The following is a 72,089-nucleotide window of genomic DNA, read 5'->3' on the forward strand; positions in this document are numbered from 1 at the left end:
GGCATTCAGATGGGTAAGATAGTTATAATGACCAAACCTATGCCATCATCAAAAAGATAGCAGAAACATACTTTCAATTAAGAAACAGCATGTATAGTTCAACAGCATATAGTTAAGATATACAATACCAGCTCTTGAAGCTGGAGAGCATTATACTTCCAAGAAATTTGAAGTGAAACATAGTATAAACATATATCACACTCAGTCCTGTGAGTTCACACGAGAGGGAGTAGGGACTCGGCCTGGGCTTCCTCTCGAAGATAGGCATCTGCGTCTTCCGGTGTAGAAAAATCCACAAAAGAGTGCAGTAAATATGCGAAGATGGGCAGGGAACAATAATGCAAAGTGACGGTTGGTTTTAACCGGTCCCCGCACATACCACGGAGAAAGTACGTCTTGCTCTTGTCAGTTCTGCAGAGTAATTCTGAAAAAGGAATAATTTGTGTCCATCCCAAGTAATGGAGCGTTGATGTCTAGACGCTTGCCACAGAGATTCTCGATGAAGAAAGGTAAGAGAGCGAAATATAGTCTCTCTAGGGCGTTCACCAGCGTTCGAGTGAGAAGGGCCAAGTCGGTGTGCTCTTTCCACTAGCATACCCTCGCATAAAGATACAGTATTGAATCGGATCAGTGCATCACCTTTCACAGATTCTGGAAGACCCACAATACGTAAGTTATTTCTTTGCGAACGGTTTTCAAGGTTGTCCACCTTATTCATAGCCTGCATATGCTGCTTATAAAGCAAATCGTACTGCTGCTTTAAATTAGAGACATGGAAAGTATCACCCAGTCTGTTCTCAGTAACCTGCACGCTGCTGGACAATGTTGGAATTCACCTCCTGTAAAGCTTGCCTGAAGGAATCAGCCTGCTCTTACGTCATGGGAGCCATAGTCTCCTTGATAGCCTTGACAATGTCCGCATAAGACACCAGTAAACCTGGTTGTATGTCTTCAGGAGGGGCACCAGAGTGTGAGGAATGGGTAGAGGAGGGCACATGAGAGAGATGAGGCTGTGGAGAAGCAGGTGAGGGTGCGGTCGCGGGAGCCACGAAAGTTGCTGCCACCATTTTGGATCTGCGCTTGTCTACCTCAGAGCGTTGGCGCTGGCTTTTACCCAGCATTAGAGAGGAAAAATACCTCTCCATACGCGGAGGAGGTAATCCCTGTATAATGGTGGCTTCGGTTTGGCTGTGTGAGCCCATCAAAGGGCAAAAAGTGTGGATGATGCGGCTACGGAGGAGCTGGCTCAGCCTGCAGCCATCTCCATTGGGGGTGGAGCCGGAAGTCTCTCAATTCCAATTTTATTGGCCGACTCACTTCCTGTAATGTCCAGCGGCCTTGAAAGTGGTGTTCCCGAATCACTGCCTCTCGCGTCTGTGATGTGCAGAGTCCAATCCCACACTCCGAATCTCTTTCCCTCCATTAGGTGTGCCGAGTACAACCACCAGAGAAGGGATATCCGAGTTCTGGGATTTAACCTTATACGTTGGTGAAGGAAAGATGGGATCCTGTCCATTGGGAGGAGGTCTATCTGAAATGTCCTGGAGTGAAAACGTCCGTAAGGAATGGACTTGAATGCCGCAACATTCTACCCCCGAAGTTGAATGCAGACATGCACCGATACCTGACGGTGTCGATGGACCGTCCTCACCAACTCCTGAATGGATGTTACCTTTTCCTGAGGGAGGAACACCCGCTGACATAACACCCGCTGACATAATGTGTCCATGATCATTCCCAGAAACTGTAGCCTCTGCGTCGGTTGCAGATGAGCCTTGGGAAAGTTCAGGATCCACCCATGACAAATTAGAAGCCTATGAGTCACTGCGATGTTCTGCAGTAATTGGTCCCTGGAATGAGCCTTCAGCAGGAGATCGTCCAGGTAAAGGATAATTGTGATCCCGTTTCTGAAGTAGATTCATCATCACAGCCATGACCTTCTTTAATACCCTGGGGGCTGATGATAAGCCGAAGGGTAAGGCCTGAAACTGGAAATGTGAGTTCTGAACTGCGAATCTCAGAAACGCCTGGTGAGGTGACCAGATAGGGACGTGAAGGTAGAAGATATCTAGAGATAACATGAATTTGCCTTCTGCCAGGCCCACAATCACCGACAGAACGGACTATCTTGAACTTGAAAATCCACAGGTAGGGATTGAGATCCTTTAAGTTCAGAAAAGGTCTGACCGAGCCATTCGGCTTCAGAACCACGAAGAGACTGGAGTAGAAACCGTTTCCGGTCTGATTCCTGGGAACGCGGACCACCACTCTCGCAGATAGTAGCTTGTCTATTGCTTCTCGTAATAAGACACTCCTGTTGCTGGAAACTGGTAAACCTGTGGTAAAAACCGAGGTGGAGGTTGACACTAAAAACGGACCCAAGCGTCCGTACAGGATTCCATCCATACTTCTCTGAAGTCCCGAAGACGTGCTCCCACTCTGGGGTCCCCCAGATGAGAGGGAAGCCCGTCATGCACTAGGCTTGGTAGTGGACTTAACCTCCTGTTGATGATGTTGTTGCGGCTCTGCCACGTCCTCTGGAACCACAGGAAGTTGATGGTCCTCAGAAGCGACCACGGGAACATCCCGGAGTGAGGGTCCCAAGGAAGATCTTCTAGGGTGTGGAGCTGCAGACGGAAGATAAGTGGATTTACCCCCAGTAGCCTGAGAAATCCATTTATCTAGTTCCGCTCCTTCCACAGCTTTCTTCGATTCTGCATTTGCCTGCCATTGTTTAAGCCACAGCGCCCTGCGCGCAGAAATTGCCAAAGCTGAGGTCCTGGATGCGATATTGCAAACGTCTTTGGATGCCTCTCCAATTTAAGCCGCAGCTTCCCCTATATGCTCTGCTAGCGGAATAAGTTCCTCCACCGGCAGCTGATCTCTCATCCCGTCAGCCAATTGTTTTGCCCAAAGCTCAATTGCTTTGTTAGTCCAGCAGTTTACAATTGGAGGACGCAGAGTCACACCTGAAGCTGTATAAATGGATTTGAGACTTTTCTCCAATCTCCTGTCCGATGTCTCCTTCAAAGACGTGGCGCCAGGAACCGGTACCATAGTCTTCTTAGACAGACGTGACACCGTCGGATCTGCTGTAGGAGGAGTCTCACAAGATTTTTTTATCTGCAGGAAAATGATGATAACCGCCAGGACATCTGAAATTTTTTCTCCGGATGTTCCCAAGCTGAAATCAGAAAGGAATCCAGCTCTTCTAAAATTGGAAATGCAATAGCTTGTCTTTGTTTCTTTAAAAAGAAAGACTGTTGTGCAGGACCCTTGGCGGATTGCAGAAATAAAGCCTCTATCCCATCGGACACTGGCTTAGTTATTCGCCCTCCTCTGAAACTGGCATATCCTCATCCTCTGAGTCGTCTGATTGGTGGACTAAGGGTAACAGTCTCTTTTTGAGATCTGTGGAGAGGGTCCCGTTGCCGTGGCATGGGAAGGAGCCATGGCTTTGTGATCTCATCCATAGATTTAGCTAAGGACCCTGCCCATGCTGGTTCCTCTAGAGTAGCTGACCTGGAAGCCTCTCTCTTTTCCGAGAAGCCAAAAGCTCAGCAGAGAGATGGGACATAACAGATGCAAACTGTGCCGTCCAAGACGGTTGATCTGACATCCCTAGAGATTGTTGTTCAGATTCACAATTGTCACAGAATAGGAAGTTAGATAACTTCCCCTGTGTAAACTTTTCAGCACACTTTGTGCAGGTAAATGACTTTGGAGACGCCTTAGAGCCCCTTCCAGCCATGATACATACAGACCACACAAACAACAGTAAAGTGTAGTTAAAAAAATGTCAAAGGTAGAAACTGAGATACAGAGAGGCAGGAGAGAGCCACACTTGCCCTAATAGTGCTCCTAGCAATGCTAGAAAATGCTAGGCATAGAAGTAACCACTGTAATAAACTAGTTACTATCTGCCTTAAATGCTCTCTTGACCAGCCTAAACCCCACTGTTTACTTACAGTCTAGGTCACGCTAACAGTTACTAAATGCAGCAGTCAGTGTCCCTCCGTGTACACTTCCAAAGAAGCGCTGATGCCTCTGGGAGTAAGGAGCAGGACTGTGGAGCTAGGGTCTGTCCCCCCCCCACCCCCCCCGCTATGGTGCTTAATTTTTACTCTCTAAGCTCGCTGTGTGAGGGAGACCTCACACAGAGTATATGCCGCTTGACTGCCCCTCTACTCGGAGCAGCCTGCTGCTGAAAATACCGCCTTTTATGTTAGCCTGGCTAGCCAGGGAATACTCACTTTGCTGCCGGTGGCGGTGTGATTAATGGGGGACCTCTGTGCACGTTGCAGGCAGCGGAATGCGGAGCCCTCTTTCAGAGACAGTGTTCTCTGTTGTTGGGTACCCCAGGCGAATTGTGAGCGGGTCCTCCTGGCAGCTCCAACAATGCAGACAGGCAGTGCAGCTGCTGTCTGTCTGTTCCTATTCTTTACTTAAGTGCAGCAGCGGTCTTACTAGTTAAATCAAAGACCCTGAGGAGAAGTGTAAAAACACTATCAGCTCACCTCGGCCACAAACTAAGGCCCTCATTCAGAAGCGGTTGCAAGAGGCGAGCACTCGCTCTGAATAAGGGCGGCCGCTTGACTTTTCAAGTGCGGCCTCCTGGTCGCTAGCTAAGCTGTGGGTTACCAACTGGTCCATTTTCTGGTGTTTGCTCCCAAACACCAGAAAATGGACAAAAACTGTTGTTTCACAAATTGTTTAGATCAACCATTTAACAAACTTGTCTGACGACCATTTCTGGCATTTAGGAGCAAATTGCTGATCATCATTTACTTCCATACGTTATCAGATTTTCATTCCAACCAATCATCTAGTTGGCTGGTTGGACAAATAATCTTCAGATGTGTGGCCAGCTTAAGGTTGGGTCTCGGCAACCGCAAGCCCCAGGGAGCTTCCTGCTCTGATCGAGCAGGAAGCTCCCCACTGACATCTCTGCTGATGTCAGTGCGGCCGCCCACAAAATGGCAGGAACACCTCTGTTTGTGAAACCACACCCCCGCCATGCCTACAAAACGATTCGAGCTGTCGATCAACATCGACAGCCGCCCCTTTTGTAGTGAGCTCCAGAGCTAGAGAATTTCTCTCTCGCTTCGGAGCTTGTGCACGCGCAGTGGGGCCGCTGCGCGTGCGCAGGGCCTAAACATCGACACGGTTGCGAGCGCCCAGCGCTTACGACCGGGTCTGAATGAGGTCCTAAAACTGGGCTTGTAGGGGGGTATAGAGGGGGAGGAGCTAGTCACAATACTAAAATTTAAAGTGCCAGCTCCCACTTAGCACACGTCTATACCCCACTGTCTTGAAGGTTCCAGTGTTCCCTAGTGGATGAAGGAGAAAGTGCTTTTACATATAAAATGAGACTCAAAATAAATAAATTATATGTTTCATTAAGAACTACTGGCAGTAAATTAAGGAGCAGCCTGGTGTACTAATTCTAGGCATTATGTTACCTACCCACATATCCAGGCTCTTCCATTATGAGCGTCCAACTTTATTGCTTAGAAGTGCTATTCATTTATTTTTAACAGTGAAAAGTACACATTGTAGACTCAGCGGAATAGGGGAGGCATCACCTGTGCTTACTGAAAGGTGCCCTATCTAAAGGCCCCCATTGATTGCAGCAATCGTGCAATTTGCAATCAATTGAAAAAGGGAAAGATTTTTATACACAATCGATTGCAAATTGCACAATTGCTGCAATCAATCTCTGATGTATGGGAGGCCTTAAGCATTTGGACATAACAAAGGACATTTGCAGCTGGGTCTCTATGATAATTAGAATTATAGTCTTTGCACCTCTAGCCGAATTGAAGAATATCAAGCTGCACTCTTATAGAACACTGCTCTGACCCTTTTGATAGGATAAAACAGTGGTTCTCAAACTCGGTCCTCAGGACCCCACACAGTTCCTGTTTTCCTGGTCACCCAGCAGGTGCACAGGTGTATTCATTACTTACTGACACATTTTAAAAGATCCACAGGTGAAGCTAATTATTTCACTTGTGATTCTGTGAGGAGACTTGATAAACATGCAGTGTTTGGGGTCCTGAGGACCGAGTTTGAGAACCTGTGGGATAAAGGATAAGGCAAAGCCTGGACTACACAGACAATTTTAAGCTGCAATATTAGATGATCATTCTTATGGAAACAACTAACACAATGTTATGTTGATTAAGCTGATAAAAGATATTGCTCAAAAATAAAAACGCGTCTTTAGATATATATTTCAAATGAGCAATGACTAATTTTCTATTTAGAATCACCTTCAATCTCTTGAGAGAAAAGCAATTAATCTCCTATACCCATTAGGCTCTATTGCCTGAAACTCATGCCAGGTTATTAAAATGCACAACTGAGCTAAATAATTTTACTACACTAGCATAGCACATAGGAAGTAATTAGTTACAGAGCAAGTGGTTTATCAAGCCTTCTAAAAAGTGGACAATGTTATAAATTACCATTAAAGTTGAATTAAAATGGTTCTTCATCTACTGATATACTGTATATGATTTGACTATTATATAAGTGCATGAAACAAATCTGTCTGGGTTACATTTTAGCAAGTAAAGGATATGCTTATTTAGGAGGGGCACACCCAACAATTCATATGCTTATTTAGGAGGTGCACACCCAGCAATTCATAGGACATGCATGGCAGGATGTTAATTCTCCTGGATTTAGCCACAAGGCCGGGGCTGGATTGAGGGTTGCATGGGGCCTAGGGCTGAAAATGTTAAAGGGCCTCTACTGAGGTGCTGTGACCAGTGCTGTGTGGATGTGGTGAGAACCACCCTACACTATCAGCCCCACTGTCTCCCTAAATATTGCATAATTTTGTGAGATATACATTTTTTTACTTATCATGATGGGCCTATTTTTATGTGGAGGCCTGGATCTGTAGCTACACGCTCCCCATTGTTAATCTGACCCTGCAGAAGGGAAGTGCTATAGAAAAGTAATTGTTTAAGTTAACGTATACAGTATGTGTGTAATTTGTTTTTAAAGGATGATAAAAAAGCTCATTGTTCTAATTTTGCTATACTATGAGTTTTCAGTGAAGGTAAGGAAATTATCCTGTGGAACTACTACATCTTATACTGCCATCTACGTGTAGATATCGAGTTAGATATATCAAGGTGTTTTGATGGAGAATAACAGTGAAGGAATCTCTCTGAAGAGCTAATGTTAGAAACTAACCCTTATCCTGTACACATATAGGAGTATTCAGTATGGGAGCGAAAAGTCCATGCTGGACTTTTCGCTCCACATCGGAGCTTTTCCTGGGATAAAGTATCGGGCGCGTGCCCGCTTTATCCCCGTATTCAATTAAAAAGCTACAAAACCGGGAGCCGGCGAAATAGGATCAGCGAAAAAAAATGGGATTTACCTGGAATAAATTGTAGGACCCCCCTGAAGCTGTCAAAACATCGGGGATCACTACGGGTACCCCCGTTTTAGCCTGCAAATGAAAGTCGGGGTTTTAAATAGCCGTGGCAGGTGTTTTTTTTCCCGACATTGAAGAAGTGTTGCAGAAGAGCACTTAGGTTTTTTTTTTTTTTCAAGTGGTCCCATAAAATTTGGCAGTACATGAAAATGGGTACTAGCATATTTTTAAGTCCCTAAAGTGTTTTTTTTTTAATTCTGCAAATAAGCACCTGCCGCTAATAGCCTATTCTAGAAAACACCTTCCGCTAATAACCTATTCTAGAAAACACCTGCCGCATACTTGTAGAATAGCCCTGAACCTATTTCATTATTTTTAAACCCTTTTTTAAAAAAAAAAAATTTAAATTTTTTGGGGTGTCCCTATTTCTTTTCGTAAACTTTTTTTGACACAGTTATTTTTTAAATGTCATTCCCAGGGGTGCAGGCTATTTTTTTTAAGCCTGCACCCCTAAACCCCAATTCTACACTTTTTTTCGCAACCTATTCAGTGGTGAAAAGTTATCCCCAGTTTTTTTCAAAGACTTTTCGAACCTGCGAAAAGTCTTTGAAATTGAATACGGGGATAATGGAAATCGGCGAAAATGACGTCATCGGCGATAATTTATTGCTGATTCCGAAATTTTTGCTCCAAATTGAATACCCCTGTTAGTTTTTTGATACTAGCCCATTTTTGTTCATGCGATTGTGTGCATTTAAGATCAGACCTTCCCTGAATCCATTTAAGGCTATACTTATTGATGGGTTTTTTGCCTTCAGAAATAAAAGAAAATTACATCATACACTAGACTGGAAAATGCAAACATTAGTTTAATATTACCCATAGCAACCAATCAACTTCTGCCTATTACTTTATTGACTATACTTGATAAATGCTAGCTAGAAGCTTATTGATTGCTATGGAAAATTCTCCACTTGTTCACTTCTCCACTATTTAAAAGGTTTTATACATCTCCCCAAAGCTCTTACGATTTCAGTCAAAATGTCTGATGTAGCCTAGAGCTAATGTACATTAGTGTAGTGTGATTGAACTTCACAAAGCCTTGGCTGACCAGCTCTGGTATCTCCTTATGATATAACTCCACCCAAATCTAAAAATCCGTTTTGCCAGCATTTCCATAAATTCTATATTATTACAGAATATTAGTTTATTTGGGCTCCCTAGCGTCCACCCAAACCAGTTGTCAGCTGTGATTTGCACATTCCTGTTGGTAGTGTTGTTGATTTGCAGCAAACTGCTAGTTTGGAAAATGTCCACATCGGCATGGGCCAGTAGAACATTTTTGGACTACCACAGACAGACGGGGACCCATCTCATCTTTTGAAATCCTGGATCCCACAGTCAGTAATATGCTGCAATAATGCATTATGTACAGAATTCCACCAAAGACCAAATAAGGTATTGGCCATATCTGGCAAGTGCAACTTGTATTTTAACAACGGGAATACCATAGGTGGTTGGTGTACCGAGATCAGGGAAGAGAGAACTACCTTCCACCTTGTTTTATTCAGAATCAGGGTTGCAAACCGTAAGACACCAAAAGGCGTCATGTAGTAAAAATCCACCTTCAGTGGAGATAATGCCACTCCTGCTTCGCCTACTATAATTGCAAAGCAGGGGGAGGCTACCACAATTTTACTAAGACTGGTCCTGCCGAAGAGGGTGAAGAAAAATGTCTGCACAAACACACTCCTGATGTTTTTTTTTCGCATGCGCGAAACCCGTCCACCAATTAAAATTGCTCCACAAGCCAATTGACAGACACTCGTTCTTGCCATCAGCACACAGGGGAGGCAGTGATGCTCACAGGAAAACTTGAAGGAGGCGGTGAATCTGTGCCATGTGAGTCAGTTCGATGCTACTGAGGGGACAAATGCAGATGCTGCATACAGCTGGGGTCAGAAAGAGGCGAGTCCCAGGATCAGGTAACCAGGGGGTGTTAGAGAAGCTAAGGCTGGAGCCCAGACTGTGTGTGAGGGGGGCTAATTCCCTGGAGGCAGTCGGCGCACCGGGAGGAGAGGTAACAGGCTGTAACACGTGGTGAGTGACATTACATGGCTTAGCATGTCTTCCCCACATCAGATGTCTGTGTATCTGCCTAGTAGGCCCAGACTGCAACAACAGTTTTACTCATCACACTCAGTGCCCTCGAAGTGGCAGCTTTTTGCTCTGTCTACCTCCGTTGTGTGTAATAAAAAAAATAATTAAATATATATATATATATATCTGGGATGGGCATCACCAGTATAAAGGTCCTCAGGTCCCCCAAGAAATCCATCAATAGACATCACAAGGCACTACCAGTCCTCGTTAGATGGTTCTCGGCACTTCCCGTTTGTGCCTCACATTGGAGCGCAAACTGGGAGGCCTAGCACTATTCATGTCGCAAGTATATGTGAGGATGTAAAAAGAATCATAGAGGGGTCATGAGTACCATGTCCCTGGGAGAAATGTCAATAAACAATAAAGCAAAAATTGTTCATATAGAATGCTGGTAATATATCATTACCATGTTAGGGCCTGCAAAGAAAAGTATATCACTATAAAGGATCTATTGTAACATGCTATAGTAATGGGTAATCATGACTCATTCGGTGTGCCAGACTAAATTCAGTCTAAATCCATGACTCGGTGTTGGTAAGGTTGTGCTTGCTAATAAAACAACCTATACATGTAGAGACAATATCATAACCAGGCACCAACCAACAACTATGGGGATATAAAACATTTTTAGAAAAAAATGTCACAGTATTCGCTATGTCCCTGGGGGCCATTGATTATCAGCCCCAACCTGGTCGTTAATGTGTATCAGAACCCTGCATACGCCCCCTACAGGTCAGGAACGGAATTAGAAGAGGATTTAGCTCATTCACTGAAAATATAATAAATCCTCTTCATTTAATGTACCTTATACAGTACTGCATGGAAAGTAGCTTACGCCCCCTACAGGTTAGGAACAGAGGGCCTGATTCAGAGCCGGACGCTATTTGCGGACGGTCGTTCTGAAAAAGGGGCCGGATATTTAAATTAAGCGCTCGCTCATTGCGGTCTGTTGACTCCTCTATGTCTGAACGAGCGAACGAAACATGCGCTCGCTATTTTGAAAAAAACGCCCCCTGGCCGCTCACATCATACGTCATCTCCGCTATTTATTAGATTAATCGAGTACATCGAACGGCGTATGAACTGCTCACTATTCTTGTGGTAGCATTTTCCTACCGCAATCATGGGAGCAGTTCAGACTGAAAGACAACCAAGTGCACACCCTTAAAACGCCCGTTTTGACCGTTTGGCACGCCTGCGTTCGGATCTCCACTCCTCATTTTCAAGCACCTTCCCCTGTTACCACCCACAAACGCCTCATCCTGTCACTCAAATTAGCAGGCATTCGCTATTTTGCGAGCACATGATTTCCGACCGCACTGACTGGTTCGCGCATGCGTATTACAACCTATACGCATGCGCAGATGTGCGAACATCGCTCGGAGCGAACGAGCGGCTGCTTACGAGCGGCTCTGAATCAGGCCCAGAATTAGAAGAGGATTTAGCTCATTCACTGAAAATATAATAAATCCTTTTCATTTAATGTACCTTATACAGTTACTGCTTCCTTCTCTCCACGATGCTGCACAAGATGGCGGATGGTTGTGTACAGGCTCCTGTCTGTCAAATTCCGCGAAGTATGATGAATCGTACGATTCATCGTGAGTAAAAAAAGCCCTCACGATCGGCACCCATCTTGTCCCAGATTGGCAAATCTGCCCTACAGCACGGCAGATCTGAAGATGCGAGGTACGACGAGCGGGGACGCGCATTGGGATCATGATCGTGAGTATAAATTCACGATTTGGCCATAGTTTACACGATTTGTCTGCGTGATTCGTCGAAATCGGCCAAATTGGGTGAAAAATCGCTATGTGTGTGGGCACCTTTAGTGACATTTTTTCAGGGGGGTTGAAAAAATAATTTGTAAAATGGATTTAAAGTAGTGGTTCAGTTATTTTGGGGGGCTGTATAGATGGAACATTTTGTAAACATTACAGATTGCTGCAGCAGATGTATTTAATTTTTTTTTTTTTAAATGCCCTTGGGCACCATAATTTTACTTCTATAATTATTTCCACTGTTATAACTAAATTCATATAACAGGCATTTGAGACAATTGAACAACCATAAATACTTATATTAGGGACACTAATACACTTGTAAATTGTTTTCCTATGTAAGTTTGCTTTTTTTGGGCTAATGACAGATTTCACCTTCTGATGGCCATGGATAGTTTTCTGAATAATGCTGCATCAGGGGTTTTAAATATGGGATTCAGGGCCGTAAATAGGATATGGAAATGGATAGTAGCTTACGCCCTCTACAGGTCAGGAACGGAATTAGAAGAGAATTTAGCTCAAATTTTATCAATCCGAATAGGTAGCCTGCTGCATGTTATATGGTGGGTCAGACGCCAATTTGAACAGGCCAGTACACACATGGCACAAGTATAGATTGTGGCCCCGGCTTCCAACAATCTATACTTGTGCCATGTGTGTAGTGACCTTGTCATCACCACCCTATACCATACAGTCAGCACCTATTGGGAGTGATAACATTTGGTGTTAGTACAAGTAAGAAAAAAAAAAGGAAATAAATTAAATGTGTGAATAACGGGGCGATTCATCCTCTGCATCCAGCAGAGCACTAAAAATGGTAGTGTTTGAGCTTGGGGTGCTGAGTAATCTCCAACTGGGCTGGGGGGGTCTGGCATAGGTGTTTGGGGCAGGGCAATATAGCATTGGGTCAGCTATATAAGTGGAGTTGTATAAGTTTTTGCTCATACACTCACTTCTGCAACCTCCTCTTCTCCCTCTTGCTCAGCAATCAACACCAGAGACTGCCGTTGTGGCTCCTGCTCGCTTATGAAGGACATCAGGTTGTAGTACCACAGCGAAGGTTGATGCACGTCATTGGTGCCTGCTCCGGATCTTTTGGAGTCATCGACTTTCTTCCTCTCTTTAATGTACACTGTACGCAGGTTCTGAATTTTCTGATGGACAGTTTTGAGGTTAGCATCGGCAATAAACCTTTTCGTGTAGTCCAACAACAGCTGTAAAGCTGCCAATTTGTGCGACTTGTTATGGTATTGTCGACAGCTTATCCGCCAAAGACACTCTTTAGACTGTAGGATTTCTATGAATCCAGTCACAAACTCACGCTCACTATGCATGGACATTCCTAGGCGGGCGCTGGCTGGGTAATGCATTTATTACGTGAGTGGCACACATTGGTGGGCAGTGGGAGCTTAATGCATGACCCAGCCACCGCCCGCCTCATTCCGGCGGGCGCTGGCTGGGTCATGCATTTATTAGGTGAGTGGCACACATTGGTGGGCAGTGGGGTTGCATTACTACAGTACACCAATACTCACCAAACTGTTGAATTCCACACTTTAGGTGTGCAGGCTGAATCGTGCTTCCTTCTCTCCACGATGCTGCACAAGATGGCGGATGGTTGTGTACAGGCTCCTGTCTGTCAAATTCCGCGAAGTATGATGAATCGTACGATTCATCGTGAGTAAAAAAAGCCCTCACGATCGGCACCCATCGTGTCCCAGATTGGCAAATCTGCCCTACAGCACGGCAGATCTGAAGATGCGAGGTACGACGAGCGGGGACGCGCATTGGGATCATGATCGTGAGTATAAATTCACGATTTGGCCATAGTTTACACGATTTGTCTGCGTAATTCGTCGAAATCGGCCAAATTGGGTGAAAAATCGCTATGTATGTGGGCACCTTTAGTGACATTTTTTCAGGGGGGTTGAAAAAATAATTTGTAAAATGGATTTAAAGTAGTGGTTCAGTTATTTTGGGGGGCTGTATAGATGGAACATTTTGTAAACATTACAGATTGCTGCAGCAGATGTATTTAATTTTTTTTTTTTTAAATGCCCTTGGGCACCATAATTTTACTTCTATAATTATTTCCACTGTTATAACTAAATTCATATAACAGGCATTTGAGACAATTGAACAACCATAAATACTTATATTAGGGACACTAATACACTTGTAAATTGTTTTCCTATGTAAGTTTGCTTTTTTTGGGCTAATGACAGATTTCACCTTCTGATGGCCATGGATAGTTTTCTGAATAATGCTGCATCAGGGGTTTTAAATATGGGATTCAGGGCCGTAAATAGGGTGGTGTGACCTGTGCCATTGCACAGGGCACCAGAGGGCAGGGAGCACTGTTGGGTCCCAATGCCCCTTTTTCAGGCATGCGCCTTATGTCCCTATTTTAAAAACGGGCTGAGGGGCGCCAATGTTCTTAACAAACATCTATTTACAGCTCTGATTGGATTATGCGACAAATGGGAGTGTGCCTAGACAAAAGACACAAAGGGCCAAATGTAATAGGTGAGAGTTTAGAAAATGTGAGAGTTTAGCTGTAACCTCTCACAATGGGAAAACATCTGGATGAGTTTAAATTGTTAGTTTAAGTCTAAAAACATGCAATTTTGCATGTTCTCGGACTCTATTACATTGTGTGAGTTTAAAAAGTGAGAGAGTTTACAGCAAAACTCTCACATTTTCTAAACTCTCATCCTGTTACATTTGGCCCAAACTGAGCAAAAATGTATTATATGTTAAGTTTGTTTTCGTTTTATCAAGGGTAATTGAATTCGGCTCTTAGTGTGTAGGCTAATGCCGTGATTTTTTTTTAATATAAAATACGTCCTCTGCGTGCTGATACTCTAGTGGCTTGCCATATCTAATCATAACGGCTATAGTGTGTGGCCATAAACCCACGTGCCCCTACCACTACAGTACCCAGTTTTGAGGTGGAGAAATGCATTAATCTACTGTTTCTATCCCCCCAGGTCAACATATATTGCTACATATTTACTGCATAACCATTGGCATTGGATATCCCCTGATTACCAGGACCTTTGGCAGTGCCATTTGGTTAGCAAGAACTGGGAAAGACTCAAATCTAAAATAAGAACTTCTAAGTTCAAAGGTGTCCTTTGATCCTCATCGGTGTCCCGGTCAGACAATACCTAAACGCAGGCAGGCTACTAGCGATAGGAGACAGAAACAAAGTAATACTGGTAATCGCTCACTGGTATAAAGACTGTATAGGCCTGTATACTTAACATTACAAAAACTTTAACTTTATACAGGACAGCCAGTTACAAGAACATTGGGTGCTTAAATAGTCACAGCTTCCTTTTAAGCAGGCTGGCATATCGCGGTTCTTAACAATTCAGGTTTCTGATTTCTTACCCATGTGAGTAGCATTAAAATGGACTGCTGATACGCTCTTAAAGACATTCTTGCATACGTCAATTTATAATGTACATTGTCCACACTTCAAGGGATTTAATATAGGCGTCGAAATACAGACGCTTATGTTCACCCCGACGCCGGAATGCCGATAGGACGCCGGTCCAATCGTCCTCTACCGGATGGGGGGTTAGGTTTAGGCACCCCTGGGGGGACTTAGGGTTAGGAACCCCCCAGAAAAGGTTAGGCACTAGGGGGGAAAGTTAGGGTTAGGCCCCTTCCTCCGGAAGGGGGTTAGGTTTAGGCACTAAGGGAGGGTTAGGGGTTTAAGGGGTAATGATAGTAGACTTACCGGCGCTGTTGGCATTTTCACCCAGCAGGCTGCCGGCATCGGGATTTGAACCACCGGCCTGACGTTCGGCGGTCATCCGTACTGATTCCATCATAGTATCACACTGATTCTTATTTTAATAACTACCTTAAGAATTTGGGTTTTTAATTATTTCTGTGAACAGTGGTTGAAGATGTTTTGCAATATATTTACTAAAATTGCTACAATTTCTCCATTGTGAGCTGTGTACATTTTAAAACACATTTTTTCCCTCACATAAACTGGAAAATCCACCCATTCAGCAGCCCTTACATTATTTTCAAACTTTGAGCAAAACATTTGATATACATTTTTTTTTACACCTTTTTAAATTTCCATTTGTGCATAGGTGTTATTTTTCTATAGTGGTAATAAGGGATAATTTACTTGTAATTGTGTGCAACATACCTATATTGTAATTCTTGTTTGTGTATATATATAATATGTTTTAAATTAAAATACAATACTCTATCTGCTTTCTCTACTTGTCTTTTTCAGTACCATCGTGGGCCTTCCTTGCCCCTGTTTGTTTGATGCAGAATCACAGCATTTATACAGCTTGCATTGAAATGTACCAGATACGTTTGCTGTGTGTGAAATAATGCAGTTTGAGTAAAACCATCTGTATCACCATCATTAAGATCCCTTTATTAATACTGGTTGTCAGATCATGAATTACAGGTCTATTTACCCAGGTGATGTGAGTTTATGTAGATAAAAACTTTTATACTATACAATTTTTTTTTCTCCAAAAATGATATACATTATAAAAAAATATTGTAACGTGCTCGGATGACATACTCACTAGATAATATACCAAACGCATTCCTGTATTGGGCTAGAGGGTAGTAGGGTGGTGTTGTGCAAATCATGCTTCAATAGCCAGCTTTTGATTTTATTATTAAAAAATGGCCTGGAAATTTAAACCATACTAATAACTGCAAAATATACTCTGTTTTGAACTAGAAATGTTTGCTTTATAACTTATGCATTCATAAAACGCTGTTTGTTAACAACTCTGAAATTAAACTGTTTAGTAAATATAACCCCATGAATACCTTTTTCTAGTTACAACACTCTCTCATCGTGACCCTTACTGGAAAAACAGTCTAGAAGAGGCCTGCCAGTAGGCAGCGTGATTAGCATAAGAGAAAAGGGGGGTAATCAATGAAAGTAAGGTGGCCAATCAGAGATAAGATTATGAAGATCACAAAATGCAGTGACATAATGCATAAAACTGGGATTACATACATCCTTTTGAGGATTATATTTATTTTACAATAATTAAAAAATGTTAAAGGAATAAAACATCATGTATATAATACAGTCAACAGGATAAAGGGCTGATTGAGCACGGATCGCGAGTCGCGACACCAGGCCGCTGCAAAAACATGCTAATGAATGCAATGCCGACGCCACGGCATAAAATTCAGACGCCCAGCACTACATAATGCCGCCCACTTCCCTTTACTCACAACTGCAATACCTCGCAATAGAGCGAAAACGTCAGTCACATTGAGAACCATCAGACTCATGCGCACAATACTGGTTACCTGACCTCACTTATAAATTGCTTAACTTCCTGTGTTCATCTAGACCTCAGGCTGCGTAGAGGCTTCATTATGCACGCCCCTGTAACAGCGTCCGAACACACCGGCACGCCTGCGTTTCTCTGAACACCCCAAGTCACCACCCACAACGACACTTCCAGTCAATCAACCCGCGATGGATCTGCGTACACAACTGCGATCCCTTACCCGATCGCAGTGACTTGTTTGCGTACTGCGATGCATATGCAGAATGCAAACATCGCATATGATCCTGCAAAATCACATCAGCGTTCCTTGATGAATCAGGCCCAAATATACTTAATGTTGGGTTTATCTAGAATCTCCCCTCTCGGTACTCCCTCTCCCAACCCCACCAATTGACTATATTCATCTGGTCTGTGTGATGGATCCCTGAGGTAGAATATAATTTTTTTAAATACTTACATTTTATAGCACTTGTACTTTATAAAATAAATTTATTTATTTGTATACATTTTACTCACATTAATAAACATGGCACATATGAATTGAAATTACAAGGTAGTTAAACATTTTTATAGGGACAATCTGACATTTAAAAAAAATAAAATAAAAACAGTTTTCTTTAATAACAATGACTAGTAATTAACATCTATAAGGTGCTATAAGAAATACCCAAAACAAATTGGTCAAAGGATGCCATTTAGAAGTAACAGTCGAGCGGGTGTTATGGCCTAGTTCATGGACATTCAACATGTAGCTCTTCAGCAGATGTGGAACTTCACACCAAAGCATGGCTCCGCCACAGTTTTTATATTAGGACGTGCAACTTCAATAATCAATGCAACTAACCACTTACTTCCAGGCCCTCATTACCTATGGGACATATATACATAAGCTGCACAAAAAGACTTTACAGATTTGATATATTTGATATTAACCAACCTCATCACACACCATTAGTTCCTATAAACGCTCTATGGTCAGATCACTCCGCACACCATGCCTTTTCTAAAAATAACAAGACAGAGACATAGCGTTGGGTGAAAAATGGGTCAGCTTTTTATTAATATCAAACTAGAAACCTATTTAATAGAACCTATTTTATGCACAATTTAACTATTTAGCATAATTTCTAACTTAAAAAATTTCGAAAGCAAAATGGTGGCGAGGACTTGAATGACCTAACAGAAGCAACATGCTTATCAATACAATCAGAAAAATAACAAAACTGCGGGCCTGAACAGCCTGCCACAAAATGGAACATCGGGACCAACTGCCCCCTTTCCCCCTGCAACTCGCAAGGTATCCAGGCCTCCTGCCCTACCTTGCAGGGATTACAACTTGGGGAGCCCCCGTGCATCCGAAGGGGACCGTAGCCACCTGGATCGGTGGTGCTCACTTCGCCCTCAAGTCCGCCCCATCCGCACGGGCAACCCCCCAGGAATCAAAGAAAGACCAACACTGCTAAACTTAACGAAAAGGCCATACAGAACCTGCAAAACGAGGACAAGGTCCGCCGCCACCATTACTAAATCTCAACTCCAACTAACCCAAAGCATCCAAATTCCTGAGGGCACTAATCAAGTTCCTAGAGAAAATCTCTAACCCGCCCCTAGACAGGTGCACGCCATCGGGCCTATAAAGTTGCCTGTCCACAACTATGTTCACGTGCCGCACTACAGCACCGCCACTACCTGTAATGGCTCTACCCACCACAGAGTTAATTCTCCTTCTAGAGAGCTCGATAGCCCCCGGGCGCTCAGCCCCTCTCCAAAACAGCCTTGCAACTATTTCCGACCAAATGACCTGACAGAAAGGCCACTCCCAGATAAGCGCCAGCAACTCCCTCCAAATGGACATGGCGCAAATCCAAGCATGTTCTGTCCGTCAGGTCATTCCCTCCCAGATGGATGACCAGGAAACGGGTACCCGAACCTGGCCACTGTGTCCCTAAGGACCTCTTCCAGTTGAGCCCAACGCATGCCCCGGTGCCCCATCCACCGGACATGTGACAACTCTGGGAGCTCCCTAGCAGACAGAACCACCTCTGACCTAGAGAGCCAAACTATGAAAGAATGTCCTATTATCCAAGTAAAGGACTCACCTAGAGGACATCCTGGCAGGGAAAAAAATTAAGGGAAAATAGATTAATATATCGTATAAAACGCGGTTCATATGCAAAACTGGTAAAATCAGTATCTAAGGGATGTGTATCACGCTAATAGTAGGCCTATTTGCACCTATTCCTAACACCTGGCATGAGCGATGTTTGGGCAGGGAAGGGATCCCAACTTGAGGCAAAAACACAAACACTCCACCGGCTGGCAGAAGCCAAAGTTAAAACCAGTGGTCAAAAAAAATTCCTCAAGACCCCCACCTAGGGCGAGTAGCTAGTCCCCAAGTTGGGATGAGCAAAGGCCCGAAGCCAGGCGTAACATAAGGTAACAACACCCAGCTCCGAACCCCCGCAGCGCTTGCTGTCGACCATGTCCCTCGTCATAACACTGGTTCTTCTGATCCCGTGCATGACTAGAGGGGCCGACCGTAACAGACGGCGACCCAGCAAGCAGGTGCAACCCCTCATTACTCCCTGCCAGTGGGCGAAGTAGGACGCCAAGGACCACCTCCGAGAGGCCGCTGGAACTTGTCTGTGACCTCCCCCGGGTAGAATCCCAAGCGCACCCGCCCTGGGCAAAAAGAGGGGGGCTTTGCTGCATTGCACCTGCCCACAGCATCCTAACCAAAAAGGTCAGGTAAGGCGGTGTAGGGCCGGCCTCCGACGGAAACCAAGCTCCCACCTTACCATCCCTTCCGTAATGGAAGCAACGCAGGCCGAGCCTCGCGGCCCAAGTTGCCTGTTCCCGAGTAAGAATCATAAAAACAGATCTTACCTCGAGACCTCTTCCTCAAGAGGAATTCGCTCCACGGCTCCCAAGAAGCGAGGTACGCCCTGTAGGGGCCAGGGACCGGTGTGCTAGTACCTCCACGCTGGATGAACCACCTGTCACACATAATCGGGACATGAGTCACTGACATTGTTCGCCCAAGGGGCAAGTCTCTTAAACCTTGCTCACTCAAAGTGCAAAGGCGCATCGGCAACCTCATTACTAATCCCAGGAACATGCCTAGCGCTAAATCCAATATTAAATTGCAGGCAGCGCAATATAATCTGTGCAGTCACTCGAATGGCGTGTAACCCAGCAGCTTTGTCGATTAAGCGCCTCCACCACACCCATGTTATCGCACCAGAATATGATCGCCCTATCCTGCAACTGCCCACCCCAAAGTTCCAGCGCAACCATGATTGGGAAGAGCTCTAATAAAAGCATGTTCCTAGTCAGTCCCTCTCTCACCCAGCTGGAGGGCCAATGAGCAGCACACCAACGCCTCCCGAGCAAGGCGCCAAACCCTACTGACCCTGCCGCGTCACGTTAGAGACCAGTGGGGCTGGCCAACTGCGAACTCCGTTGAAATTAATCAAAAAGGAACCCAAATTCCCAGGTCCCGCCGAATCTCCCCAGATAGTCGCAGAAAATTATTGGGGCTGTGCGCCTTAGCCGTCAATCTTTCCAATTTTCTGCAAAAAATCCTACCGACGGGGATCACCCTGCAGGCAAAATTGAACAAGCCCAGCAGCGACTGTGCCAGCTTCAATGTTAGTTTACCTACTGACAGGGACAACACTATTTCATCTTGCAAGCGCCGCACCTTCTCTTCCGGCAACCGACAAAAACCCCCCATCGATTTTGATGCCTTAGTGGTTGGGCCCTCCGTCTTGTCCGCTGCTATGGGAACTCCAAAATTCTCAAAAAGCATGTTAACGTATCGTAACAACCACTCACACCTAAGCGATTCGCGGGGGCCGACCAACAAGAAGTCGTCAAGATAATGTGCTATCCCCGACTCCCGAGACCCCTTGGACAAGCACCAATGCAAAAACGAACTAAACCGTTCGAAATAGGCACACGAAATCGCACAACCCATGGGTAAACATTTGTCAAAATAGAATCCGTCGTCAAGTCGGAACCCCATAAACTGAAAAAAACGCGTGTGGAGGGGAAGCAACCGAAAATCCGATTCTATATCGACCTTGCACATCAAGGCCCCTTTTCCAAATGAACGAACCAATTCAAGTGCCTCGTCAAAAGACTGATATACCACTCGACATAGCTCGTCCGGGATAGCATCGTTTACTGACAGCCCCTTCGGGTACAACAGGTGCTGAATAAAGCGAAACTTCCCTGATGCCCTTTTGGGAACCACCACAACCATTGAGAGCACCGTTCCTGGAATGGGAGGCTCTGGAAAGGGGCCTGCAATCCTACCCAGTTCCACATACTTGACTACTTTCGCTCTTAACACCACTGGCATATCGCGAGCTGAACGCAGGTTCTGACCCGAACCCACTTTTACAATGCCGACTATAGGAAGCTGAAAACCTGTCGAAAAACCTTCCCTTAAAAACCTTGCAACGCCACGAAATGGGTACGCTTCCAACCAAGGCCTCGACCCTAACGGGTGTGGGGGCTCTACCCAATGTGTGGGCTCTACTTGGGGGGGGGGATCCGCGGGATCGCGGCTAGCATTACTGCCTTTACCTCCGGCCCCACCCCCTGGTCCTTTCGTGCAGTCCTTAATGGGGTGGGGGCCTCCGCAACGAATGCAGGTATGCCGAAAACGACAGCGTGTCCCCAATGTGCATTGGCCGTTGTTGAAGGCCCCAACTTAGAACTCGACCCCCGAGCCGCCCAACCCCGGTGCTGCCGCCTGTCCCCCGAAACCCTTAAGACAAGGGGCCCCCTCCGTCTGCAATCGCTGTGGTTGGGTGACGTCCACGAAAATCTCAACATCTTTCGTGCCAAAATATATAACCTCCCGGACGTGCTGCTTACGACGAAACTCTTTGTCATAAACCCGCCATGCGCCGCTCCTGGAGTTGGTAGACAGGTCATGAATTCGATATATGTACCTAATAACGTGCATTTGCTCGTCAGGCCGTGTCTCTAAGTAGCAAGAGGCAAAGATATACATGTTCTTCAGCCATGCATGATAGGTCATGACCCCGACCCCCCTTTCTACTTTGCGGCCACCCATGCTTTCTTGCCTCTACTGGTCAGTGCGAATACATTGATGTAACGGCCGCGCCTGATCCGATCTCAGACCCGGTGCCGCACCCCACGCAGCACCGCTGTATTAGAGCATAACACTCCCTCAGAACGATCTGAATCAACTGATATGCTGCTGCTGGACGAACGATGTTTGCTCTTATACCACCTGGCTCTTTTCCTGTCTGATCGCAGTGACGCCCCAGAGGAGTCTGAGGAGATGGAGGAAAGCCTATTCGACCGTTGCTCTGACCTATGGCGCCTCCGCTTCTTGCTTCGCTGCGCGGACGCCTCCTGACTACCACTGGAGCTATCTATCCAATCGGGGTCGATGGAAGACTCACCACCAGACTGGCCAGATGCACCGTCGGCTACCGTGGCCACGGCCCTCTCGCTCCCGGCTTGGCGCTGCATATTACGATCAGATATACCTTCACTTGCCGGGACACAAACATTGTTGTCTTGAACAGAATCTGATCGCACCTGGCTTAGGGGTTCCGCCACGCGTGGAGATTCCAAGCCGTGATGCGACGCTGGGGGCGCCTGGGGCCCCATAGCGCCGACAAGCCTATACACAAATGGAGCGACACCACCGCTACCCTCCCTTGATGTATTTTGAGCGCTGATATGAGACAATAAGGGCACGAGCGCAGATAGCAGTGATGCACACAAAGTGGATACAGCCTCTGTAGGGTCCTGGCCGAGGTGCTGGGGACCCGCGCACAACTTCTGCATAGGTCCCGTGGCTTAACCCATAAACGGGCCTATCTCCCCCTACCCCCGCTGTGGACCCAGCGCGGGGCAGGGTAATGTCCCCAGACGACCCCCAACCCCCAGAAGCAGAGTCACAGCAGCCCGAGGGGGACATAAGGTCCTCATTGTTCAGCAGATGGCGCACGCTTCCTCCTCCTGTGTCCTGCCTAGCAACACTACGACCGCCGCTACCCTACGCAGGCCGGTCATAAAAAGCTCTGCGTGGCCTATAACGACCCCTGAACTACGGAATCTCAGGGCCCGAGGCACCCCCAGCAGCCCCGGAGCCCACTCCAGGGACGCCGACCGCCACGTTACGACCAGCAGGCCTACCGCGTGCCGCGTTCGGGGACCCCGCTCCCGCGGCCACCGCATTAAGCTGGTACCGGAGAGGGATGCCGACGGAACGCCGTGGGCGATCAATGAGAGTAGGATAGGAAATGAGAAAGAAAGGACAGAAACAGAGAAAGATGGGAAAATGGTAGAGTAGAGATATGCAAGGAAATTAAAGATATAAGGTTAGATAGCAAAATAGGTGATCAGAAATCAATATACAAACAAACAGATTAAACAGAATCCAGCAATACAGGCTAAATACAGTCAATATACAATGCACACTACACAATAAAATTGACAGTACTTCACCGTCAATCTGAAGAAAAGAGGGAGAAACAACTATATTTTACCCACAAACCCCTGGGACAGGCTCCACCCCAAACTGAACTGAAACTATTGGCTTGTGACAACAGACCCTAAGCACCACCCATCTACCAACTCCTCACCCTTTGTGTAACAGAGTGTGCCACATGACAGACCAGAGGTTTATGTCACTCCTGTCATACAGGGATGACTTCTGTGGTCTTAATATCGTCAAAATGAAACATGAAGCCTCACAACAGATAGTCAATTATAGTTCTCTTTCCCTCCCCCTCTCTCTCTATATATATGTCTTTTTTTGTATGGGCTAGTTACACTAATAATAGAAACGTGCATACCATACATAACCATCAAGACCCTGCCTTCAGCACGTATACCTGAAACAGCTCTGACATATGCAGCATCCAACATAGCCAGTCAGCTGGAAGGCAGCAGAAGTGACCATCCCCAATGCACCATTGAGAAGCTACCGAAGTGTGTAAGGAACAGCACCAATCACAGTGACGTCTTCCTTGTAAAAGCCAAGATTGCTGTAAACACGTTGTGACAATGGTTGCAAACACAAAGAGGTACTGCATAGTCACCTCACCTATCAAGAGACTTGCAAGATGTGATCTCTAGCCACAGAACCATAAAATGAGCTGGACACACTTGCGATGCTGGTCCTATGTAGAAGCCCAGCAATCAGAGGCTAGAAGGGAAGACCACCGATATATCACTTAATGGTAAGTGTAATCACACACTGCCGCCACCGCAGATACTGTTTCCACACACCTACATTCATAGCAGAACATTTAAAAGAACTTCTATAACAACGCACCATTGACCACCAGTCAATGCAATAGAGACCACCAGTCACATCAGAGGAATATGGACCAAGCTGTAAGAAGGGGTTTCCTAAGAATTACCATTCTCATATCAATTGGTGGTTCTGATTACAAGATGGAATATACCTGTCCAGGCTAGGGAGGTAATCCATAAAGGAAATTACTACAATAGCAGCAAAGTGTTTCAATAGCTGATTGTAATCAATGAGGATTAATTAATCAATAACATTCTGGTATTCATTTTGTCAACACAACTGCTATACTTACTATATACTCTGTCCATCATTACAAAAACCTACCCATTCCCAATGTAGCGCTGGATCTTCACCAATTGATCACGTAAAAACTGTGGCAGGGCATGCTTGGATGTCTAGTCCCATAGCAGCTGTAGGGCCACATGTTGAATATACCTTGCTTTCATTTTTTCACGTTTCAGATTCAAACTGTCATACTACTATTTGTACTATTACAAATAAATGCTACCCTTTGACCAATATTATAATCAATATGTAGTTTTTACCTGTAACAATTACAAATTATTAATACTGATCATTTTTAATTGTATAACCATCAACACTGTAATAAGCAATGCACGGAATTGAGCAATCATCCACATTTATAGAACAAAACATTATAGGCCTCACATTTTTACATCCAAAATCATTCTGTATAATGTATGCATTTTTTTTTAAAGATACACCGGTCATCAGGTTTCCATAAAGCTTATATCTACATCACATTTAACAACTAATTATCTTTTAATTTAACCTTTACGTTGTAACATATTGAATGTTGCTGTGTAATTAAAGCCTTTTCCTGCTTATCTTTTAATACCTGTACATTTGGGAAAGTAGAATTTTTTTTTTGGTCCTTACACATTTGTCACTCTTTGTTAAGCCAATACAAGTGAAATGATACCAAATATCACAAGTTTTACACTGTACCATGTCTTCAGTTTGCCTATGGATAATACAGAGGCAATTCGTTGCCATTCAAATTTTTGGAATAACCATTTTTTTTTTGTTTTTTCGAGTTTACGTGTGGGAACATTGAAATCTTCTCTTCAATACATTGTATTAAGTGTGTTCTCAGTTTATTTTGCAGAAAACGTATAGAATTTAATTTCAAGCTAAGGCGACAGCATTGGCAATCGCAATTGCACCACAATCATTGGAATCTGTTTGTTTTTGGCAACAAACCAAATTAATTGGAAGAACATTGGCCCTGATTCAGAGCCGGACGCAAGTGGCTGCTCGTTCGCTCCGAGCGATGTTTGCCCAACTGCGCATGCGTACGGATCGTAATACGCATGCGCGAACCACTCAGTGCGGCCGAAATTCATGTGCTCGCAAAATAGCGAATGCCTGATAATTTGAGTGACAGAAAGAGGCGTATGTGGGTGGTAACAGGGGAAGGTGCTTGAAAACGGGGAGTGGAGATCCGATCGCAGGCGTGCTTAAAGGTCAAAACGGGCGTTTTATGGGTGTGCATAATTAAAACAGCAGCGTCATTGACCACGTCACTGGGTTATTTTATAGCCAGAACTGCTCGCAAAATTGTGGTAGCAAAAACCAACCACAAGAATAGCGAGCAGTTCATACCCTGGTCGATGTACTCGATTAATCTAATAAATAGCGGACATGACGTAGGATGCGAGCGGCCAGGGGGCATAGTTTCCCAAAAAACGACCGCAAGTTTTGTACGCTCGTTCAGACCTAGAGGCGTGAAGAGACCGCAAACAGCGAACGGTTCATTTGAATAGCCACCCTTATTTTCTAGACGAGCGAGCGCAAATAGCGTCCGGCTCTGAATCAGGCCCATTGTATTCTCCACTAAACTGAGGTGCACACAAGAGTAAAATTTGTATTTTTTAGAGTGTCTTCAATTATTGGTGGTATTAATTAGTTGTAAATCGTGACTGAATTTTTTGAGCTGTGAGAAACTACCCAGTGTGCGCCGATATGATATATTTGTATTATATTCTCTAAGTCTATCCTAGGAACACTGTTATTGGCCAACAACAGTGTATCCAGTAGACCACCAAAAGGAAATTCCTGCAAAATTAGAAATTGACAAATGTTTATTATGTTGTCATTTAGCCACTCTTCTCGCGCTATTGCTTCTTTATCGGCATTTTTTTAATTGAATTCCATTTATAGTGGTCCATGTGGGGTCTGAATCGCTAGTATTATTTTCAAATATTTCTTTTACAGATTGCCACACATCTTCATTCAGCATATCTGCCTTTTTACCCACCCTTTGTGAAGCAGGATTTTTAGGTTTACCTTATTTTCTGGTTGGAAGCTGCTCTATATTTTCCCAGGTCTTGCCTTTTGGGTTTTCTTCTATCAGTGCTAATCCTTGGTCTAAAATTGACAGATATGTTTCATCACGTATCAGATAGACCTTATCTATACCACTTTTAAATTTCTGGACACAATTTCAAATTAATCTTTCTTTTTGAAATTCTTTGTGGTGGAAAATCAGAATGTTCCGAATGTTTAAATGTATGCATCAATGTATTCATATAGGAAGTGGGCCTCAGACTGCACACCTTGAACATATATATATATATAATTGGAGGTGCTACCTGTGGAGACAATTGATATATGCACAAAAAAAGACGTACAGGTGCTCAACTCCAAATTAACTAATTATATATAAATAAATACATTTTTGCAATGAATAGAGGTTTTTGGCATAATCTTGGCCAAGGCTATGGGCCTACCCACCACATCCGGGTAGCCTCTGTCGGGTAGGTCCCTAACATAATAGGATTAAGATCCAGAGCGCAGGACACCCCCAAACTGGCCCAGCTAAGCCGCCCCAGGGCACCGCCATAGTAAGAAAAGTGCAGGGTAAAAGAGATAGTTAAGAGCAGCCAGGCTTGCATATAAAGAATGAAAATAAAAAATCAATGTATTCATGCAACCTGCAGAGAGGTCTTCACATGCGCCACTATCTCTTTCATTATCTTAAAAAAATAAAAAACAGTCCATGTCAAGTATAAACAACTGATGATTGGAGTAAGAAGGTTTCAAGTTTTCCCATCCCCACCCCTCAACAAATGAAAAGATACAACACATGTGCTTACATGGCAAGAGTGATTAGCTAAACAAGTACATACAGGATACTCTCCTCCAAGAATAACAGTGTAAACCCGGTCTTTATCAGACTTGCTATTCACCTTGACAATACCTTCTTCTTTATTTAGACATGCAACATCTTGCTCTTCAAGGTTGCTCGTTAATCTCTTCAACATGTGGTTTACAAAATACCTGGCCGATTTTTCAAAGTTTGTAATATTTTCATCATATTTTCTGTAGAATTCTGAGCAATGTAAATTTAATTGGAGATACCTATATTATCAAAAATATATGACAAATTTAAATTTTCAACACTTTGAAACATTTAAACATTGTAATATCAATATTACATAATTAAGTTTACATAGATTTCTTGTGCCCTTTTTCGCATGAACACAGAACTAGTCATAGCTAATACATTGAATAATAAATAGTTACTCAAATTTAAAGATTCTTTATAATTAAAGGAATGTTCAACCCTATAGAGACACATAATAGTTCTGCCTAGTAAATATAGTGTAAATGCATACAAATTGTTGAAATCTCTACCTTCCAAGTAAAAAAACAGCAATAATAGGGCAATGCTCTCCAGTCTGACACTCGCCGGGCCTACACCACAGCCAGCAGGAAGACTGTCTTCCACATAAGCCAAACAATGTCTACAGAATACAAAGGCTTTAAGGGCGATGACTGAAGAGCCCAAAGACAAGGTCCAAGGAGCCGAGAAACAAACGCCACACCTTGGCCTACAAGGCCGCAGCTCAGCCTGTTACATCCCGGCCCACAAGGCCTCATCCCAGCCGTCTAGCCGCACCTCGGCCCACAAGGCCGCTTCTCAGCCTATTACCACCTCGACTCTCAACGCCGCATGCTGGCTGTCTAGTCACACCTTGGCCTACAAGGACGCATCACACCCTGTTACCACTTTGGCTCACGAAGCCATATTCCGGCTGCCAAACATGAACCTCGGCCCTCCAAGCCACATCTCAATTGTTTAACTACCAGCCGTACCTCGGGCCACAAGGCCAACTCGCGGGTATCTAGCCACATCTCGGCTGTCCTAGCCGCTTCTACTACGTAACCTCTACCTAGTATACTTTATTTACCTAACCTTTACAGTCCTCAATCAGTTACATAACATCTAGTGGCCCTAGGTAAACTGTGAAAGCCTCTACTATCTCAAGTTAAGTCCAGAGGGCCGTCTAAGTACTGGTGAATGTGTCCAGTTCTAAGTGAACAGCAGTTGGCTCTTATTGGTGAAGACCTACCTTGTCTGAGTTATTCTACAGGTCTTACACGGTGAGTCCAAGGAGACCATAACAAGTACTCTGTGTGAAATCCTAAGTGGGACGCCTGGACCACAAGATTGAGAACTGAACCTCACAGGAAAGCATGATTGCTTGTGTCATGAGCTTGCAGTGGGACCTGTTCCACCGAGAGAGAACCTCCGTTTAAAGAGGCGTGGAGTGGAAATGGGCATACTCTACCATGTATACGTTGAAGACAAGCGAGCCCAGGATTTGTATGCAAGAGTGTATGGACAGTCAATGATGACTTGAGAACATTTGAATCCTGGCCTGTAGGTCCCAAAGCTGTTAGGGTAAGAGGAAGACCCGCTGAACCCTGTAAGCCAGCAAGGCCCCAGATGGTACATCTCCTGTGATGGATTCAAGGATAATTTTTTTCCCATTGAATAGCCCTCAAATGGACTGTAGGAAATCTATTGAAAGAATGACGTGGTCCCCAAGAAAATCCTTAGACCGAACAAAGAACATGGAAGACTGTCTAGAGAAGATAGATTCCTGATACCCCTTAAATGAGCTGCCATGACTTTCATGTAAAGCTGAGGGGCCAGTAAAGACCAGAATGCAATGTGCAAAATTAGAAATGCTCCTCCCAGACCATAAGCCAGAAGAAACTCTGGTGACTGAGCCAGATAGGAACATGCAAATAGTCTGCATGGAAATCAAAGAAGGACCTGAAATCCCCCTAATCCAGTGATAGAATTATGGAACGTAGAGACTCCATGCAGAATTTGTGGATGCACAATAATCTGTTGACTGTTTTCAGGTTGAGGATTTTCCAGAATCGTCGTATTATAACCAATAAGAGATTGTCATAAAAACATTTGCCTCCCTGAGATGGGGGAATTGGAAGATGTACTGTGGAGGCCAGCAGGGAGGGAAGAGACTCCCTCAGTGCATCTGCTTTGTAGGTAGGTTAGGGTTAGGCACCCCTAAGGAGGGTTAGGTTAGTAAATAGTTACCTTTAGGACAATCGGGATTTCCTCCTTTGTCAGGCAGCCGCTGTCAGGAATTGAACATATCACACCCGCTCATTCCTATGGATACCTGAGCTGAGGCTCTCCTGAAGAGCATCTGTCCAAACTTCAATGTCTTTATTCACCAAAAGTGGAAGCCAGGGCTGGCTGAGTTTAAGTTCCTTTTGAGGGAAGATACCTATGTCCTATGCTTCAGATCGTTAAGGGATGCCTGTATTGGGACTAGGAAGGGTAGTGTACTTGAATAGGCGGACAATGTAAGCATCCACCTGAGGAGACTACAGTTTTTTCTGCTAAGTAGCAGGTAGAGAATAGGAGACAATAAGCTTAGAAACATGGAGGCACCTATTAGGGTGTGCCCACACTTATGCCTGAAGGTCCTCTAACAGTAATTTTGCCAAAACAGTCTTCTAATGCTTGAAGACAGGAACACTTGCCTTAGGGGCCTTATCAGCATCTTTGTTGTGGAGGCCAGTTTTCAAAAATGTAAACAGGCCCGCTACATCTATCTGAGGTAGGGAGTCCGCCAGGATAGAAGAGGTCTCAGCTCTTGTGAGTTGAAGAAACCTAAGAGTCCAAATCCTAACATGCAAGAAGGACTGCATCCATGGTGGTTCTAAGGCAGTATGCTGTAAGGTATCCTGATATGGTACAACTGGAGGCAGCTGAGCCTCTGTAGGGATACTAGTAGGTGGAGCAGGCCCCGGGGGTTGCCAGTTTGTTAGCCAACTGCAACATTACCTTTTGAGTTGGTTAGCCCTAGCCGGTTCCAATTGCTCATGGCAGATTGATCCTCTGGTTGTGAATCAGCAAAAGCCTGGACAATTGTGGTCCGGAGCCAGAGGAGAAAGTACGCAACACCCAAACCAGCCTCATACCCCGGCCATGGGCACATGGGGTTGGTGGAGTAACAGTGCGGTCATCCTATATGACTCTTAAATTGCACACTCATAGATATAAAAATAAAAATATTAGACTGCTTAAGCAAGTAAAGTGGTGGTGAGGTTAAGAGTAGTGAGAGCTGGAACTGCTGGGAGAAAAAAAATATAGTTAGTCCCTGGACTCCTCCTGCTCCAGCATATACACTTGATTCTATGCCCCTGTCCCTTATGGCATGCCATAACAAATGGGGTTTGCCTTATTTTCCAAAAACCACCTGGGTGTCAGTGCCATAGCAGGGAGACACAGAGCTTGAGGTTCCTCTGCCATCACAGTAATTAGCCCCAAACTGGTAGGCACAGGGATGGAATTCCTTTGAAAGTGTGAACCCAAAATATGAAATGGGGTCTCCCACCTCCCAAGCAACAACCTACCCTGTGTTAAAAGGCTATGGATATTCCCATAAAAAATTGTGGCAGTGGGTGCTTGGCGAGATTTAATATTGTTCTGTACAGGAAAAATACAGGTATCAGCAAGCTTGCCCTACCATGATAGCACTTTTGGAACCAACAGTGCCAGCATGAACAGACATTAGTGTTGCGTTGGCACCTGTTGTTCACTTTTAAATCCATTTTAAACTAAAGACAGGACACAGTATTATAAACTACTTTATTGAACACTTTTTCAACAAGTGACCGGTGGTCTGTTTGCTGGATGATATCAGCCAGCTCCCAGGGGCGGGGAGATTACATGGTGAACCATAATTGGCTCTTCGCAGCCATCTTGCATTAGAAAACCATTTAAAAAATTGTGCAAAATACCAATCAAGGCTGTTGAAAAATTTTATCTATTAGCATGCAATAAAAAAATTGGAGATTTGTGTAAAAAAATCTTATTTCTTGTAATGGTGGGTACACACTGGGCGATTTTAATGAAAGATCAAGCGATTACGATATCGTAATCATTTGATAGTTCAAACATCGTTCAACACAATACCAAAAACGACCAGCGATGCGCGCTCCCGCTGGTCGTTTTCGACATTGTTCATCGCGGCTACATGCAGCACGATTAGGACGTTATCGTTTAATCAATGGGCATGTAGTACATGTTTTTTGCCTAACGATAACGATTTGGCGCCGCGCGGAGAGCCAGACACACCCTTTCTGCTAGTAAAGAAGAAGGAAGTTTGCTGCACGTGGTACTGCAAAAAAAAAAAACGGTAAGTAAAGTCCCCCACTGTCCACCAATGTTTTTGGGGTCATTATTAGAGAGGCATAAGGGGCAGCAGAAGTACTGGGGGCATTGCAGCAGAAAAGGGGACTCTGCATAAGGGGCTTCAAAACTTTTGGAGGCATTGCACAGCATAGGAGGGGAGGCTGCAGTAATACTGGGGGCATTGCACAGCATGTGGGGGGGCAGCATTACTACAGGGCCATTGCACAGCATGGGGGGGCAGCATTACTACTGGGGCATTGCACAACATGTGGGGGGGCTGCAATAATACTGGGGGCATTGCACAGCATGTGGGGGGGCAGCATTACTACAGGGGGCATTGCACAGCATGGGAGGGGGGCTGCAGTAATACTGGGGGCATTGCATAGCATGTGGGTGGGGCAGCATTACTACTGGGGGCATTGCACAGCATGGGAGGGGGGGGCTGCAGAAATACTGGGGGCATTGCACAGCATAGGGGGGCTGCAGTAATACTGGGGGCATTGCACAGCATGTGGGGGGGCAGCATTACTACTGGGGGCATTGCACAGCATGGGAGGGGGGCATTGCACAGCATGTGGGGTGGGCAGCATTACTACAGGGCCATTGCACAGCATGGGGGGGCAGCATTACTACTGGGGGCATTGCACAGCATGGGGGGGCAGCATTACTACTGGGGGCATTGCACAGCATGTGGGGGGGCAGCATTACTACTGGGGGCATATGTTTATTTTGTGTTAAAAAAAAATATTTCTTTTTTTTATTATACAATTTTCAGACATGCCTTCATCAAAAGACACAGTTTTTTGGACAGGATTCATTGAGCTCTATCAAGCAAATGAGTGCCTCTGGAGATTGAAGAGTAAAGATTACATGAATAGAGTGATGAAAAATGAGGCATTTGAGAAACTACGCCAATACAGTACAGAATATAAGCCTGGTGTGAACATTGAGTGGGTAAAGAACAGGATCCAGGGTCTGCGTACCGTATTTTTGAAGGAACACAAAAAATACTTGGAATCACAAAGATCAGGGGCAGCTGAGGTGCGTAAGCCATCGCTATGGTGGTATGACCTGCTGCTGTTTACCTTGGATAAAGAGCCAAGTCAAAGTTCCCGGAGCTCGCTTGTGCCACAGTCACCTGATGTGGTGCCACAGGACACCGTGAGTCAGGATGCTGTAACTTTTTTATTCAAATTTATTTATTAAAAATTTCAAAATTTGTAATAAATCAAAATGTAGTCACGTTTTTTAAATAGAAATCAGTCGGGAAGCCGATGGTTGAAATGCCAACCATCGCCTTTCCAACTGTTTAAACCCTGCAGTGGATAAATGTGGGGGGGAATGCTTGGTTAGGGGTTCCTGGGGGGAGGGGTGTTGGGGTCTTAAAGCACCGCCCTGGGAGGTATAGGGTAAGGCTGGGGAAAGGGGAGCTTCAGGTTAGGCACCCTAAAGGAATGGTAAGGTGGGGTAATTGTAAAGGGTTTCTTACTACTATAAACATTTGACTTTTTAATCCTTGTTGTTTTGGATTTTTAATGATTTATGGCACCAGAAGTGCGGGAGTGGGTCATTTATGTTGAATCTAATTTAAGCATGTGTTAACCATAAAATTAATTATGTAATATATTTTATTGGCATTTATTAGCATTATTTGGGCCAGAGAGTTTTATATTTGCCAGGTTTGTGAGTTATTATTGTTAAAAAAAATTTTTTTTTTTTTTTTTTAAATCTTGCCTTTTTATTACAGCATTAATTTTTTTAATTTTCATATTGTTGATATATTTTTTTTATCATTTATTTTAAGTTACTGCTGGCGGTAGAGGATCCTGACCCGGTGTCCTGCGAGCCCCAACAAGTGGAAGTCCCTGTGTGTGTGGCCGAGACACCATCCAAGGCCCCCGCTAAGAAGCGGAAAGGGACAAGCCAAGCTTCCACTTCGGGAATGTCAAGGAGTGATAAGTTTCTAAATCATGCGGAGTAGGTTCTTTTCAAACCCCCGGATGAAAATCAAATATTTGGCCTAAATCTCGCCAATGAAATGCTGACCATTCCTCCGGAACAGGTCAAGCCTTTCAAGCGTCTGGTCTATAAGGCTTTGGTACATGCTATTGAGGGGGACTTGAGTATGGCAAGTACCATCGTCTTAAATAACAGGTAGCAGCCCACCCCAACGGCCTCATCAGGCAAATTCACCGCCCCAGAAGAAACTTTCGCGGATCCACAAAATGAAAACCCTTCTCCGTTACAGTCCCATCCCTTTTCTTTGTCGCGTACCCCCTCGCCCCCTACTGCCTTTCCCAGTACTTCAGCCAGAAAGCTCTGGGCAGTGCTCGCACCACTGTATTTGGCGATGACGAGTTTTTAAATATGTAATTTGTTTAAATTTTGCGGTAGTTTTTTTCCATTTTTTAAAAACTGATCACTCCTTGTCTTGATTTGGTTCTTTGTTTCATGGTGGACTGTGGCATGGTCTTAGTACAATAGCGATGGCTACTCCACCTCGTACCCCTGGTTTCTTGTTCTTTGTGATTCTAAAGTATTTTTTGTGTTCCCTCAAAAACGGTGCCCAGATCCTGGATTCTGACCTTGAACCTGTTGCAATGTTCACATCAGGATACTGTTCTGTACTGTATTGGTGTATTGTTCAAATGCCTTATTTTTAACACTCTATTTGTGTAATCTTGTCTCCAGAGACACTTAAAGTCTTGATTAGACTCAATGAATCCTGTCCAAAAAGTAAAAAAATTTTTTTTACTAAAGTAAAAAATTTGTGTGGTCTCTTTTTTAACGGCTTATTATAATTGATATTTAATAATGTTTTATTTAGGGTACTTAGGCTTATTGGACACATAGATATTTATATATTAAATAAGTGTATGATTAGGTGTATTTTTGGTTTTTCCTTTGACATTTAACAACTGTGTACTAAAGAAGTTAAACATGCCAGTAGTAGTTTTTTTTTTTTTAACTTGACTGGTAAAGATTTTTAAATTTACATTAATTTTTACACAGACACAATTAGATTACCTATATAATATAATGTAGATTTGTTAACACCTAACAGTACCAAATCTCCCATCTACTGTGTAACTCACACCCTTCACTTTATACTTTATGCCTCATAATGGAGCTTGTTCACACCCGGTCATTAGCTCTACGAGCTTGCAATCGGGTGGATGTTGCTCCAATGCGCATGTGTACAAAAAGAGCCGGCTTCGTCGTGCACATGCGTTAGACCAGGCTAACGACGGGTGATCCGTCGTTAGGGGTCTCGTAGCTGACGGGGCGAGCTGTCGATGTTGAGTGACAGCTCGCTCCGTTTGCTGGGTGGTACGGGGGCGTGCCTGGCCAAACGGCGGCGTTCCTGCCAGAACGATTGCCGTTTGGGGGCGGCCCCACTGATATCATCAGTGATGTCACTGGGGAGCTTCATGCTCTGGGGCTTAAGGTTGATGAGACCCTACCTTAGGGTGTCGTCATTAGCCCCAATGGTCGCGATGGTCTTGACCATTGCAACCATCACCATTAGCGGCCGTTACAGCGGTGGGTGTTGACCCACAGCCTAACCGCCGACATGGAGGCAGCCGTTTAGGATGCAAGCGGCCGCCCTGTTTCAGAATGAAAGCCTGCATCCTACTACCGCCTCTGAATTAGGCCCTATAACTGAATACTTAACTTTCATGATTGAAGTTCGGGTTAATGGCCCCTATAGTATTTCTTATTCTAATATTGCAAAAAGTTATGTTAAATATTAACATGCAAAAAAAAACACAAGGTGAAAATATTTTTATTAGTTTTCAGTTTTTAAAAACATCAAGAAACAAAATACAAGATTATATTTAAACCTGCCATGAAACGGCACCTTCTGCATTAAAATAATTCATGTATTTCTCTCTGACCTCTTTTGCCTCGGCAGAGGCCGCAGAGGGAAATCTTGGGGGATTTAGAGATGTTAGGACAATACGGTATGGTCAATATTTTCAGGCAATGAGTTTGTGGCAGGCGGTTGTCCCATTTTTTTGGCTCGTAGAAAATTATGTAGGGCACAACATGCCAAGACAAGCCACTCGATTTTGTCAAGCCTGAAATTTATACTAGTATGGAAATTATGCCAAAGGCATTCTCAACAGTGCGCCTTGCACGCGATAGTCTGTAGTTGAAAATTCTCTTTTCAGTTGTTAATCCCCTTTGTGGAAATGGCCTCATTAAAGTTTCATTAAGGCCAAATGCCTCATCGGCAACGAATACAAAATTCAAACCATATTTGGTTTGCGACCCCGAAGGTATGCTTAACTGATTGTTCATTAGTCTCTCAAAAAAGACGGTCTCTCGGAAAGAGCCACCATTGGAAGACCTTCCATTTTTTTCAACGTCAACAAATAAAAATTGATAATTGGCATCCACGACCACCATCATAACCTTACTGAAGAATCCTTTGTAATTGAAGTACAAAGATCCAGTGTTTGCTGGATGTGTTTCCCGTCTATGGCGCCGCCACAATTTGGGAAGTTCCACCGGGTCTCAAAATCGTTGGCAATAGCTTGCCATTCCTCAACAGTCGAAGAGAACTAGAAACAGAAATAAAAAAATCCTAACATATTTTAAACATTACATTAAAACATTTACAGGGGTATTCTTTTCGGTGCGAAAAGTTCTCTAATGTTAAAATTTTGAATCGAAGACATCTCTTTCGCTAGTTTTGCTTTTACACCGTATTCAATTCAATAGATTTTTCGCAGGTTCGAAAAGTATTTGAAAAAAAAACGGGGATAAATTTTCACCATTGAATATGTGATGAAAAAAATTGCACAATTTGGGTTAAGGGGTGCAGGCTTAAAAAAATTAGCCTTCACCCTTTTGAATGACCCCTTGAAACCATCTGTGTCAAAAAAAAAAATAGGGATACCACAAACAAATCAGTTATTGCAAAATTGACTGTGCGGTGGTTCCTAAATTTGCCTCAGGATTTTTTTTTCATTGCAGGTGCTTGTGTCAGGTTTTTTTTTATAAAAATTTTTCAAAGTTGTTTCAAATTTTTTATAATATACTCAACTCCATTTTCAAGTACACCTAATTTAATGAGCATAGTAGTTTTGCTCTAAAAAGAATTCTAAAAGCTCTTCTGCATGACCTTAGTAAAAAATGCATTTATGCACCTGCCGTGGCTATTAGAAACCACAACTTCCTTCAGTAGTTTAACACACTCCTGAGGAAGCTAGGTGCCGTTTGCCTAGCGAAACGTGTTGAGGTGGTTACTCTGACTATCCTGACTACATTGGACCCTAAATTTTGGACCCCCACAACTCTACAGGACTGAGGGCAGCGCCGGAACCATAATACAAGTGGATTTACAAACAGCTTATTTCATTTGCACCCTGTGTGCTAAAGACTGTGTTGAAACCTATTACACTCATTGAGTACTTGGCTGCTTGAGACCTCATTGTCTTGGATATAGGGGATGGAGTCCTAGGTCCTCTTTCATCTGACTTATGTGCAGGATCAAAGATAATATTCACTTTGCGGTTGCTTTTCCTTTTTATTGGAATTCTATATCAAAACTGTTGGTTAATTTGTCCTACCTACAGGATCAGAGACACTAAATACTGGTCCAGAAATCTCTGTGGGACTTTTACATCAAGAGTGCTAGTCACTTGTTTTACTGTGTGGTTTATTGCCATTTATTTTTATTTTCACCCTATTTGTGTCAATATATGTAATAAATGATAACTATATTATTTAATATCACCGTCCATCTTTATTAGCGCTTGTTTTTTCTGCTGTTTTCTATGTGTATTTGCAGGGTGTGACTACCCCTTACTAGCTGCTTTCTTGTGTCAGCGCATCCCTATCCAAACTATTTTTTTGGGGTTCCTAAATTTGCCTCAGGTTTTTTTACAAAATTTTTTCAAAGTTGTTTAAATTTTTTTATAATATACTCAACTCCATTTTCAAGTACCCCTAATTTAGCGAGCATAGTAGTTTTGCTCTAAAAAGAATTCTAAAAGCTCTTCTGCATGGTCCCTAGAATATTTACCTCAAATTCGCTTTTTTTTTAACCTGTAAAATTACAACTTGAAATATGTTGCTAAAAAAAATGACATAAGGTCCACCCCCAAAAGCCAAACCAGCCCAAGGCTTGCCAGCCAGTGCTGGTTTCTAAAAATACGAGGAACAAAATGTGTAGGGTTCCACCGTATTTTAGAAACCAACACCAGGCTGCAGGGACTAGTGCTGATTTTAAATATAGGGGGCAAAAAAGACGTGGGGTACCCCCTATATTTAAGACCAGCACCAGACCCAACCGACCGGGGTGTAATGCCACAGCCTGGAAACCCAATCACCGGGACTCCAGGTCCAAAGCATTACACCCCAAGTCGGTCAGCGCAAGCCGGTGATCTTGGGGGAGTCGGGTACCCCCCAAAAAAGGGTCCTCCCTCTCCCGAGCACCACAGGCTTACGCTGAAGCCTGGGGCTCATCCCCATACCCCTGGAGTGGTGGGTATGGCGGTAATAGGGGGGCCAAAATAATGTCACGCTATTGTACTTTACAGTGGAGCTACAAGTGCCAGCATGCCTGCCATTTTGCACTTGTGGAACTACAAGTGCAAGCAGACATGCGGCACATGTAATTTCACTGTAAAATAAATAGTTAAAAAAAGACAAAACACACACACCGTGTCAAGTAAAATTTTATTATACACACCTACCCATTCACACATACTTACCTATACCAGATGTTTGGTCCCCTTGTCCACGTAGGATTTCCCAAAACCATGGCCCTGCAAGAAAGATTTCATACTCACCTACATCCAGCGCTGGTCTCCGCAGTAATCCTTGGTTTTTTAAAAAAAAAAAAAGTCCTTACACGATCCACGGAACACAGCTATCTGTATGTGTGTTGCCACACTTACAGATACCTCCCGAATGGCAGCTACCGTCACTTAACGGGGCATTGCATTCCCGTGAGCCAATCAGCGTCAGTGCTGACTGTAGAGCGCCCGCTGATTGGCTCCGGCAACTGACAGTTCCCACGTGGTGTGACTCGCCCAGGACCCTGAGAGGGGGACCCTTTTTTGGGGGGTCCCCGACTCCCCCGAGATCACCGGCTTGCGCTGACCGACTTGGGGTGTAATGCTTTGGACCTGGAGCCCCGGTGATTGGATCTCCAGGCTGTGGCATTACACCCCAGTCGGTTGGATCTGGTGCTGGTCTTAAATATAGGGGGAACCCCACGTCTTTTTTGCCCCCTATATTTAAAATCAGCACTAGTCCCTGCAGCCTGGTGTTGGTTTCTAAAATACGGTGGAACCCTACACATTTTGTTCCCCGTATTTTTAGAAACCACCACTGGGTCGCAAGCCTGGGGCTGGTTTGGCTTTTGGGGGTGGACCTTATGTAATTTTTTTAGTAACATATTTCAAGTTGTAATTTTTCAGGTTAAAAAAAAGCGAGTTTGAGGTAAATATTCTAGGGACCCCCGTCAAGACGTGTAGACAAATGGGATCACTATGGGTACCTCCAATTTAAATTACTGAAGGAAGTTGTGGTTTCTAATAGCCACGGCAGGTGCATAAATGCATTTTTTACTAAGGTCATGCAGAAGAGCATTTAGAATTATTTTTAGAGCAAAACTACTATGCTCATCAAATTAGGGGTACTTGAAAATGGAGTTGAGTATATTATAAAAATTATTAAACTACTTTTCAAAAATTTAGTAAAAAAAAAACCTGACACAAGCACCTGCAATGAAAAAAACAGCTAAGACAAACTTAGGAAACCCCCCACAGTAAATTTAGCAATTTTTTGAAACTTTGTCCCCCAAAATGTTTTATTGTTGTACCCAAATTCAAAATTAATTATTGGGGAGCCCTTAAGTTTTTTGGAAAAAACTATGAAACAAATTACCTTTGGGGGACTGTCTGAAAGCTGCACAGGGGTTCCAGCACCATTACACCCCTTAACCCCAATTCTCCACTTTTATCTGCCTGCCATTCATAGGCGATACTTTACTGCCTATTACATTGCATTGACTTTCCACCTAGGCGGAAAGTATTTCATATTGAATACAAGGTAAAACTAAACCAGGCGATAATGACATCATTGACGATAAATTACCGTGAATCCGGACTTAACGCCTCAAATGCAAATACAACCCATGGTAGGGTGCAGAAGCAGCAAAGACAGAGGATGGATAAACAGCTATTTATATACATTTGGGAGTAGATATAGTAGGGAGCAGTAGCAGGGATATACGACTGGCATGCACCTATTTAAACACATTTTAGAAGACATATAGAAAGAAGTAACAGATTTAGGAGATTTGTGACAGGGTTATTAAAATTTTAATACCTTAAAGTACTCCGGCTTGAGGACGTAAAAGATGGCTTTGCAGGTCTCCGGAATAATAAGACCCAAAGCCTGCGGTGAGATGAGTGTGCCAAATTTCAGGTCGGCCAAAGATCTCCCTGTAGCCAGGAAACGCAGTGTCGCAATGAGCCTCTCCTCTGCAGGAATGGCTCTACGCAACCTGGTGTCCTGCCTTTGTATGTACGGAGTCACAAAGGCCAGCAATTCTTGAAATGTAGAATCATCCATTCGCAAGTAGTTCCGGAAGTCATCCGGGTTGTTCTCGCGAATCTGCATGAGCAGCGTCATATGAGAGAACGAATCCCTCTGCTGCAACCACTCCTTCGTCCAGCATGAACGAAGCCTTCTCCTCTTCTCAATCCTCTCCCGGTCACTTATCACCACCACTCCAGCATAAGCAACCATCAATCGATAACGGTACGTATCCATCACGACAGATAGTACAGACAGTTTGTTTAAAGCCAAAGCAATAACAAACCACAGCAAATAGCTAAGCAACAGCGTTCAGCAAGGAATACACCAAACCAAACTAGCCACAGAGCATAAATGCAGTGATTTAAAATGGGCGACACAATTTTATCACCTCGTTAGCCCTGCCCACATTTTTTTACATTAAAAATAATAAAGCCTCATAAATACAACCACTCTGCTATTATAGACACCATAATATTTATTAATCTGAACGATATCGTTGCTCGTTTGTAAAATCGTTTGAAAATCGTTTATAAAATCGTTTAGATAAAGTCGTTGAACGATCGATTTTGATGATCAAAATCGATCAGCCATATCGTTCAGGCTGAAAATCGTTCAGTGTGTACCCACCATAAGTGTGTGGAAAAAAACTTTGGTGAAGCTCTGAAATCATATCACTGAGAGTGCAGTTCTTGTATCCATCTAAATATGTATGTTTCAGAATTTTGTTCTGATGCTCCAGACCATTGTTAGCACTGATTGCAATGCGCAACAATCCAGTCCTGTGACTATGTGCCCATTTCTGAAAACAGTGAAGGGAAAAACAATTATACAATATATAAAATTATTCATTTAAAATTTAAATAAAATTATTAAATTGGATATTCCTTAACATAATTAAATAAATAATAATAAAAAAACCCATAGGGCCTGAATCAGACCCGCTCGCTAAGATGCATACTCTCGCTGCTGTCGATGGTATGCAGTGTGTATGCATTGTACGCATACATCGCAGTGCGTATGTGCATACCTTAGCGAAAGTTCACAATGCATTCGCTCGCTGCACATAGACAGCCCAGCAGAGTGAGCGACAGGGAAGACATTTGTAGGTGGTAACGGGCTGGCCATTAAAAACGGGGGTGTAGAGGTGCAAACGCAAGCGTGCCTGAGCATCTCAATGGCGTGTTAGAGGTGTGCATAATTATAAAACAGCATCATAGTACATGTCACCTGCCTTGTTTTTACACTGAAGTGCTCGCAGTGCTTGCGGCAGGGTATGGTCAACCTCAAGCGCTGCGATAGCATCCGATGTACCGATGGTTGCATACACTTCCTCAACATGACGTGCACAAGTGGGCATCTTAAAAAAGGCTGGTGGGTGTCTGCATACACCATGTGATCGCTCTCTAAGAAATACTGGGTGTGCTAATGCATTGCAGTGCGATAACACCACCTACGCAATTTGCATACACATCGTGCAAGCGGCTCTGATTCAGGCCCATAGGCCAGCAAGGAAAGGGTTAATTGTTTACTTATATAAAAACTGTTTGAAATATCCTGCTTCTTTGTGCGATATCTAGGTATAATAATATCTCTCGTAATTGAGCCCTTTAAGTCGCTTACTGCAAGATTTTTCCTTACAACTCAATTAAAGCTTATAAGCAGAGCTAGGTCAAGCCGATGTACAATGTATTAGAGTGTTTGTGTTTTATCGAATACAAAAGGAAATCTACAAATTCACTGTTCTTGGTTTTTTTATTTCTTTTTACCCTCTACTGTGTGTGTGTTATTTCTTTTTACCCTCTACTGTGTGTGTGTTATTTCTTTTTACCACCAGCGCTGTGTGTGTGCAAAATCTAACAACTTCAATCTAACAACTTCATTAACATTCTATCAGCAAGCGGCTGAGCGGGAGCGAACATTAAAAACGTTTGATTTCTCAATGTACTTTATGATAGAATGTGGTGTAACATAACTTTTGCTCTTTTTTATCTAAACTGAAATTTTACTTGTATGTTAATTGAAATGTATGTATCATTGTGTGTAAATCATAAGTATTGTATATAATGCTACTACAGGTAAATATGAGTACACACTACACAATATATCTTTTCTCAAACTCAGATTGTAACGATATATTATAAACATCACACATGTTTTAATTAAAATTATTTGTTAATGGCATTTGATCATCACATCGTCCCATCTTCTGTTTTGCACAGCGGACTGGACGATCCAGTGAACGTGATGTTACATGCAGCATGTAACCATACATCACTCCATCTTACAACAAATGGTAGAGTGTGTACAGTGTATGCAATGTATAGTTACATAGCACCAATGATGATCTCATTTGCTTATAAATTTCCTGAACATTGGCCCTCATTCAGAGCCACTCGCAAACAGCAGTACGCTCGTTGCGTTCCGATGTTGACTAACCGCGCCTGCGTCGGTGTAACACTGCGCATGTGCGTACGGCAGATTGCGAGTTTTTTTGGTCTCGTTCGTCAAATAGCGTACAGGAAGTGACATGTCAAATGTGATTGACAGAACAGGGCGTTTTTGGGTGTTGACGGGGGTGGAGATGGAAAAACGCAGGCGTGGCGAGGCGTTTTTGGGGCGTACATACATTAGCAGATGCGAGCGTAAAATGTGTACGGACCGACTCATACGTCACTGGATGATCCTCTTTCCCTTCAAAATGCTCGCACAGCTTAGGGTCTGGATTACTCGACCACATTGGCGATGGCCTTCTCCTCCATCCCGTCACTCCTCGATGTTGCTGCGATTAATCGCGGGTGGTCTGAACAGCAATTAGTGGTGGATTGAAAACCGGCTTGGTATGTGTTTTGAAAGTAGTTTTTTGTGTTAGCACAAAAGCGTACGCAGGTGGAAATCATAGCTGCTAATGTGATGATTACACAATCAATTTACGTACATTTGTGGTAGTTTCTTTTGGGCTCAATTTGTTGGTTAGGGCCTATTGTAACAATAATGTCATCATGTTTTTTTGGTTTTTACCTTTTTCTTTTGGCCTGTTGAATTTGCATCGTTATGTTAAATTTGAAACGTTCCTTAAAGAGCCCTTTTTTGGGGGGGCATGTAAAATGTGGTTCTTGCCAGTTTGTGCCTTTTGGCCCAGGATTAAATGTAATCCATTTTGACAATAATGTGAGAATACAATGTCAGTTTTTTATTATTTTTTTATTGCTCAAACAAAAAATCCAAAAAAAAACAATTTTGGGCAAAGTTTTTTTGCAGGGTTCATTCCCAAAGTTACAATAATTGGGCCAACATAAAAGATTTATGAAATGTAGAACACAAAATTAAAAACAATTCACAAGAAAGGAGAGGGAAGTTTTGACCAGAAAGGAATATGAGCCAAGCACAGAAGGAGTGTGGGAAAAGTCGCCATTGCTTTCACCGTTTTTTCACCCGTTTGGCTGGGGGAGGGAGGGCGCCAGACCGGGTCCGGGATGTCATCGGGCTTGCCTGTCCAGAGGCAGATGTTGTGGCCTCTGGACTAGGCACAGGGCTAGGCACATTTGGAGGATTGGCTGATGTTGTGCCAGAGGTGGAGGATCCTGATGTTCCGGCAGGAAGGGAGGTCGGCTCCACCATGTGCTGGCGAACGACCTGCTCCAGGGCATTGGCGATGCGGATGTTGGCCCTGGTATTTTCCGCCAGGGCCTGACCAATGGTCACATTGGCCGCAGCATTTTGCTCCAGGGCCTCAGCCACCCGTAGCAGACTGGCGTCCATCCTCTGCAGAATCTCCGTATGGAAATCCGATTTGAAATTGAGTTCTGTGAGGAGGGCCACTGCCTGCGAGGGGGATTGCCCTGGACTGGCTTCTGCAGGGTCCTCAGCCGGATGTACTGGTTCCTCCCCTGCAGAGCCAGCAGAAATTCGGCGGCTAAGGCTCCCCTCTGGAGCAGACTCATCCGCCTGTGTCTCTGTTAGGAAAAATGAGAAAAGACTCACATTAGAATCTACATATTGGCCCACTAACATTTCAGAGTTGGTGACATCACAAGATTTACCTGGGACAACATGAGGAGCCGCAAAGTCTGGCATGTCCGTATCCATGTTGGACACGCCAAACACCTCCACAGGCTGCACACACCCCTGTGCCAGCTCTTCTAAATCCGTCAACTCCAATGACACAGGGGTGGGACCCCCACCTGTCCCCCTTGCATGCCTAGCCCTGTCCGCGAGTTTTTGCTTTAGGCGATATTTGAAGTCGCCCCATCTGTGGGATAAAATGGAAACCATTATCCTTTTGTTTAAAATGGGGTTTGTTTTTAGAGGGGGCAAGTGTTTACTTACCGCCGTTTGACATCCCGGGCTAGACGGACATAATCACCCACCCTATTGACAGCAACGGCTACCTCTTCCCACATTCTCCACTTCTGGCTTGTACTCATATTCCTGTCTGCCTGTGGCAGGATGTCCACACACTTCTGAATCAAAACCTCCATCTCCTTTCTTGTGAAATGTGGCTGCCTTTTTTTTTTTTGCAGCTTTGGCCGGAATACTGGGCCCAGCAGCCTCTTCCATGTCATCCTCCTCACCTATTTGTGTAAATATTCAGATTTCTCAAATTCACAACTTGCCCAATCTTATGTTTCAAATTAATCATTGAGACAAAATGCATGAAAGACTTACCGCCTGACTCTTGTCCATTGTTTCCCTGGTCTGTAGCCATGTCTGAGGTCCAAACAAGAAATACACCAGAATTTAAATGTGTTTTCGTGACGTATTTATACATGCGTCCTTATTTTGCGGCCGCATCATTGATTGTGCGTTCCTATGATCCCTCCTTAATTTGTGCGGGAAACGAAACACTATTTATGGCTTGGTGTGTCTCGAGTCGAGGTGGCGTTTTTGGATTGTTGGAGGTTACCTTGGTTGGAGTTTCTTGTTTGCGGATTAAGGAGTTGGCGTTTGGAGTTTATTTTGTTTGCTAGATTTGCGTTTTTATTTTCCGTTCGCTTTTTTTTTTTTTTGCCTCGTTTCTTGATTTGGTAAGTTTTGTGAAGTCTAACTTTGGTTCAATTGGTGTCTCATTGTGTTTCTTCTTGTTTTTATTTTTTTGATCCATAATTTCATCTCTTTTAGGTTTTTTTTTATTTCGGACCCAAAGACCTTTTGATTTGGAATCTTATATATTTGCTCTTGGTAAGTCCATTTTTTAACTTGTATTTGCGAACTAATTAGCGCATTTTTCTCTGTTTGTTTATTAACTTGTATTTGCGAACTAATTAGCGCATTTTTCTCTGTTTGTATAGTGACTTGTATTTGCGAACTAATTAGCGCATTTTTCTCTGTTTGTTTTTTGACTTGTATTGGCGAACTAATTAGCGCATTTTTAAATGCTTATTAATCCTGTAAAATTGTTTGTGGTTGCCCTTTTGCATTTTTGGCTTACATTTCAACCCATTTTGATGTACTGTGTGCAATGTCGTTTTGCTCTTTGCCGAAAATGTGTGTTTCACCTATTTTATGTTTTGTCTAGCACAAAATTTAGAAACATAAATGCACAGACTAAACTTTTACAAATTAATATTGGGATTATTTTCAGTTTGGACGTATCATGACAATACCCCGGCATGTAAGCAGCAATGGATGGTATCATCAAGCTAAGTTGTTCTTAATTTTCTTTTGGGGTGGGCCCAAAGCCTTACATTCAAATCTTGCCATTTCAGGTTGATCTTGGGCGGATTGTTCTGGCCATGCTCCCGGAAGCCGACCAACCTCAATCTCGTCCCAGGCGTAGGCATCGTAGGCGTGCAAGGCCCCAGATATTTCGAACACGTGTCACCCTTTTTGGAATGCCCGATGATGAGGTTTTAAGATGCTACCGTCTTCCTCCCAAAATCATCATAGACACTCTCTCATTAATAGAGAGTGATCTTGAGCGGCAAATTGACAGTCCAACAGCAATACCACCACTTACGCAATTTATGGCGGTGTTACATTTCTGTGCCTCAGGATCGTTTCAAACAACGGTAGGAATAGTGGCGGGCATCTCCCAATCCTCCTTTTCAAGGATCCTGAGGGCAGTGATGGAGGCACTTTTCAAGCACCTCCATCATTTTATTAAAATGCCTTTGGATATGGGTGCCCTTAGTGTGGCCAAGGCCAATTTTTACCAAATAGCTGGCTTCCCACACATCATAGGGGTTGTGGATGGTACTCACATACCACTTCAGCCTCCAGCACGGCTGGAGGCAATATTTCGCAACCGTAAACACTATCACTCCCTGAATGTAATGGTGGTATGTGATGCCTCCCTCCAGATCCTGTCTCTGAATGCAAAATTACCAGGAAGTGCACATGACTCCTTCGTCATCCGGCAATCAGGGATATGGCACAAATTAAACAACCTACAAGCTGGTGATGCGTGGCTTCTGGGTAAGTGGAGACCTTTAGTACATAACAATGTTAAGCTTGACACACAGTGATCCTGATGTTGTCTATTCTTTTTCACAGGAGACAGTGGATACCCTTGCATGCCCTGGCTGCTCACTCCTTATTTGGCTCCCACACCAGGTCCACAAAGTGAGTTTAATACCGCACTTACAGCCACCAGGCAAGTGGTGGAGCGCTGTATCGGCCTTTTAAAAGGCCGATTCAGATGCCTCCACCGCTCTGGTGGCGAGCTCATGTATTTGCCGGATATGGTTTCGAAAATTGTGGTCCTGTGTGGGATCTTTCACAACATCGCCATAAGGAGTGGTGTTCCAATGCAGCCAGAGGATGCCTTACCTGAGGATGGCCCCCCCGAGGTTGGTCGGAGGTCAGTATGTGGGGGGGCCATACGCAATGATGTGGTGGCCCGATATTTTAGGTAATTATTGACCAAACAACAGGTTTTTTGGCGTTCATCTTTTTTGATATTAATTCTTGCACCATCTTCTGTTTGTTTGCATAATCTTTGGCACTCCCACGATGACTACTTCCTGCTACCCTTCAAAAACCTTTATGTGGAAACTTCTGGAATATATTATGACACCCATATTGCAACGCCATATTTTTGAAATCATGTGGGCATGGACCTTCGTCAACCAGTTCTTGATTTGTTGTGTGTTTGTTTCCTGTTTTTGGTATGTGGTGTATTTCTCATTATCACTGTGTGTTTTGTTTGTGAGTGACCACTTTGTATTTTGATTTCTGTTGTGAATAAATATTTGGAGAGTGTAATTTGTTTCCTTTTTGGGCACGTTAGAAGCAAGTGTAAACAAACTCCCAAACGTTAATTTTACCTAAGGGGTAACCCAGTAATGAAGCAAGTGGAGCTAAAATGTAATATGTTTTCGGGGTACTAACCAACACACCAAGGAATCCTGTACAATCAGTTGCCTTCGTAAGATTGTCCTAAGCAGATTGGCCACCAAATAGGAACCTGAAAAATGTTGTAAACTATCATGTTGTCCACCCCAAAAAAGGTAAATGACATTGGTACTGGGAGGGGTTTCTTGTGCCTGTTTGCATTCAAAATACAACACACAATCTGTAGTGAGATTCTGTGGCAATCCTTGCTTGAAGAGTCTACTTATGTCAGTGTAAAGAATCTTGGATTTACTAAAAACGCATGAGACAGAGCTTGAATTAAAACTGATTTATTAGGAAACAATTAGAAAAAAAAACTAATTCCTAAGGAGGACCGCCAGATGGTCAAGGCCCTGCAGAAGCCCGGTGACTTGCTCCCGCATACGTGCCACACACTGACAGATTTCTGCCCGACGCCTCTGTGGGTGACAAAAGTTTGGGGATTAATAAATCTATAATGAAGCAACATTCTAAAAAAACACAAAACAAGCAAACCAAAACTTAAAAGCACGTGGCCAAAAAAAAGATTACACGGATAAAACCCAGCACCCCAAAATGTCCTAGGCCAAAAATACAAGGGCCCTAAAAAAATGCACAAAGGTGTGATATGTGTATGGTGAAATCAGCAGGAACAGGTAAAGACAACCCCCAAAAATACCCTAAGGCGACAGAAAGCCAACAAAAATGGGGACGACACATGATTACATACAAACAGTTTGTGGTGCCCAAAATAAAATTAAAAAACATACCGTTCGGCAAAACGCCAGAGCCAGAAGCCACTCCCTGGACCACCTCGGAGGTGGCTACATTCCCCAAACCTAGGGGCAGGGTGTTGAAAGAATCCTGGGAGGGGGTATTTGGAGGAGGGACGGATGGAGGAGAGGGGGAATTGGGCTGGAGGGGAAGTAGACCTGAAATCTCGGCCACAGGGTCTGGAGGGGGTAATTGAGGAATTGGGGGTTGGAGAGAGGGGCCGGGACCGGCGTCTTGTCTGGCGATGACGCCGTAGTCTTTGCTGTGCCCCTAAAAGATGAAAAAAATATTGTGGTTAGTTTCAACAGGAATCCAAAATAAAAAAAAAATGTACAATGACTAAATAGGACAGACATGGAAACATGCAGATATGACTACAATGACTAAATAGGACAAACATGAAAACATGCACATGCAGATATGACTACAATGACTAAATAGGACAGACATGAAAATATGCACATGCAGATATGACTACAATGACTAAATAGGACAGACATGAAAACATGCACATGCAGATATGACTACAATGACTAAATAGGACAGACATGAAAACATGCACATGCAGATATGACTACAATGACTAAATAGGACAGACATGAAAATATGCACATGCAGATATGACTACAATGACTAAATAGGACAGACATGAAAACATGCACACGCAGTTAGGGCCCACAAGATAAACTTGAAAACCACAGTCCATAAAACTTACTTTCCGCGATCTGCAAGCGGGGCGGACGCCGGTGCAGGTCCGACCACCTCCGCATATGCGGAACGCTTTCGGCTATTTGAGATGGGTGGAGGCTGACTGGTGATCCGCCTGTCCATCACCTCTGTCAGCACCAGCAGTTCGCGCCTGATGAATGCGGCGGATCTCATGATGGCAATGGTGTTTTTTTAGAAAAATATTTTTAATAAAGCACCCGAAAAAAAATTTGATTGGCTAATGTATTTGGGAAATTAACAGGACAAATTCTATTGGTTAGTGTATGAGTCATGTGTTCGACAGGGCCACAAATCTCTTGAGAGTTATGATAGGCTTGATGCAGTGACATGCGTAAGCAAATTTAAATAAAGAAATGAACCACAGAAAATTTGTGGGGATACAAACAAATAGAACAATTGTTTAATTGGGGCTAACATGTCTTTTGAACAATAAAAGCGAAGGTTTCAGCCGTACGTATTCTGCGAGTAAACACAAACACGGACAAGATTAAAGTTTATTGCATTGTGTTGAAAAAAAACAAACAATTAAGCTAATTGATACATTGATTGCCCTGATACGATTGAGGGAGGTAGGCAGAAAAAACGAGCAGGTAATCGGAATCTGACAGGCCCACTTCCGGTTTGTACTTGTGCGTGCGTTCCCTTCAAGCCATTTCGGGGATGTACGCTCGCTATTTGGCACGCTCGTTAGTTAGAGGAGGGGTCGGCTGAGTTTGGGGCGGATTTTTAGCTGCGTACGAAAATACGTGCGAGTGCTTGAATTTAAATATTTTTTTACGTACGCCGAACGTACGTACGCCCAATTGCGAGTGGGTCTGAATCAGGGCCATAGTGCAGAGTGTTTGAGATAGATGGTTTTCAGATTCCATACTTTACGCAACTTTGTGCTGTAAGGGTGCTATGTGTCCAAAATTTAGAGTACCAATGTGCTGTGTAATACACTTTGTTAAAACATATTGAGTCTTGAATTTCATTAATTCTGACATTGCATGCAGTTAGTGTTATTTAACGGCACTTAAAAGTACAGTGCCAAGGAAGGATGCTACGTGAGAAGGATAGCAATATGTCTTCATACACATAAAACTAATTAACTTAAAAAATTTTCAATGTAAATAATTTACTTTATTTTTAACTGTTCCAATCATTGAATTAAATTGTATTTTAAAAAAATATAAATAATTTTTACCTCTATTTCAGGCATCCATTTGTTTGAGAACCACTGACTAAGTGCATCACAAGTCTTCCAAATTGTGCAGTTTGGGAGTTTATAAAGAGCAGAGTGGTAGTCCTCCATTGTGTAGCGTATTCACCACAATTTTGAGACAACTTTTTACGCCATGTTCTTTTTTTTGTCAGCCAGTCCTTCCACGCTTTTTCTAGATGAAAGTCGCAGAGTAAAATTACTAGAACATGTTATTTTATGAAATGCAGATACAATGTTACAGGTATTTCCGAAAATTATACATCAACTGAAATCGTATTGATAATACATAAATAATGTAAATCTAACTTTTATATATTTTTTAAACAATTCATTATAATTGTTATTCTATCTAGTCTATCAGCATAAAATAGGTATCCAGATGGAAGATTCATAGTAATTAGATCAACAGTCAATAGACTGACACCAGATGGTCAAAATGGTGAAAAGCTCGACCAGTAGAAAACCGTTTACTGACAAATGGTTGACAGTGTAGAAGCAGGGTTAGGGTAAGGCGCCAGAGAGAGGTTTAGCATTATGCAGTAAAAAGAGGGTTATGCAGTAGAGTGATGATTGGCCAGGGGCAGCTTGGAAACAGGGACAGAAAGGGGGTAAGAGTGATCCGGGGGCAAAAGTCTCAAATTCTGGAAGGCAGCATCCTAAAGTGACTCAGCATATTCTGGGTCACTTCATTATAATATATTATTTCCAAGAACGTGTAGGGTTCTAGTCACACATGGAGCAGGGGCAAATTTTTCCATCTACCACTTTCTCCTTCGTACACCACTAATTAGTCACATTCATAGAAGGGGGCTGGGAGAAGTGAGGGAGGTGGGAATAAAGCAGTCTTCTCTGCTCACCAGTCTGTCTATGCCATCCATAGATGGCTTTTTTTTTTCGAAGGAAACAAAATAGAAAGTTGAGCCTTCTGTGCTTCTATGATTCAATCTGCTGTATGGGGAAACAATCCTGACACAGAACTAGAACTACGCTGTGGAAATATGAGCTTTCGCCATGGTAAGCCCTTTTGTGAATGGGACAAAGCAGTGAAAATCCATGTTATTATTGATAACGGTATTTTAACTGCTCCATGAATACACTCCACATTGTACTCCCAATATGACTGTCTTCGCGTTGCTTCCCGGGATCGCAGAGGGACCATTAACTGAAGGACATCATCAGACAGGTTAAGTTTTCAAGAATGTTTATTTAGCATTATTTACTATACATGGCACCAATGTAATGCAATATATCTTTTTTAAGATCCAGTTCATATTTTATATAAATTTAGACCTTATTTTAAATATCGTAAAGTTGTAACAGATAAGCGACAATGGCTCAAATTCACATTCAATGCAGGAGGTACAAGTCACATATCCAGCCTGTCAGTAAAACATTTAGCTTCCATAGGACCTAACAGAGGGCCTGATTCAGAGCCGTTCGTAAGCGGCCGCTTAACGCGCATGCGCCAACCAGTCAGTGCGGTCGGAAATCGTGTGCTCGCAAAATAGCGAATGAATGCTAATTTGAGTGACAGAATGAGGCGTTTGTGGGTGGTAACAGGGGAAGGTGCTTGAAAACGGGAGTGGAGATCGGTACGCAGGCGTGCCAACCGGTCAAAACGGGCGTTTTAAGGGTGTGCATAATTAACAAAGCAGCGTCATCGACCACGTCACTTGGTTGTCTTTTAGCCTGAACTGCTCGCATGATTGCGGTAGGAAAATGCTACCACAAGAATAGCGAGCAGTTCATACGCCTTTCGATGTACTCGATTAATCTAATAAATAGCGGAGATGATGTATGATGCAAGCGGCCAAGGGGTGTCTTTACAAAATAGCAAGCGCATGTTTCGTTCGCTCGCTCAGACATAGAGGCGTCAACAGACCGCAAAGAGCGAGTGCTCAATTGAAGTAGCCAGCCCCTTTTTCTGAACGAGTGTCCGCAAATAGCGTCCGGCTCTGAATCAGGCCCAGAGTGCCCCTGTTTACACGATGACAATGGACACAGTACCTCATCTGAGCTTGTGAGGATGCTATTTAGACCATAGAGAACTTGCAAGAATTAGCGTGGCCCAATGCTTCACAGTTACAGTTGTGTTGGGCTGATGGTAGGGTTCGGGTGTGGCGCAGACACCAGGAGAGCATGGATTCCAGTTGTGAACAAGCCATCATGCAGGCTTGTGGTATTTCCATAAATGTGTGGTGTTTGTTCACATGGGTTGGGTCTGCCTGACCATGACTAGTAACCTCTATGTAGCATTGCTTAATGACCTTCATGTACTAACTCAACGATTGAATATTCCAGGAGGATAATATTCCGTGTCCAATTGCACCCAGGATCGTATACCTACAAATATCAGGGAGCTGTGTAAAAATATCCAGACGGCATGGTTAAACATCTCTCTTGAGGTTTTCCATCCACTTTTGCAATTATGCCACATAGACTTGCTGCAGTTCTCTGGACTAAAGGGTATCCTACACAACATTAGTCAACTATCCCATGATTTTGGGTACTTCAGTATCATATCAATCTAAAAAAAAATGTGGTCAATTTATTCTCGTGTGCTCATTAACTGATATGCCTGGGTGTCTCTTTAAGCCAGGAGCCATACCCCTGAAAGAAGCATAATTTGTATTTAAGATCTGTGTGTTAGCTGGATCCAAATATGACAAAGCAATGCTCATATTTTTGAGAGTCAGTTAGCTTGATGTGTTTGGTCAGCTGGACAAAATTATTGTACTATTTTGGAGCTAACATTTATTGTATATAAAAAATTAAAATTTTAAAAAATAATACAGCATATTCCTTACTGTAAATTTCACACAGAAAGCATGCAATTTTTTATTCACTTTCAATTTTATATGTTTTATTTAATTTTTTAAAAACTTAAAAAAATGGTAGATTTAATTACCTTTGAATATATATATCGCATTGATCTCCTCTTTGGCAAAAGTCCACCAAAAAACATCTGTATTTCCAGTTAGCGTTCCATTCTTTGAAAATATTCAAGGCCTCCTGTATGCAAGCAGTTGTTTCTTGCTGAACAACAAATGCTCCAACAACCACATAGCAAACATTTGTCCGGACACAAATGGAAAAAAAGTGGAAGTGCATATTTAGTATGTTGCATCCAGTAAGGTTATGTGGTTTCCATGTCTGAGAAGCAATTTTTGTTGCCATTCTGTTTGGTAACATAAGAGAATTTTTTTTTTTATGATCTCTTGCTGTGCACTTGTATTGGGTTCACAAAAAATCTTAAGCTCTGGTCTTTGTTCCTGCTACTGCTTTAGGAGGTGCAAAAGATTTTCCTGGTCTAATTTACAATTTCGAAATTCTGATCAAGCTTTTTTCATGAGATTCAATATGTCTTTTCTTGTGGGGTTAAATTTTCGTCTGATCTTTATGGCATCAGCAGCTGGAAAGAGTTCTTCTATGTGACGCATCATCTCATTTATTTTTCTTACCCCATTTCTGTACAAACATATTATTTTTTTGTTGAACTCTTATGTCCACTTTTTCACGATATTTAGGTAACTGTTAAAAATGATATATCTATAATGTCACTATCAAAAATATTGACTTAAAAACGTTCAAATGCTAGTTCAGCTTATATTTTAAAATTAATAAATATATGCATTAACAGCAGACCAATCAATTTTTACTTTACCATTAAAATTACATAGATTAAAATGTATAATTAGGAATAGGTAAACAATGAATATACTATTTAGTATGGTCAATATTTAATATAGAACATTATGAGATTCATAATCAGCAAATGATATGTCATAGCTCTAATTTCTGAACATATAATTTACAAATATAAGGTTAATATGAAAATGTATCATGACTTATACATGAGCCTCGAAATGCCAAACATTGGCTTTTTACTTTTTTATCCTTTTTGCAATAAAATGATCAACTAATATGCTTTAACAGAATGTTTCCCTAATGTGTTATTCTTCTTGTTCATATGATTTGTGCACAAATGATGGGCAGTTCCTGTTTACTATTTATTTTCCTTTTTTATGCATTAGAATTACATGTTACAGCATGGTAGCACCTCTAAAGGTGAAGATTTGCAGCCCAACCGCCCTTTTTCCTGTGTATTTGAGCATTTAAGTATGATACCCATACTTTTGGGCTACCACTCCTCCCACCTGCCCCAGTTGATTTTAGTTGGTATGGTCCTTTACTTTGCAGTTCACACATTTAAATGTGCTATATTAAAGGTAAGTCCTAGATAAATGTATTTTATGTGTCACTATTAGGGATGTTAGAGATACATCTGATGAGGTTGCAATAAATAGAGGTTTTTAGCATAATCATGGCCAAGGTTATGGGCCTACCCACCATATCCAGGTAACCTCTGTAGGGTAGGTCCCTAACATACTGGGTTTTAAATCCAGGGTGCAGGACACCCCCAAACCAGCTCAGCCGAGCCACCCCAGGGCATCGCTCTAATGAGAAAGGTGAAGTGTAGAGTAAGATAGATAAGAGCAGCTACAGCTGCATATATAGAGTAGAAAAGTGAAAATACATATATAATAAGCAAACAGTAAAAGTGTTTAAAATGTGCAAAAAAGGAAAAGTGTTATAATGCGATGACCTGAAGCAGACCAAACCAAAGCAATCCAGGGGACCCACGCCCCAAAAATCAACCCAAAGCTGCACTACAGTATATAATTTAAAGGACTTACCTATATTGTGCCTTGTACTAGTGTGCATAACAATGCAAATGAAAATACAGCACGTGACGCTAAGTGCAACTGCAGTCATGTGCTGTGATCACATGGTCTGGCTACCCACGATGACATCAGTGGGTTACATTTACGAAAGGGGTTCTATCTCATTCTATGGAGCTAGTACCCAGAGAGGGGAAGATAACTGCAGCTGGGACCCCTCTTCAGACTGTGACTGGACTGCAGAGTGCCAGACACTAGAGACACAGCTGCAGAGAGAGAGAGTTGGCAGTGCTGATACAAGCTAGATTCAGTCAGCAGCAGCCCTAGTAGAGGGAGCTGAGCTGTCACTGCCTTGGAAGCGGTGTGTGGTGAGTTCTGAACTTTTGACACTACTTGTTGAACTATCTCAGACCACATGGACCTCCTTAAAGTGTATTTCACCCTGAACAACTAGCAATATCTGTGACTAGTGAGTCATCAGCCAGTGCCACAGTGCTAATAACTGCTCCATATAGAGACCGTGAGAGACAATTTATTTGGAAAGTAAAGGGCAGTACCAAGTGGCTGTTACCCACATATAACCTGTCTTTACCAACCAGTACTTTACAAGCCACATGACAAGTGTATACCCTGCCACAGCCTGCATTGTGTGAGGGACTCCTCAAGTCACCATACCTTGGATGTGCTAATAAATAGACATTATCCTTGCTTCTTAAATTACAAGACTGCTAACCTGGCCTGTCAATCTCTAAAACCACACCATAACCTGGGCCAATGCATTATACCTCTACTACATGCAGCTGATTTCATTTGCCTGAAAGTCGGAGGGTTGTAGACAGAGACTCACTGATGAACTCTGATTTACAGACGTGCTTGTGCAGTGCCATGTTTTCTAGGCTGATTGTAGTGTGCTCACTGTCACATCCCTTAGAAAAAGAGCACTCTTCTGAGCTGGAAAGCTATCCACGAACACATTGTTTCCTGCAGAAAATACTGAAGTATTGAGACTTTGCAGACTTCATAACAGACTCCTTAGGGACACATATCTGCAGGAAGTTAATTTACCTCCATTGATTAAAATACCTTAAGCACAAGTGACCTCCAAATATTGTGGTTGATAGCTACATAAAGTTACCCAACAAGAATAGAATCTGTCGCTAATCCTCACCTTCACCAGTGTTACAAAAGGAACGTTCTGCTATAGATAGTTCATATTGAAACATAGGAACTGGATTCTGCAATTAGAATTTTACTGCTAATCTTGTGAGTGGACTCTAATCTGAAGTGTAGTGGAGTACTCCCAAACCATTCTACCATCTAGTGCTTACAATCAACCGGCCACAGCGTCAAAGAGACCCAACATTTACAGCTTTTCCTTTCATGTGCACCACCTCTACAGCATTGAGGAAAACAGTGGGTTGGGAAATGTAATTTGATATTTACTGTGCAGTTATTTGTATCTTGATTCATATTGCAACTTGCTGAGTTTGTGCGATTAGGTTGTGCGGAGAAAACAAACAATTATGATGCATATCAGTTGCAAGTGTAGTTACATTTTATGTGTGCAGGTAACATGTTGGAACAGTATTTCCTTAGCATAATCTTTGGGTTAATATCACAAGTGTATAGTCAGGCTGTATGTTCATTGTTTATCAATATTGCATCCTGTTGGTGAAAGGTTATAACCTTTTGAAAACTTTTAGATTGATGTGTTTTGAAATTAATGTTGTCACTCTCTTCCTATTGGGTTATCCTCCTTACCTCTCTGCAAGTTCAGCCCATGATTTACCGTATCGTGTGGAAGAAGTGAACTGAAAGAAGCCTCTTCGATAGGTAAATGGCCGGGTCATCGTATTATATCACCTGAGACCTATAGGGGTATTACAAAAATACAGAAAAAATTTGACATAATTTTGTGACATTGCGCCTCCACTTTTATCATGACATCAAAATCTACTTTTTAATATATTAAACGTCAATAACGCCCCGAAAATATGTGCTTTATTATATTTATTTTTGGGGTTTGGAAATAGGCTTTAAGAGCCCAGGGCATATATACCGTATCCTGCATCTCCAGCAAAAGAAAAATTACATATTACATACATTTCAATTGAAAAAAATGAATCCTTGAATTTAATGAATGTTTTAAATATTACCTAACAACCATCTTCCACTTATATTTCCTGCCTCGAATTCACGATAGACACATTTTAAGAAATACAAATCATGCATGGAACCGGGATAATATGCATACACATTTGTAATTCAACACTGAGCATCATATACAACTTGAAAATTCATTAAATAGAAAAATGTCCTAAATAGGTAATCAATTTATATATTTAGCTGTATTTAAAAACAATTATTCACAAATCTTATCATTTTATTAAACCTATTGTGGGAAACAGAAAATTATACAAATATATGGGTAGATGTATTATTATGGAATTTAGGGGCAGAAGAACTATACCAGCACTTATCATTCCACTATAGCTCTTCCTGCTTTTATAATAGTTTATTTTTATGGAGCCATAAGGGTTCCGCAGTGCCTTACAAATGAGCAAAACAAGAAAACGATAACTTACAGTACAAAACAATGCAGGACAAGTACATTGTTTATAAACATTGCTGCATCCGTGATCATAACACTCAAATAAGCAGCAGAGCGGTAGCAACCAAGGGTTAGTTGTCGTTGTATGGAGTATGTGACAGTATAAGTAAGGTAAGAGGGCCTTGCTCGTGAGAGCGAACATTCAAAAGGGGAGGGGGGGGACAGACAGGAGTGACACAGATTGTGTAGACCAGGGGTAGCCAACCATGGCCGTGGAGAGCTACCAACAGTGCATGTTTTCCAGGTCTCCTCACAGAATCACAAGTGAAATAATTAGCTCCACCTGTGGATCTTTTCAAATGTGTTAGTGAGTAATGACTGCACCTGGGCACCAGCTAGGTAATCTGGAAAATGTGAACTGTTAGTAGCTCTCGAGGACCGAGGTTGGCTACCCCTGGTGTAGACAGTGAGGAAGGAGCAAGGAACAGTGGGTTAGGATGACAGCTGGATGGCTTTGATGAAGAAGAGGGTTTTGTGAGCCCATTTGAAGTCGAGTAGAGGGGTGCTTCACATCTTATCGATGCAACTCAGGAAGCAATAACACAGAGATGTATTAACTTCTCAGCTGGCAAAGTGGGGGAGAGAAATCTCAACCCTTCGATGATCCCTGCGAGACACCTATCTAATCAGCCCAGTACTGGTCCTGTATCTGCTAGGACTGCCCCACTGAGCAATCACGAGATCTTGCAAACATCATGGGATTTCACATGCAGCTGTACCCCTTGGGAAGCCACCACAGGTTACCACACATGCAAACAGGTAATCCTGCCGATATGTGAATTAACGATAAGCCTCAAAAGGACGCTTATGCTGGCCATACACTAGTATGACCAGCATAACATAAGATTCATCTTACGATTTCCCTTGAACTCCCCGTCGCTCCGTGGCAGTCCCGGTTGTACGAGTTTGTGCTTATTTTACACATGATTTACATACGACCTGTCGTACAATCACTCATCCCTATACGATGGATCTTGATACGATTGATCATGTGCCTCACATTAAAACATGTGATCATCCAACAGATTGGCCCAAAATTTAAATAGAGGGCTGGGCTTCACTGGGGGGTATAAAAAACGGTAGCCATTTTAGCTCTGCATACTTCTGTTTGCTCTGTGACTAGTGAGGCTTGGTTTTTACCCTGCTGAACACTAATTGCTAGCTACTGTGAATTGCTTTGTATTGCCTGGCTTTACAAAATGTTTTATCCTGCTCTATTTCCTGTGCTCTATCCTGCTTTTTGCGGTGATGGATCCCTGCCGTTATAGAGCTCTGTTTACCTATGCTGTGGTCAAACTGAGTGAGGAGAGGGAGAAGGTCCAGCATAGGAGGAGTATAAGATCCTGTTGGACCAAGGATTGGCTGCTGGAGATCCTACATGCCCCATTTGCATGACGGAGATGAGGGAGAACAATCCGGACGACCACTGCAACTTCCTGCAGATGGATGACACCACCTTCCAGGAATTGCGTCTGGTGACCCCCTATATCCTGAAGCAGGACACCAAGTTTCGGATGGCCATCACGGCCGAGGAGAGGCTTGTGGCTACGCTGAGGAACCTGGCTACGGGACGCTCCTTCGAGGATCTAAAGTTTGGGACCTGCATCTCAGCTCTAGCTTTGGGACGCACTATCCCTGAGACGTGCATGGCTATCGTCAAGGTGCTGCAGTTCCGTTATTGCAAGGTAAAGATAAAACACACACTACACTTTTTTTTTATAGTTAAACCACAAAAATGTTTTATGTAAACTTTCAATAGTGTATTAAATATTAAACACTTAATAAAACTGTTTTTTGGGGGTTGTTTTTTTGCCCAACTTGTCCTATAAAATGTATAAAACATACATACGTATTTTAAATATACTATACCCTATATATAGATTTTTAAAGTGCAAAATGTATCTTCAAGTTACCTAATCCCTGATAAGTATGGTGCGGTATGAGCTATGGTGTTTGCGGGCCAAATTTCAGGGATGCAAACAGGTGCTGAAAGTGCAAACTCAGTGGGCCCGGCCCCATTGAGATGCACTTCCAGCATGTGTTTATTAGCCGCCTGAGTCTGTGTCACAAACACCATGCTGCATACAGCACCATAGTTATCAGGAAGTTTGAAACTTCCTTACTACTGTGCAAAAGTATGCCAACATGGCACTTTTTGGGTACCAAACAAGTGTTTAAAATGCTAAAAGTATCATTATGGGGGGAACCCACATCACAATTGTACAAAAGCATCATTGTGATTATCAGCTTCGCGTAATACAGAGAAAATATTGGGCGGGAAGGTTAGAGAACTGGGTCGGTAGGAGGAAGTGGATGGTGGAATATGTTGGAAGAAGGAGGTGGGTGGGGGAGCAGGATGGTTGAAGGAGGGGTGGAGGTTGGTAGGAGGAGATGGATGGGGGAATTATTTGGAAGGGGGAGCAGGATAGTAGGACGAGGTGGATGGGGGAGTTTGGAAGGAGGAGGTGGGTGGGGGAGCAGGATGGTAGAAGGAGGCGGATGGAGGAATAGAATGGTAGGAGGAGTTGGATGGGGGAGGATTTTGGAAGGTGGAGGTGGGTGGGGGAGCAGGAGGGTAGGGTGGGTAGTTGGCCATTGGTGGATGATATGTTAGGCATGAATAGTAGGTGGGTGTCGGCATAGCGAGTGTAGGGGGTCTGGAGCTACTGGCGGGGTAAGAATGGTAGTGTCCGATGTCAGTAGAGAGTTCCTTGCTTTGAAGAGGAGTTTGGACGACATTCTTTCAAACTGGATTTTTTGGTCTCGGACTATTCCTCTCAACAGGCTGAAAAGTGGTCATTCATCTGGCAATTTCAATAAGGCCCCTCTGGCCTGTCAAAGTAGTGGGTCTTCTTGCTCTTGTGTATTTTTTGTTTTCCGCCTTTGTTTTTTGGATACTGGCGGGGCGGGGATTGGAGTCGCCACACTTTCTTCTCCCCTGTGAACGCGGGTTCACATGAAAATAGACGTCAATGCAAACTGATTGGTAGATTCTCCTCCACATGATCACCACACCGTGGAATTTAGAGGGACAATGGTGGTCATCCGGGTTAATCTGTCTGATATAGCAGCAAAAAATCCCAAAAGCCAATATTATTCTATGATGGACACATTTTTGGACCAATATATATTGTATTCTATATAACACACATAGTAGTTCTCAACATCATTACATTCAATTTACTAAATAACAATATATATATATATATATGTTTATATCCAATTAGATAGGATTTGTGATCATGTATATGGGATCTACTAGTATGATACTCCTGCGTTATCAGCAATGTGACAGAATTTTTATCTATTGAACTCGGGATCAATGTCAGTGACTCTGGATCAATCCGTGATATTATGTTAAATGAGTCTCCCTTGCATATTTATCTATTGGTCATTTATTATATTTTTATGATTTATTTCAGTGATCTTGGATTTATGTGTGATATGATATAATGCAATAATGAGTCTTATCTACTTTTTGTCAGCGATGGGACAGCATGAATGTTTGTCTATATTATTCGGGATCGATGTCGGCGACTCTGGACCGATGCGTGATAATATGTCAAATGAGTTTTGGATATTTATACTGTTATGATGTATGTCAGTGATTTGGGATCTATGATTTAATGCAATGAGTGTTACCTGCATATTTATCTATTAGATTTCAAGGACACGCTGATGGACCAATCGGGAAGCTGACAGGCTATTGCGATTGGTCCAAACGACAATCACTCAATAGGAAACAATTCTGATTGGCCCTGACGACAGTCATTCAACAATAACAACAGGGATAGGACATGGGAAATGCCTATCAATCTGAATAGCGCTGTGATTGGCCAATTATCGCTATATAAGAGCTGTCAACCTGGGAGTCGGGTTGACCCTATCATTAAGCTGCAAAAGCGAAACGTGCGTCAGGAGACGCTGTTTAACGTGTACCATGTTTATTGTATAAAACCACTATGTATTTGTGAATCATATTACTATTATATACTTGAGGGGTATCTGATAGACGGCTGGACTCATAAGCAGGCGTACACGATTACAATGTGTTAATTGCTAGTGTATTAATACTCTGTAAAATATATGCTTCTTTGACTAAAGGGGAGTTTACACTTGGTCTGATAGACGGTCAGACTTATAAGCCGATACATTCAATTCCATCCATTTAAGCACCCTATAAGAAACATTGTGTCAGTGACAAGTGTATCAGCATTGTGGAGAATACATGCCGCGGTATCCAAAGTGTAGCTTGCACTTATATCAACAAAAATTCTCAACTGTTTTTGTAGCTGAATATATAGCTTCTAATCGAGATAACAGTTAACATATATTGTAGACTGTGGAATCAAACAGCAATGATCAGTCACAGATAATTGGAATCTGATTGAGGATACGAAGGGGTCTATTTACTAAGCAGTGTTAGGAGACAGAGTGAAAAGTGATAAGGTACCAGCCAATCAGCTCCTAACTGCCATCTCACAGGCTGTGTTTGAAAATGACAGTTGGGAGCTGATTGTCTGGCACATTATCACTTTCTTATCACTTTTCACTCTGTCTCCTAACAACTGCTTAGTAAATAGACCCCTTATTCCTTTAAGATCGATGCTGACTACCCTAATCATAATGTAGGGGGGATCCATAACAATAAATGTACTCTGAGAATGATTTGTAGTGAACACAAAACAGTGATGATATCTTGATCCCATACCAGGTGGATTTAGTATATTATAATCCACAGCTATTGTGTAGTGTATATCTGGGATTTGGCAATTTTCCCGCAAGCAGTGTGCTATGACTTTAGGGAAAACTAGCCTATATGGTTCATCCTACCGACACAAGGTACCTGGTTTGATAACTATCATATATGGTGGCCAGAGCCGTTAATGGATAAGTTTTAGTGTCATCAGTGGTCCAGTCCAATAATGGGGAGTCTTGGACCATATACTGAATAAGCCTTATATCGGGAGAAACCTTGGAATTATATCTATGAAATAGAATTCATGTGACATGTCCCGTCTACTGACAACCCCTACACACATTAATTATGGATTATTAATATACTATGATGACAATCAAAATAAACACACAATTATTTTGAGGTGGCAGTACAATTTTTTATTACATTTACACTTCACTGTACATTTTTTATTTTGCGGGCTATATTTTTTATACTAAGAATGATAAAGGTTATATTTTAATTATACTTTAATTATAATTACATTCCTCAATTCAGTTGACAGCCCAGTATGAAATTGTGTATATATATTGGTCTAAGAATGCCCCACTAAGGAATACTTTTGTGTTATACAATGTCTGTACTTACCAAAGATGTCTCTGCAGCTTCCCCAACATCTTGTTCCTGCAGGCTACGCTCCTCTGGATCCATGAGGAGGTCATAATACCAGAGCGTGGGTTTGTGTATGCTGTCGGTCCTGGCTCCCGAATGCTTTCAATTTTCCACCTTCTTGAGCTGTTTGATGAAGGTTGTATGCAGATTCTGAATCTTATTGCGCACCCAATCTAGGGACGCAGCATCGTGGTATAGCTTACTATACTTGGCCAACTCGGCTAACGCCTATTTTCGATTTTGTTTGTTGCTGTACAATTTGGACTTGGTACTCCAAAGACATTCATGGTGCTTGTATAGCTCGATAAAGCCACTTAGAAATTCAGGTTCACGATCCAGAGACATTCGTACCCTGAGACATTCGTACGGAAAAAAAAAAAAAAACATTTCAAAATAATGGACTAAAGTGGTCATATTCATCTGGAGGTTTTTATTCTGGCCAACAGTGGGGGGTGGCCGTTGAACTGTATAATTGGGGCCCCCAAACAATGTGGGGCAAATGGTTTATTGAAGAGTTTTGGTTGAAATGTTGACTTGGTATTAATAAAGTTGATTTGTTTTCACACGTGTCACTTATTTGAGATGCATATAATTGCCTACAGTATGTATAGAAGGGGTGGGGGATAAATCCAATTCATTGTCACAATGTCCTTTTCTTGATTTCATTAAAAAGCATAGGTGAATGGTGGGCATTGCTGGTGAAACATAGGTGGGTGATGGGCATTGCTGGCGAAACATAGGTGGGAGGTGGGCATTGCTGGCGAAACATAGGTGGGTGATGGGCATTGCTGGCGAAACATAGGTGGGTGATGGACATTGCTGACGAAACATAGGTGAGCGGTGGACATTGCTGGCGAAACATAGGTGGGAGGTGGGCATTGTTGGCAAAACATAAGTTGGCAATAGGCATTGCTGGCAAAACATAGGTGGGCGATGGGCATTGCTGGAGAAACAGGTGGGCGATTCTGGGCAAACAGAAGTGGCCAGTGTGTGCAGGGCCCAAAACAACTCCCACTATGCATATCCAAATCATTGGTGGCCAGTGGGTATTGCTGGGGAAACATTGGTGGCCAATTAGCATTGCAGGGCAGCAAATATACATACCTGCTGTTGAAACGCCACACAATCGTGTCTGCTGCTCGCGATTGCTCCTCTCCGCTCACGAAGGCGCTGTTTGCAGCGGGCGTAGACAGGAAATTGTCACTCAATGATGCCGCTCGGACATTCGGACGCACAATGCATCGTATGCTTAAAGATACGGCACGATCAGCATGATTACGACGGATAATATGGGCTGCACATCTGATCATACGATACGATAAGAGCCGTGGGAGCGCGCATCTGATCGTATCCTACTTTAAAACTACACGATTTCCACGCGTTTCCTCATATGACGCGTCGAAAATCGTGCAATTGGCCCGTAATTGTGCTAGTGTATGGCCAGCATTAACATTGCTAATGACATCTGATGGAATTTCTGTCAGCATAAAATGGTATGGTGACGGTGAAAACATTACATGTTTGCAAATAACAGTGAAAAGTGATCAACTATTATCTTATTTAAAAATAAAGTCATTAATAATTCTTAATCTTAAGTCTCTACCTAGTACTGTTTATTGTACTGGTGCTGGTACATTGTCTGGATCTGGATGATTGAGGATTTCCAGATGAAAAGTAATATTATTTTTCATGAAATTGCTGTGCAGAATACAACATACGAAAAATATTTGACATACTTTTGTCGGATAAAACTGCATTGCTCCACTTTTATCACAGCATCTAAACCTACTTTTTAATATGCCAAACCTGCATTCAGTAATTCTTGAGTTAAAATGTGTTTTATTACATGTATGTTCTGCTCTAGTTTTGGGTCTGGACATAGACTCCATATCCTGCATCTCCGGTTAAATAAAAATAATAAAAAAAGATATTAACGTCTCAAATGCAAAAATAATCCTTGAGTTTAATGGATATTTTATATATATTACCTAACAACCAGCCTCCACTTAAATTTCCTGCCTTGAATTCATGATAGACACATTTTTTAAGATACACAATCATGCATGGAACTGGAATAATATGCATACACATACATGCACATAGCATGTATCTTATTTGTATAGGCTATATAGTTTCGTTTTTATTATTGGAGAATGTTTATTTTAAATTAAAAAAAAAATGATATTCACACAATCGTCCGTGTCACAAACAGAATTGAACCAATTACAAAAGGTTCTGTCTCACAGAACTGAAAGATGAGGAATGTTTCCTAATCAATTCTGCCATACATACACTGAAGTGCCAAAAATTATGGATGCCTAAAAGTGCAGAAACTCGACGTGGCATAGAAGTGGACGGAAGAGATGTTGACCCATGCTGTCTGGATAGCTTCCCACAGCTCTCTGATATTTGTAGGTGAACGATCTTGAGTGTGAATGGACCTCTCCACCATGTCCCATAAATGCTTAATTGGGGTCATGTTGGACGAAGATGGTGGCCACACCATTTGTTGGAACTCTCCAGTTAGCTCCTCGAATTAATTCTGAACAATTTGGGACTGATGACACTGTACCTTCATTGTAGGGGTACATGAAGTCCATGAAGGGCTGCAAATGGTCATCAAGCAATGCAACATAGTGGTTACCGGTCAATAACGTGTTCAGGGGGACAAACAGACCCAACTCCTACCACGTGAACACACCCCACACCATTATGGAACCACCAGCTTGCACGGTGCCTTATTGACAACTAGGGTCCATGGCCACATGGTGTCTGTGCAACACCCAAACCCTACCATCAGCCCAAAACAACTAGAACCGAGACTCATCGTACCACACCACATGTTGTCAGTCCTCCAGGGTCCAATTAGCGAAGTCACAAGCCAAGGTGTGGAGCTGTGTCCATTGCCATAGTGTTAATAGAGGCTTTCCGGTCGGGTCTTCTGCTTTCATATCCCATGGAAGCTAAAGAACGCTACACTGACCTCCTGGATATGCGTCTTGTACTACGTGCATTGAATGTGGATGTGATTTGAGCCAGTGTTGCTTGTCGGACAATTCTGGGCAAATGCCGCTGGGCACGATCATTAAGCACCCGTGGTCGGCCACTGTACTGTCCACAGTAGGTGGTAATGCCTCCCATGGGGTATTGCCGGTACACACGTCACACCATAGAATGTTGCATGTCCGCACAACTTCGGAAATGGAATGTCTCATCTATAGAGCACCCACTATCATGCCCCATTTGAACTCCGATAAGTCGCCTGGCCATGAGCAGCCAGCCGATGTTCAAACTGACGCATGAAATGTCAGATTGCAACTGATGCAGGTCTGGGCATTTCCGAGACATCACAGTTTGGTGGCTCCACATAAAATTATCTTTACATACTGCTACAGTATTGCAGGAATTATGGCACTTCAGTGTATAACCAGCCACAGGTATTCAAAGCTATGCTTGAAGTAAAGAAAAATTGGATGAGATTCAGCTTCTTATTGAAACTCAACAATGTTTTTATTTTGCTTACACTGTGGTACTAATGCGTACTGCTCAAACCTGATACTACATAAGTCGCACCATGATTCCATAGTCGAAACTTAATGTCTATGAAAGACAGTAAGCTAAGCGAGGTACTATCCCCAATGTCCTTGTGATGCTCTGGGAATTTCTATAGTGATGCACCACAATCACCAGGTTCAGGTGTGTTTGTTATGCTTACTTGTGACCGAACTCCCTGTCGTTGAGGTAGAACACACCGTGACAGAGAGGCAAGCCTAAGGTTCCCCCTATTTACAGACACACGACCGAGTCCGATGTTCTTCGAAAACAGAGTGTAAAGCTGGCCACACATCTAAAGATTATCTGTCCAACCAGCCAACTAGTCGATTGGTTGGAATGAAAATCTGGTAAGGTATGAAAGCAAATGACAATCAGCAATTTGCTCCCAAACGCTGGAAAATGGACAAATACTGTTGTTTGAACAAATTGTTTAGATCAAACATTTAGCAAACTTGTCTGACGAGCATTTTCATATTTTTTCTAGCATTTAGGAGCAAATTGCTGATCATCAGTTACTCCCATACGTTACCAGATTTTCATTCCAACCAATCAACAAGTTGGCTGGTTGGATGTAAGTTGGTCTGGTGTGTGGCCAGCTTTAGTTTATTTGGGGAAAACAGATTAGAACACACCAACGTTTGCAATAATAAACCAACACACAATATCGGTCTTCAGGAATATGAATAAGTACAGTTACAAAATACTTTACAGTTTCTCTTAGATCGAATAAGGGTCAAACAAGTAATTTGAGTATACTTAACTTTTAGATTTAAGGAGCCTACGCAAATGCATTTATACAGTAATACTAATCACTAGCAGGTCTGGTTAATATGCAGTTTTACTTGTAGCAAATGACAGTCCAGCATAATACAACAGATGCAGAATTACTGTAGACTTTTGGGGTGCACATAGAAACTTGTGAAGAAGCAGGTAACACGGCAGTCTATGCAGCAGACATGTATGACAATGACGGGAAAACACCTGCAGGCCTTTGAGTGTGCAGTTTTACTTGTAGAAAATACAGTCCAGCACAGTTCAACAGAGGCGTAGTTACTGCAGGCTTTTGGGGTACACAGAGAGAATAGCAGAGAAAACAAGTGACATGCATATGTCACACACTATTGCCACATAAGTTGCCAGTTGGGGATTACTCAGGGTTCAATAAGCATAAATTCGTGTAACAACTAAGGGCTCAGCATTTTAGTGAATCACCAGCAAGGACGAACACTGCAGCAGAGAACTTAGCATTCCCAATAATATCAGCAGGTGAACATGCTTTGCATCAACAAACCAGCAATTGAACAGTAAATTAAACAATGGTACCAGACATGAGCTGGTATCATACATTAACTCACAGCATGAGCTGCAAGTCACAACAGCACGGAGCAGTCTGGCAAGCAAGCCAATCTCGGACAGAAAGGCGAGGGGGTGACCTATCTCTTGCTTCCCCACAAATAGCTGAATAGGGTAGACTAATCACATCTCGTGACCCTGAAGCGAAACTCCGTATTCTCCCCTTAAAATGGAGCTGTGTAAAAGGTAAGGGAAAGTCTCCAAGGGAGAGACCTAACAGGGTGAGGATCTAAATAGTGGCAGGGGATGGCTAGGGGCTAGGCAGGGGAAGGAGCAGGTACAGAGAGGCTTTTGTGTGTCTCACCCCAATGCAGTGGCTGTTCAGCCCCACACGACGTCCAGCGCTGCCCGGGGTGCAAGGCACTGCACCAGGCTGCGCTAAGGGGAACCAGGATCCGGATGCTCCACTGCGCTCTCTTCCCTCCGTGCAGTTGCTGATCGGCACAATCCTATGCTTTCAAGCTCCGGGCACTCTCCATTCTCCGGTGTCCGCCAGTGTTGCTCCCTTCAGGGCCCCGTCCGGCAAGGAAGATGCAGCCCAGGGGTCCTAGAACACCAAATATTTAAAACTGTATCATCTAGTCAATTGTCTTTATAAATTTATATTTAACAGGGAATAAACATATTATAAATTAATTACTAATATTGAGGTGCATTAAAGGAACTTAGTCTAGAAAAAAATCTATATCCAAAGTAATTTAATTAAAAAAAAGTTAAACAAAATGTATGCAGGATACAGGGTTCACAAGTAACATTCGTTAGGATAATGGCAAATATGTGCCTTACCATATATTTGTAATAAATAGTTAATCAGCCGCACGCTAAGTCGTGTTAACCATACTGCGTGAGCGCTGTGCAACTCTGTAGCACCGAGCGTCTTTTGGTATAACTTTTAACCTTCAAATGCATCTTATGCGCAAAGTGATGCAGACAGGACGCACAAGAAACTTATGCTGATTAAAATGGTCTGCGGCGTGCTTATATTCTGTGTGTGATTGCGGGTGTATCTGCATGCAAAATGATAAATTACAGTGTCAGCAGCTGTATCACTGAAACATAGCATTTAGCTTGCAGATGCAGTCACACACTGAATAAAGGCATGCCTATAGAGTAAGAAATAGCATCTAACTGTGTACCAGGACAAATTACAGTATGTTGCAATACATCCAGGGTAAATACTGGCTGCTTTTGCATGTAGCCCACAAATGCTGGACAGCTATAATTTTACACTGCAATTTAGATTTTAATTTGGACACACCCCTCCCAAATCTATATCTCTGTGCACATTTTACACCTGCCCCACCTCCAGTGCAGCATGGTTTTACCAAGGTGCACAATTACTTGCTTCTTCTTACTCTATTCCCAACTCTGAATCAGGCTCAATAATCTTATATTATTGCTATTATCTGCTATCATTTAATAGCAGAGCAAACTAAGTTAACTAATGAAAAGCAATGGCTTATACAGTCAGGTGCATAAATATTGGGACATTGACAGAATTTTCATATTTTGGCCTCTATTCACCACCACAATGGCTTTGAAATGAAACAAACAAGATGTGCTTTAACTGCAGACTTTCAGATTTAATTTGAGGGTAATTACATCCAAATTATGTGAACGGTGTAGGAATTACAACGGTTTCTACATGTGCCTCCCACTTTTCAAGGGGCCAAAAGTAATGGGACAAACTCAACAATCCTAAATCTAACTTTCACTTTTTAATACTTTGTTGCAAATCCTTTGCAGGCAATTACAACCTGAAGTCTGGAACGCATAGACATCACCAGACGCTGGGTTTCATCCCTGGTGATGCTCTGCCAGGCCTCTACTGCAAATGTCTTCAGTTCCTGCTTGTTCCTGGGGCATTTTCCCTTCAGTTTTAAGTGAAATGCATGCTCAATCGGATTCAGGTCAGGGGATTGACTTGGTCAATGCAAAACATTCCACTTTTTAGCCTTAAAAACTCTTTGGTTGTTTTTGCAGTATGCTTCTGGTCATTGTCCATCTGCACTGTGAAGCGCCGTCCAATGAGTTCTGAAGCATTTGACTGAATATGAGCATATAATATTGCCCAAAACTCTTCAGAATTCATTCTGCTGCTTTTGTCAGCAGTCACATCATCAATAAATACAAGGGAACCAGTTCCATTGGCAGCCATACATGTCCACGCCATGACACTACCACCACCATGCTTCACTGATGAGGTGGTATGTTTTGGATCATGAGCAGTTCCTTTCCTTCTACAAGTTGATCTTTGTCTCATCTGTCCATAGGATGTTGTTTCAGAACTGTAATGGCTTTTTTAGATGTTTTTTGGCAAACTCTAATCTGATCTTCCTGTTTTTGAGGCTCACCAATGGTGTACATCTTGTGGTGAACCCTCTATATTCACTCTTGTGAAGTCTTCTCTTGATTGTTGACTTTGACACATATACACCTACCTCCTGGAGAGTGTTCTTGATTTGGCCAACTGTTGTGAAAGGGCTTCACTAGGGAAACAATTCTTCTGTCATCCACCACAGTTGTTTTCTGTGGTCTTCCGGGTCTTTTGGTGTTGCTGAGCTCTCCGGGGCGAAACAGTTGATTTGGCCACACCTAATGTTTTTGCTATCTCTCTGATGGGTTTGTTTTGATTTTTCAGCCTAATGATGGCTTGCTTCACTGATAGTGACAGCTCTTTGGATCTCATATTGAGAGTCGACGGCAACTGATTCCAAATGCAAATGTCACACCTAGAATCAACTCCAGACCTTTTACCTGCTTAATTGATAATGAAATAACGAGGGAATAGCCCACACCTGTCCATGAAATAGCTTTTGAGTTGATAGTCCCATTACTTTTGGCCCCTTAAAAAGTGGGAGGCACATATAGAAACCGTTGTAATTCCTACACCGTTCACCTGATTTGGATGTAAATACCCTCAAATTAAATCTGAAAGTCTGCAGTTACAGCACATCTTGTTTGTTTCATTTCAAAGCCATTGTGGTGGTGAATAGAGGCCAAAATATGAGAATTCTGTCAATGTCCCAATATTTATGCACCTAACTGTATATGAGGTTTCTAACTGCTGGGAAATTATATAGACTTCTGCAGCAGTATATTCCAACATAGACCTGCGCGGCAGAGCAAAATAAAAACACGAATTCTGGAGAAAAAAAAAAGCACTGTGACAAGCACAACTTTATTAATGTTTTACACATTACAACTCCGGATTATCACCATCCAGACCAGGACTCAAGAATTTCCAATAGACAACTGTGCCCATAAGTAGTGTTTAGACAGCTTCTGTTTGGCCGTCCCAGTTGACTGTTCACAAGGGGCCCAATTCAGAGACCTACACTAATGCCAACGCAGCTGTGTCTTTGTGTGCAGCTACTGAGCTGAAATATGCAATTGTCGCAGCTTCTGTTCGTCTTGTGTACCCATCGGACGCAAATGAGGCAAACATCAAACTCCTGTGTAGCCCTGTGACTGCTGGAAGTAAGATGCTGGAGCCATTTATTACTGCGTACGAAAACGCAGTCGCAAGAAGTAACGCCTTCAAAAAACAGTCGCAGCGTGCCAGCATTTTTGGTTCCTCACCCTTGTTACTTCCCGAAACGGCTGCCGCCTATCAATCACTCTGTGTCAGTCCTGTCCAGTGGCGGCTCCAGAGGCGGGGCTGCAGCGCAGTCCAAATTTCAAATAGGTGGAGCCACACCAACTGCCATTTCAAATGCTGCCAAACATGGATGGCCGGGACTCATTGGCAGTGGGTGTGGCTCCCCTATTTGAATTTTGGACTGCGCTGCAGCCCTACCCCCTGGAGCCGCCACTGGTCCTGTCTGCAGCTGCCGCAGCACATGTGCAGTGCCACTTAGACACATACGCAGACTCACGATAATTGATCAACTGCGTAGAAATCGTGTTTCCATACATCTCTGTATCAGGCCCAAATGTCACACTCTGTAGCCATAATTTGCATCCGAGAGTGAGGTATTATCGTATGCCCCTATAATTATGGTACAGTTTAGTATTCCTGTTAAGCATACAGTAATCAACAAGGCCACAAGCAGTACAGACATAACATCCTTTCAGAAGTGCATCTTTTTACTATCTTGCCACCTACTGTTTTAAACTGGTAATACACCCCTCGGCTTGGCTTTGAACTTGTATCATCAGCAACATTTCTTATATAGTTTACATTATCTTATACATCATGCATTCTTATCTTACATTGATTTTATATTTGCAAGTACACAATAATGATAAGTCCGCCACATCTATCTTCCTGTAGGATGTTTGTAAGTTTAGTCTGATCTGACAGTTTAGGAAACACAACAATATGATGAATTTCTTTGAATATGAACAACAATTATGTACAAGGACAAACCGGAGAAGAGAACATTTTGACTTGTACAGAGAGATAACAGGACGTATGTTAATCAAGCACAAAAGCCAATTATTAACTGCTTTAAGGATAAACTCAGTAGCTGGTACAAACCTATGCTGAGCATATTAAGGAAAAGTCAGTATGT

At 42.9% G+C, this 72,089-nt stretch overlaps 1 pseudogene; it reads right to left on the reverse strand.

The window, feature by feature from the left end:
* Positions 1-26,955: 26,955 nt before the first annotated feature.
* LOC148527196 (uncharacterized) lies at positions 26,956-50,111 on the reverse strand (annotated as a pseudogene).
* Positions 50,112-72,089: the final 21,978 nt, after the last annotated feature.

The sequence above is a fragment of the Taudactylus pleione genome, unplaced genomic scaffold (genome assembly GCF_031769625.1).
Source record: "Taudactylus pleione unplaced genomic scaffold, aTauple2 ptg000092l, whole genome shotgun sequence".
In the NCBI taxonomy this organism is placed as follows: domain Eukaryota; kingdom Metazoa; phylum Chordata; class Amphibia; order Anura; family Myobatrachidae; genus Taudactylus; species Taudactylus pleione.